General features: G+C 40.5%; 1 long non-coding RNA gene across 3 annotated transcripts; it reads right to left on the bottom strand.

Moving 5' to 3' along the window:
* Positions 1-28,375: 28,375 nt before the first annotated feature.
* On the bottom strand, positions 28,376-58,160 carry LOC105724835 (uncharacterized). Of its 3 annotated transcripts, XR_001109120.2 has the most exons (6): positions 57,950-58,160; positions 50,731-50,987; positions 48,655-48,766; positions 46,580-46,699; positions 42,689-43,110; positions 28,376-30,578 (listed from the first exon to the last, which is right to left on the bottom strand). It is a non-coding gene; the product is annotated as an uncharacterized LOC105724835 (long non-coding RNA). The 3 variants fall into 3 exon arrangements; XR_001109119.2 differs by lacking the exon at positions 57,950-58,160 and having other exon boundaries at positions 50,731-50,990; XR_010337017.1 differs by lacking the exons at positions 50,731-50,987; positions 57,950-58,160 and adding an exon at positions 50,317-50,708.
* Between the last annotated feature and the right edge of the window lie 5,876 nt (positions 58,161-64,036).

Raw genomic sequence — 64,036 nt, forward strand, 5'->3', positions numbered from 1 at the left:
GGTGAGAGTGGGCATCCTTATCTTGTTCCTGATCTTAGAGGAAAAGCTTTCAACTTTTTGCCATTGAGTATGATGTTAGCTGTGGATTGGCATTTATGGTATTTATTGTGTTGAGTTACATTTCTTCTATACCATTTTATTTACCATTTTAAACATGAACAGATGTTGGATTTTAGTAAATGCCTTTTCTGCATTTATTGAGATGACCATGTGGTTTTGGGCCTTCATTTTGTTCATTGGTGTATCATTTTTATTGACTTACGTGTATTGACCTATCTTAATATCCCCAGAATAAGTTTCACTTGATCGTGATAAACAATATTTTTAATGTGCTGTTGAATTCCATTTCCTATTCTGTTGAGAATTTTTGCATCTGTGTTGATCAGGAATACTGGCCTTGCTTTTCCTTTCTTGTAGTGTCTTTTTTTTTTTTTTTTTTTAAGACGGAGTTTCGCTCGTTACCCAGGCTGGAGTGCAATGGCGCGATCTCGGCTCACCGCAACCTCCGCCTCCTGGGTTCAGGCAATTCTTCTGCCTCAGCCTCCTGAGTAGCTGGGATTACAGGCACACGCCACCATGCCCAGCTGATTTTTTGTATTTTTAATAGAGACGGGGTTTCACCATGTTGACCAGGATGGTCTCGATCTCTTGACCTCGTGATCCACCCGCCTCGGCCTCCCAAAGTGCTGGGATTACAGGCGTGAGCCACCGCGCCCGGCCTTCTTGTAGTGTCTTTTTGGTATCTGTGTTATGCTGGCCTTGTTAAATGAATTTGGAAGTATTCCCTCCTTTCCATTTTTGGAAAAAGTTTAAGAAGACTTTGTATTCATTCTCCTTTAAAGCTTAGTAAAATTCAACAGTAAAGCCATCAGATTCCAGGATTTTCTTTGATAAGAGAGTGATTCAATCTCCTTATTCACTATCAGTCTGTGCAGATTTTCTACTTCTTCCTGATTCAGTCTTTGTAGGTTGCATGTTTCTAGAAATTCATCCATTGGATAACCAATTTGTTGGTGTCTGGTTGTTCATTGTGGTCTCTTCTGGTCCTTTGTATTTCTGTGGTATCATTTGTAATGTTTCCTCTTTCATTTCTTATTTTATTATTTGAGTCTTCTCTCTTTCTTTCTTTGTCTAGCTAAAGTCTTGTCAGTTTTTTCTTTTCAAAAAGCCAACATTTAGTCTTGTTGATCTTTCCCATTGGTTTTCTCTATTTTATTTATTTCTGCTCTGATCTTTGTTACTTTTTTCCTTCTGCTAAAATTTAGGCTTGCTTTGTCTTTGTTTTGTAGTTCCTTGTGGTGTAATATTAGGTTGCTTATCTGAGATCTTGTTTGATGTAGGTGTTTATTGCTACATATTTTCATCTCAAGACTGCTTCTACTGGATCCCGATGTGCTGAGTTTCCATTTTTGTTTGTCTTGAGATATTTTTTGATTTCTCTTTTAACTTCTTCTTTGGCCCATTGGTTATTCAGGGCCCAAAGACCTAACATAACAAAATAATTTTGTTATTTAATTTCCCTGTATTTGTGAATTTTCCTAGATTCCTCCTGTTATTCATTTTTAGTCTCATGACATTGTAGTAAGAATAGATACTCAATATGATTTCAATCTTTGCAAATTTGTCAAGACTTGTTTTGTGGCCTAACATATGATCCATTGTGGATGATGTTCCACGTGCCAATGAGATGAATGTGCATTTGTTGTGGTTGGATGGAATGTTCTGCAAATGTTTTAGGTCCATTTGATCTAAAATATAGTTCAAGTCCAGTGTTTTCTTATTGCTTTTCTGTTTAGTTGGTCTGTCCAATGTTGAAAGTGGAATATTGAAGTTTTCTATTATTATTGTGTTGTAATCTATCTCTTCAGATTTATTGGTGTTTGCATTCTATATTTAGGTGTGCTGATGTTGGATATGTGTGTGTGTGTGTATATGTATTTAAAATTGTTATAAATTATTGATGAATTGACACCTTTATCATTATATAATGACCATCTTTTTCTCTTTTTACCTTTTTTTGCCTAAAGGTTATTTTGGGTACTATAAATATGGATACTACTGCTCTCTTTTAGCTTCCATTTGTGTGAAATTTTTTTTTCCATTCCTTTACTTTCATTCTGTGTGTCATCAGAGGTGAAGTGAGTCTCTTATAGGCAGCATGTAGTTGGGTCTTTATTTTTTTTAATCTATTCAGTCAGTTAATGTCTTTTTATTGATAATTTAATCTATTTACATTTGAAGCAATTATGCATGCATTTTTTTGATTGTTTTCTGGCTAATTTGTATATCCTTTGTTCCTCTCTTCCTTTCTTGCTGTCTCCCTTTGTGATTTGATGATTTTCTGTAATAGTATCCTTTGAATCCTTTCTTTTTATCTTTTGTGTGTCTGCTAAGAGTTTTTGTTTGTGGTTACCACCAGGCTTACATAAAACATCTTATACTAATAACAGGCTGATTTATTTAAGCTGCTAATTACTTAACTTTAATCACCAGCACAGACTCTGTACTTTACTCCCTTCCTCATTTGTTTTTGATGAGGTATTTTGTATCCTTGATAGTCTGTATCTTTTGACAAATTATTACAGCTATAGTTGATTTTGATAGTTTTTTAACCTTCATACTAGAGCTATAATTGATTTTCACACTACCATTACAGTATAAAAGTGTTCTGGGCCGGGCGCGGTGGCTCAAGCCTGTAATCCCAGCACTTTGGGAGGCCGAGGCGGGTGGATCACGAGGTCAAAAGATCGAGACCATCCTGGTCGACATGGTGAAACCCCGTCTCTACTAATACAAAAAATTAGCTGGGCACGGTGGCGCGTGCCTGTAATCCCAGCTACTCAGGAGGCTGAGGCAGGAGAATTGCCTGAACCCAGGAGGCAGAGGTTGTGGTGAGCCGAGATCGTGCCATTGCACTCCAGCCTGGGTATCAAGAGCGAAACTCCGTCTCAAAAAAAAAAAAAAAAAAAAAGTGTTCTGAGTTTGACTGTGTACTTACTTTCACCAGTGAGTCTTTATTTTCATATATTTTTATGTTGCTACCTGGTGACGTCTTAAGAGTTATGCCCACGATGGTGTTAGTACACAAGTGTATCTTTACCTTTCCTATCAATTTTGATGTGGATATTTTCTCAGTCATCCAGTATGTAGGAGTCTTTCAACTGGATTCTGGCTTTCTGTTGAAATGTTGGTGTTTACTCAGTGTGTCTGTAGGAGGAGGGAAAGTCAGGAGCCTCCCATTCCATCATGTTGCTAACTCACAACTTTATTTTTTTTAATGACTTTGGATCTACAACTATTATTCCAGGAGGAAATCTACATTGTATAAAGTAAGAAAAGAACTCTGCAGGCTGGACATGGTGGCTCATGCCTATCAGCCCAGCACTTTGGAAAGTGAAGGTGGGAGGACTGCTTAAGACCAAAAGTTCAAGACCAGCCTGGGCAACATAGTGAGACCCTGTCTCTAAAAAATAATAACAATAATAATAATAAAAAGAAAAGAAATTTACAGGATAACCTGTATATGTTAATCGTAATTTTACAAAAAAAAATTACCAAAAATAACTCCCATGTAGGTGTACACAGAGTACATGTGGGTGCATATGTGTGTGTATTAGTGTTCCCTGCTTTGTGATGCTTCCATCAGCCTCTCGTAGAAAGGAGGAGAGAAATGGAAGCGTTTATTTTAGACCATTAACATTTATTACAGCATACAGAGTTGGGGAACATCATTGAGTTGTTTCTTATTAGTATGTTGTTATATTAGTTATAATGATTATGAATCCTCCTTGCAAATAACAACAATACAAAAAAGAATAAATAAAAGGAAAATGGAGAGGGAAAGAGGTACGATGGTGCTAAGAAGCTCTTCCCAAGTTTTAATTGCCAACCATTTAGTTCTTGTGACTTAAATGGTCTTATTGTTTTACTCTTTTTTTTTCTGCTGGCAATTTAGTGAACTTTTTCTCCCTTGAATTCTTTTCTCAGGAATACTTTTGATAAATTAAGTTTATCTAATTTAACTAGCAATTACCAACTTTATAAAAATCATCTATACATATTCAGGAATAATGTAGCATTAAATAACGCTGTGTATAAACGAAGAGCTGGGCTCACGCCTGTAATCCCAGGACTTTGGGAGGCCAAGGCAGTTGGATCACCTGAGGTCAGGAGTTCGAGACCAGGCTGACTGACATGGAGAAACCCTGTCTCTACTAAAAATACAAAAATTAGCTAGGCATGGTGGCGGGCATCTGTAATCCCAGCTACTCAGGAGGCTGAGGCAGGAGACTCATTTGAATCCTGGAGACAGAGGTTATAGTGAGCCGAGATCGCACCCACTCCACTCCAGCCTGGGTGACAGAGTGAGATTGTCTCAAAAAAAAATGAAGAGCTATGTAGTAAGTCATCATAGTTTAAATGTTTCTGATGCGAAAGAGAGGACGTGAGAAAACAACACAAGACCATAGGGCATAGACTTAATTAAGGGCATCTGTAACTCGCCAGTGCCTTCAGACCAATCCTTGCAGGAATGTATCAAGCTGCTGAGATTCGTCAAGTAAAATCACCCTCCGAAGTTCAAGTAAATATATATAAATGTGCCCTAGTGAAAATATCAAATCACACTTTGATAGGACTGTAGAAAAAAGTGAATACTACTTTAAGTACCGTAGCTGGAAAGTGCATTCTTTGGAAGACTAACCTTGAACACTGGAGTAAAGTAACATAGGAATAAGTGGAGATAAAGAGGCCTACGAACTTCAGCACCCTCTATTTTTTTATTATTAGTATTTTTTACTTTATTAGATAGCATCTCACTCTGTCTCCCAGGCTGGAGTGCAGTGGTGTGATCTCGGCTCACTGTAACCTCCTCCTCCTCCCGGGTTCATGCGATTCTCCTGCCTCAGCCTCCCAAGTGGTTGGGATTACAGGTGCCTGCCACTATACCTGGCTAATTTTTCGTATTTTTAGTAGAGACGGGGTTTCACCATGTTGGAGGCTGGTCTCAAACTCCTGATTTCAGACCACTTTAGCCTCCCAAAGTGCTGGGATTATAGGCGTGAGCCACTGTGCCCAGCCAGCACCCTCTATTTTATATACCCACATTACCTTTAGGCAAAGCACAAGCATAATTCTGACACCATGTTCTGCCACCTGCTCCAGAAGGCTGTGGGGTACTGGTAAGGGCAGGGAAAGCAATCTAGCCACAGATTTCCTGGATGACCAGAACCATGGGTCAAAGACTCTGGACACCCTAGAGGGAATTTCTACATCTTCCCAGGCCCTAATTTATTTCTGTTGAGTAGAACACACAAAACAATGTGAATATATAACTATATGACTTGATCAAAGGCAGTGAGAGCAATAACAGGAGCTCTCTGGGGCCTAAAGCCTCAGGTCGACCCCCTTTTAATAAGTCAAATTCCTTCTCTTCATGACCTCTTTCTTTTTCTTTTTTTTTTTTTTTGAGACAGAGTTTTGCTCTTGTTGCCCAGGCTGGAGTGCAATGGTGCTATCTCGGCTCACCGCAACCTCCACCTCCTGGGTTTAAGTGATTCTCCTGCCTCAGCCTCCCCAGTAGCTGGGATTACAGGCATGCGCCACTATGCCAAGCTAATTTTGCATTTTTAGTAGAGATGAGGTTTCTCCATGTTGGTCAGGCTGATCTCGAACTCCCGACCTCAGGTGATCCGCCCACCTTGGCCTCCCAAAATGCTGGAATTACAGGTATGAGCCACTGCCCCCTGCCCATGACCTCCTTCTTTAAGGAGTTAATCCTTCCAAACACCTCCCCAGAATTTTCTTCAAGGTGGAGCTAACTAGACCACATATGGCTCTAGATCTGCGTACAATATTTGCATGTGGTTTTACTCATTATACAATAATCCTATTTCCAGAAAGAACCAAGGCAATCAGGGTCAGACAAAACACAAGCAGATGTTTAACTCTACTTGGTCAGATATCTACCAGGTGAATGATAGGTTGTAAACCAGTTCAGACATCTGCCTAGTTTCTGTCTTTCTCCTTCACGCACACACAATACTAATAGAATCCTGATACATTCTCTGTTATAATTCTCTATTCTACGTAATGTAAGACATCAACCGCACCGATTCCTTCTTCCTAAGGTGACATATATCCTCTAAATCAGACCCCACTGCTGTATCCAGCAACCTAGTGTTGACTATTGATGATAATTCTGAGCTAACTGAAATTGTCCCGTTTTTCTTAATGTTCCCTGCTTTGTGTTGCTTCCGTCATCCCCTCACAGAAATATCTGGATGCATCGTTCAGGATCATCACTCCAAGTCCCAGTTGGTGTAGAAGATTATTTCTCATAGCCCTGAAAGGAGCCCACATCACAATTACACATCCCTGATGACTAGGTTTCATCTTGCCCCAATTCCATCTCAAGCCTGGTACCCATAAGTGTCCGGTCCCAAACAGCGCTGGTCATGCCTCAGGGAATACAGGGAATAGCCCAGGCCCATCAACCTCTGTCATATATAGGCCAACTACCTAAGAAGTGCATGCTGAGGACCACCCTGAGGAGCACAGTTGGGTAACATAAGCCATAGGAAGCACTATCACATTACCCAACACGTAGCTGTTGTGAAACAGGGCTTTGGGGATTCTCTTTGGGACAAATGGGAGCTTCCCTGTGCTCCATTTACTCACTAAAATGAGCTCTTCCATCGTATACGAAAGCCTACATTCCTAACTCCCTCTGCCATCTTCTCATCATGGCTGGAAAGTGCTTACCAATCTAATACTTCTTCCTTTTGGAACAGACATGACTTGAATTTTTCCTTCAACTTTCCATGGACAACAAACGTCTTGAGCTGTTGCTACGCTAAGGAAGAAGTGATGTTGGCTTGGATTCTCTGCCATCCCCCCAAGAAAATGTGCCAGTATTCACAACAAACAAACAAATGTGGACGTATGTAAAATATTTGCCCGTATGTGGTTCATACTTTCCATTCCTCTGCAAATGGCAGCTGTCAAAAACAAATTAAGTAATGACATGATGTGGCTGCAGCTGTGTGTATCCTTCATCACTCTGTATGGCTGTGCTTAAGGGATGACTCTCTCCTGCCTAGTTTTAAAATATTTGTAATGGAAGGTGGGTTGTCAGGGCATGCCCAACTGTTGCCAGAAAAAACAAAAAGTAAATGAAAATAACATCAATGGCATGGCACAACTCTGTGGACTGTGTGTATGTGTGTGTTTCGTGAATGTGCTGTTATCTTGGAAAAGTTATCTGTTAATTTTTTTTTTAACTGTTAACTGTTTTTTTGTAATTAACAGAAAAATCCCATCAGTATGCAAACAGAGTTTCTGCCAATTTTTAAATAATGAAAATAAAACATCCTTAGTACAAACAGAATTTAAATGACCATAATTTATCATTTCTTTTAAAAATTAGCAATCTTCCATCCTGGCCAACATGGTGAAACCCTGTCTCTACTAAAAATACAAAAATTAGCGGGGCTTGGTAGTGGGTGCTGCAGTCCCGGTTACTTGGGAGGCTGAGGCAGGAGAATCACTTGAACCCGGGAGGCAGTCGTTGCAATGAGCTGAGATTGTGACATTGCACTCCAGCCTGGGTGACAGGGTGAGACTCCATCATGAAAAAAAAAAAAAAAAAGGAAAGAAAGGAAAGAAGGGAGAGAGAAGGGGGGGCAGTTGAGGAAAGAAAGAAGCCAGTATAGCAATATTAGACAAAGAGACATTAAGACAAAAAAAAATATGATTACAAGTTGAAAAGGAGGGTCATTATTTAATGATAAATGAAACAATACAGCAGAAAAACATCCTTGCTTTAAATCTGTATGCACCCAACCCTGTAGCCACAATATACATTAAACCAATAGTTGTGAATAAACACAGTATAAACACAATTCTACTCAGATTACTTATTCAGCCAATTTGCCCAATGCCTAAGTGGTTCTCTGATCATGATATTGTTAAGAGATTGGTTAATTTATTAAGGACTCCACTCTGTTGAACAGGCACCACGTGTTTGTTTACCTGTATTTGTTTCTCACTTTTACTGAGTATGATTGTAGAGCTGACACTCACAAGTTGGAATAATAAAAGAATTCCCTAAAGTTAAATATACAAAGTCTCAAAAGAATCAGATGTAATTGCCAAAGTGTGCATGTGGCCAATAGTTATAAAAATAGTGATTTCATAATTATGGTTTGTTACATGAGAAGTGTAACTGAAAACTTGGGAAATTTACCACGGTTCATGATTTAAGCAGTATAAATAGCAGACAGCAATTGAGCCCACGTTTTCTTTTATTTTACTCTACTAGGTAAAAACCATTGATTTACTTACAATTCTTCTTTGTACTTATGTGTCTCTTTTGAGTCATATATTAGGACAATATAAAGATGTAAATTCTTAAATCTTCATGAAGTGTTTCTCTTTTCATTAACTGCCAAAGTATACATAAAATATTCCAAAAGAACAAACCACAACAAAATTTTTTTAGATATGGTCAAAACCTACTTGGCACAAGTTACCAGAAGAAATGTACTCAAGTGGCAAGTGATATTTAATTTACATCCTGAAATGTTTACAGAAACTATTAAGTATTGCTGATGAATAAGACTACACTTACAAATGATTTCTGTCATAAATAATATGCACAGTTTAAGCCAGTATAAACACAATTCTAATGATTAGAAAGAAAAAAGGATTGAGATTACATCTGATCCTTAAAAAAAGTCAACTTCACACACACACATAAAAAAAAGTGTACTCTATTTGTTTAGAAAGCTAAAAAACCTAGAATATAAATAAGAGTTTCTAATTTGTAGAGCCCCATTCTGCTGTATGATGATGGTATGTCGAGTTCAAACTAGCACACCTGAACTAGCAGTCAATTCTAAAAGTCCATGGTTTTCTCATCAAAGGAAAGGGTCAAGGAACTTTGAGCTACATTCAGGAATCTATGTCCCCCAAAGATTCAGTATCTGATTGGAAAAGGCTTTCACTGGTGTATTAGGCCATTTTTCCATTGCCATAAAGAAATACTTGAGACTAGGTAATTTATAAAGAAAAGAGGTTTGATTGGCTGGGATCTGCAGGCTGTACTAGAAGCACGATGTCAGCATCCGCTTGGCTTCTGGGAAGGCGAACAGGGAGCAGGTGTGTCACATGGCAAGAGAGGGAGCAAGGGCAGTTGCAGCGGGGAGTGCCACATACTTTTAAACAACCAGATCTCACAAGAACTCACTCACTATCACCAGGACAGTACCAAGCCATTCATGAAGGATCCGCCCCATGACCCAAACATCTCCCACCAGGCCCCACCTCTGACACTGGGGACTTAAATTTCAACATGAGACTTGGGGGAATATCCAAACTATATCACTTGGGTTTAATTTTGTGATAATCAGAGCCTTGAAATCACTCCCTTCTCCTTTGCTGGTTTTAATCAACTAAGCCCACCCAGAATCTCTGTATATACGTCACTTAACTTGCCAGCAACTCTTGATGGAAGGGAGTAGACTTCACTGAAGTTCTCTGTGTGTCCCTAGTCATTGACTTTCCACTTTCATGTCTGCAAGTGGGTGGCGACCATGCAATGAGAGAGACAGGTGGTGGAGCCCAGGACCTTTCCAGGTAGAAAAGTGATGGAAGATCCCTGCTTGACACTGAGGCCCCAGTAACACCTGCCCTGGAAGGGAAAAAGAAGAAATGGCCTATCCTATCCTATCCTATCCTTGATGCCAAAGGAAAGGGAGAGAAAGGAAAATCTCCTCTAAGAGCAAAGAGCCACATGGCCCTCCTAGGGTCTATGGTACCAATTCAGAGCTTTGATAGTCCAAAATAGCTTCAGTGGAGAATCTGGCTTAAAGTATTTGCAGAAGCAATTCTGCGAGATCATAAAGGAGACATTACGTAAACAGAAAATGACTGTATGATGGCTGTAGTTAACGTGAACCCAGAAAACCTGAGACAGGTCTCAGTTAATTTAGAAAGTTTATTTTGCCAACGTTGAAGATGCACCCATGACACAGCCTTAGGAGGTCCTGAAGACATGTGCCCAAGATGGTTGGGGCACAGCTTCATTTTATACATTTTAGGGAGACATGAGACATCAATCAATATATATAAGAAGGACATTGGTTTGGTCTGGAAAGGCAGGGCAACTTGAAGCAAAGGCAGGAAGACAAAGCGGGAGGGGGTGCCAGGTCACAGATAGGTGAGAGAGGAACAGTTGCATTCGAGTTTCTGATTAGCCTTTCCAAAGGAGGCAATCAGGTATGCATCTATCTCAGTGAGCAGAGGGGTGACTTTGAATAGAATGGGAGACAGTTTGGCCTGAAGCAGTTCCCAGCTTGACTTTTCCCTTGAGCTTAGTGATTTGGGGACCCCAAGATTTATTTTCCTTTCACATTTATAATAATGTATTGTATACCTAAAAATTGCTAAGAGAGTAGATCTCAAATGTTCTTGCCCCCCAAAAAAATTGTGAGGTGAGGTGATGAATATGTTAACTAGTTTAATGGCACAATGTATGCATATATTGAAACATCATATTGTATACCATGAATATATGCAATTTTTATTTGTCATTTTTAAAAAGTTAAAAGTAAAAAAAAATTTAAGAGAGATCATGGCTGAGATTTTTCAGAATTGCTGAAACATACCAATCCCCAAATTATTGCACTCAATGAAACCCAAAAATATGGGTACCCAATGTTAGAAATAAATTTTCAGTGATGCAAAAGAAATAGCACTCCAACATAAATTTTCTCATCAAGGCAATTTACTTCTATAGAAGGGTATGTCTCATGGATGGAGCAATGGCAAAACACACCTGAATAAGGGAGGGGAAGGGGTTCCTTTTTTTTTTTTCTTTTGAGAGTTTTTTTTTTTTGGAGGCAAGAAGGAAGGGAAAAGACAGAAGGAAGAAGCTCCCTGCTACAGAGACAGTAGGAGGGGGTGCTCCAAAGATGAAAGAGGAGGTCCCCTGGGGAAGGGGTTCTTATCACTGAAGCAGGTAACCCCTACTGCTGTGTCGTTCCCCTGTTGGCTAGGGTTGGGCCACACAGTCTAAGCTAATTCCAACTGGCTATTTTAAAGAGAGCAGAGGTATGCACCGGAGTGGCAGTGTGAACCGTTTCAGCTGGAAAGACCGTTACGGAACAGATGACTAAAGGTGACTCAGGTCAGAGCAGGTAACCAGGGATGACTCAGATCAGAGTAGGTGACCAGGGGTGACTAAAGTCAGAGCAGGTGACCAGGGGTGACTCAGGATGGAGCAGGTGACTAGGATGAGTCAGGACTCTAACTATGCAGGTTAGGAGGGGGATGTGCAGTTTCAGTGAGAGGAACAGGTGCAGGTAACCAGGAGAACAGACATGAACACTGATTAGAGCTGGTGGGTAGGTTGTTTACTGAAACTAGGGGCAAGGAGACAAACAGAATGAGGAAGTTAAACTTTAAAATGGAGAACACAGAACAAGGAAGCCGAACATACTGACATATTGATTCTTTGAAGAGAAACTTAGAACTCACTATTTAACACTAGACATAGCATAGTGAAACTAAGGAACATCAGAGAAAACAAAGTGTTTAAAGCAGCCAGAGAGAAAAGACAGACCTACCCACAGAGAAATGATAACAAGACTGATGGCTCACTTCTTAATGTCCATCCGCTGGACACCAGAAGAGATGAAGAACTAAAAGAAAGAAGATAACCAAAACCCTGGTTCTAGCAACCATTCTTTTCAAATATAAATGGTAGAATCCATGTGATAGGCACAGACGTGTTCACTATAAAACCCTTTCAATGTTATATGTTTGAAATTTATTACAATAAAATATCAAAAAACTTTTCTTTCAGGAATAAGGTGTAATAAGAACATTTTCAGGTAAACTAAAACATTGTGAGGACTGTACTTGGGGGAACAGAATTACCTAAAATGAAAGAGTCTATGAAAAAAAAATGAGCAAAGATACTGGACTAGTAAATAGGTAAGTAAATCTAAACAAATTGAGTGTCTAAAACAATAATAATAATCTGTTTTTGGAGGGGAAAAGTCTAGAAATAAAATATAGCAGCAGTACTGTATTTGGTAAAAGAGAAGTGAGTAGAGTTTAAACATCGGAAGGGCTTTGCATTTTATGAGAACAATAAAGATACTGGTTAATTCAAACTTTAAGTTTAGAGTATATGTTAAACTAACTTTGCTAGTGACTAAAAGAGAGAAATGACTTTCAAACCAAAATTGAGTTAGAAAAAAAAATCTTAAAGCAAACAAATAAAAACTAAATCCAAAAGATGTCAAGAAGAAGCCTTTTTAAAAAAGAAAGGGAGAAGACTTTTTAAAAATGAGACAAAGTTACAATAAGGCTAAATGAATCTACAATAAGGCTAAGTATAAAAGAAAATGAAAACAAAACTGTTTTTTTAAAAAGAAGAAGTGGCCAGGTTTACCTAAAACCAAAGAACAAACAACGCCTGAAAAACATGGGAAAATATAGACTAAGCATGAACCAACAAAACAAATGGTAAAGTGGCTATAAAAATATCAGATAAAATAGTCACTAAGGCGGTAGTAGGATCTCAATGCTTCATTGAAGTTATTTCACCAAACTTGAAACTCTCAAGTCAATCGTAACGATTCTTCAGACGTGGCACCTTCATTTTTTGTCCTCGCTCTCCGTAACTCCTTAGACTTCTGTCTTCACTTTCCATGGGCATCAGCCACACTTGGAATCCACTTCCCATCATCCGATCCCTCATTCCAGGTTCTCTGCCTCAATTCTTCCATCACTAACCACAACAGCCTTAACCTTGGGCTTTCTCCACTCTGCTCACCAGACTTACTTGACGTCCCTAGATCCTCAAAACTCAACCTTTCCCATCTTATCTTGGCATTGAGGGGTTTGGGAGGCACCAATAAACAGTGTCCAGTCCCTTCTTGATCTCTAAATACAGTGCAAAATAAGAGTAAAGCAAATGAGTGCACAGACTAACATCTTTTTTTTTTTTTTTTTTTTAAATGGAGTCTTGCTCTGTCTCCAGGCTGGAGCACAGTGGTGCAGTCTCGGCTCACTGCAACCTCTGCCTCCCAGATTCAAGCGATCCTTCTGCCTCAGCCTCCCGAGTAGCTGGGACTACAGGCGCATGCCAAAAGCCTGGCTAATCTTTGTATTTTTAGTAGAGATGGGGTTTCACCCTCTTGGCCAGGATGGTCTTGATCTCTTGACCTCGTGATCTGCCCGCCTCGGCCTCCCAAAGTGCTGGGATTAACCACGCCTGTAATCTCAGCACTTTGGGAGGCCGAGGCAGGCGGATCACCTGAGGTCAGGAGTTCAAGACCAGCCTGGCCAACATGGTGAAACCCTGTCTTTTTTTTTTTTTTTTTTTTTTTTTTTTTTTTTTGAGACGGAGTTTCGCTCTTGTTACCCAGGCTGGAGTGCAATGGCGCGATCTCGGCTCACCGCAACCTCCGCCTCCTGGGTTCAGGCAATTCTCCTGCCTCAGCCTCCTGAGTAGCTGGGATTACAGGCACGCGCCACCATGCCCAGCTAATTTTTTGTATTAGTAGAGACGGGGTTTCACCATGTTGACCAGGATGGTCTCGATCTTTTGACCTCGTGATCCACCCGCCTCGGCCTCCCAAAGTGCTGGGATTACAGGCTTGAGCCACCGCGCCCGGCCGAAACCCTGTCTTTAAAAAAAATAATAAAAAAAAAATTGAATATTAAAAAAAAAAAGTTAGCAAAGATGGGCTGATAGTATTGCTAAAGCATTTGTTTAAATGACAAAAGATAAGTGAAGACAAAGAAAAGAACATCCGCCTAAGCTATGAGCTGGTAACTAGAGACATGGGGAGACTCCAACGGTGAAAAGACAAGTAAAATGTTACATAAAACAACAGTTGTTGAAAGGGTTGAGGGTGGGGTGGCGAGGCAGGAAGGCTGCCTCCTTTGCTCAGCCCACGGCCCTGTTGCTAAGGAAAAATAACTGTGGGAGTGAGTCAGATGAAATAGAACAGGAGGGTCCTATCTCTGCTAAGTCGGCTGGGGAGACAGTGGAGGACGCACGCCGGAGTCTCGTGGAATGGAAGCCAGTGAGTCAGGGAGGAAGAACTCACCCCAGCTCACTCTGCAGCCACATCAAAGGTTGCAGGGATTAGCGAAAATGCCCACCCGGTTGCGCAAGCTAGCTTGAATACCGAGAATCTCATCCACTTGATGAGTTTACTCAGCCAGCTTTTTGTGGACTTGATACAAAATGCTCAAATGACTTTTAGCTAAAGGAAGCGAAACGGAAGAACAGCACAAACGCAGCAACCTCATCAAAGCTCCTCAGTATAATAAAGCAACTCTGTAACTCTGGAATTCCCTAACATAAAGCCATGATTGGAAAAAAAAAAAAAAATCGTAGCCCCAGACTCCTCTCTCTGGATAAAAGTCTTGGTTATCTAGATTGTTTGTGATTTAGTCCATCCAAGTAGTTGCAATTCCAGAAATCAAAGAATAGGTACACCTCTCCCTCTACTGGCCTTGCAGCTGCGGGTACAGATGAATTTAAACCAGAAAGCAGCCTTTTAGCCTTTAGCTTTCTAGCATTTCAGCTGTAAAGTCATTATCTAATGACCAAAAAATAGAAGGGTGGTGCAAGTCTCTCAAAGTAAATCTTAAGTAAAGATATATGGTACCTGTTGTCAAAAGATCACATTAAAGATCAAAAAAAGTTTAACTTCTTAAAAAGAAACTCTTCATGTGATAGTTCTTGAAACTATTGAAATTTTCTGAGCTTGTCTACCATGGAGAATCAATAGTTAAAAATAGGGGGAAAAATTAGATACAGGAAACTAAGAAAAAAATAATAAAACCATTTTAGGTGTTTCAAATACTGTTTTTGATGCACTTCCTAGCATCTCTTCTCAGTAGTTGAAGAACTTTTGCCACTCTGTTCTTTCATTACTTAAATGTATACACTCATAGTGTCCCTTGTAAGTCCTGTTTCTCTGAACTCTCTGAAAAAGAGTATAGATGCATAGGTTTTTAATTAAAGATGAAAACGGAGGCATTCTCTGATTCTCAAAAACGAATAGGAATAATGACAGCGGCCGAATGATACCAGCAATTGAACCTCTCTTAAAAAGGAGCAAGCTGTGACTCAGATGACTTACCAGCTCTGTTTTCCCCTTGTCGATTACCTAACAAACGGTCCAAAGCTGATGCTCCAGAATATATGTTCTCTCTTGAAAAGCTCCCATTCCACACCTAATTGATTTATTCAACCAAATGTATTCATTTGATCATTTGATAATTTTTTTTTTTTTTAATGTGTAAGGCAATGTTGTAGGTGCTGTGGATACGGAAGTAAACAGATGTCCTCACTGAAAAGTCAGAAGCTAGCCTGGTGAGTTCCCATTTATTTTCTTACATATCAATGAGTTTGTATACTTCCACATATGCTAAGAACAAATTCCCACTCCACGAAGTGTTTCTTGACTAACTTGGGCCACGGGTTTCACAGCAACTGATCTGAAATACCCTGTCATGAAGCCACTACACGTTTTCTGTCTAGAGTTGGTACCTCATATCTGTCATCGCCTTGAATTAATGTTTAAAGATTTGACTGCCATCTGACTTTTCACATATGCTTGCTTTTCTCCTCAGCTAAATTAGAAATTATTTGAAGTAAGAAATACATGACCTAACACAGAATTTTATGAAAAATGCTAAAAAGGTATAAAAAATAAATCTCATTTAACAACCTTTCTTGAATAGTATTTCATTAAATACAGTCTATTAGCAAAGTTTTATATACTATAAAATTTAATTAGTTTAAATCCAAACTAGATTATTAATTATAAATTAATTCATATTAATTATGAATTGTGCAACTTCTAAGAAAATAATTCAAAAAATATAGCAAAGAACAGCAAGATAATTAAAAGATATTTTTAAATATACCCTTAGTGATATATCCAAAATTGTGGATTCAAAAATTTTTAACACAAAAAAAGGCAATAATGGAGAAATAGTGGAACAAAAAGGACATAAGACATATAGAAAATATTTTAAATGAAAAGCATAAATCCTACCTTGTTAGTAATTATATTACATGTAAATGAATTAAACACTCCAATCAACATACAGTTATTGACAGAATGGGTTTTGTTTTGTTTGTTTGTTTTTGAGACAAAATCTCACTCTGTCACTATCTTGGCTCACTGCAACCTCTGCCTCCTGGGTTCAAACGAGTCTCCTGCCTCAGCCTCCTGAGTAGCTGGGACTACAGGCACCCACCTCCATGCCTGGCTAATTTTTGTATTTTTAGGAGAGACAAGAGTTTCACCATGTTGTCCAGGCTGGTCCTAACTCCTGGCCTCAAGTGATCTGCCCACCCTAGCCTCCAAAAGTGCTGGGATTACAGCCATGAGCCATGATGTTTGATGGATTTTTTTTTTTTTTTTTTTTTTTTACAAAATACACACTTTAGATTAAAGATACAAAGCGGTTAAAAATAAGAAGATATAAAAGAAATACCATGCAACAGTAACCAAAAGAGAGCTGGAGACCCATATTAATAGAAGACAAAATAGACTTTAAGACAAAGAAGTTTTTATGAGATAAAAGACATAACAGTTATAAACATATGAGCATCTAATACCAGAATCCCAAAATCCATGATGCAACAATTTAGACAATTCAGTAATCCTGGTTGGAGGTTTCAGTTACCCACTTTCAATAAGAAAATAGAAGACTTGAAAAATATTTCAATAACTGAACATTTGTGTCCTCCCCAAATTTATATGTTGAAATTTTAACACCCCATGTGATGGCATTAGGAGATGTGGCTTTAGGGAGGTAATTAGATGATGAGGATGAGGTCCTCATGAATAGTATTAGTGCCATTATAAAAGGGAAGCCAGACACTATGGCTCATGCTTATAATCCTAGCACTTTGGGAGGCTGAGGCAGGTGGATCACCTGAGGTCAGGAGTTCAGGACCAGCCTAGCCAACATGGTGAAACTCCATCTCTATTAAATATGCAAAAATTAGCTGCGTGTGGTGGTAGGCACCTGTAATCTCAGTGACTCAGGAGGCTGAGGCAGGAGAATTGCTGGAACCTGTGAGGCGGAGGTTGCAGTGAGCAGAGATCGTGCCATTACACTCCAGCCTGGGCTGACAACGAGACTCAGCCTCAAAAAAAAGGGGAGTGGGAGAGGGGGAGATACCAAAGAGAACTCTTTCGCCATCTTTCTGCCACGTGAGAGTACAGCAAGAAGTCAGTGTCTTCAACCTGGAAGCGAGCCCTCACCAGACCCAGTCAGGCTGGCACCCTGATCTCAGACTTCCAGCTTCCAGAACTGTGAGAAACATACTTCTGTTGAAAGGAGTTGAGAGTCCAGAAATAAATCCATACATCTATGGCCAATAGGCTTTAGTTTGACAAGGATGCCCAAGACAATCAGTAGAGAAAGAATAGTCTCTTCAACAAATGTTCCTGGGACAACTGGAGATCTATCTGCCAAAGAATAAAGTTGGACCCCTACCACACTGCAGATGCAAAAATTAAAATGAATCATAAAAAGTTTTAATGTAATCCAGAAAAAATTAGAACAGCAGGAGTGTTAATTTATAAAAATAAAAATGGATCGATGACCTAAGAATAAGAGCTAAACTCGTAGAACTCTTAGAAGAAAACTTAGGGGTAACTCTTCATGACCTCAAATTTGGCAATGACACCAAATGCACAAGCAACAAAATAATAGATAAATTAGACTTCTTCAAAATTAAAATATTTTGTGTATCAAGGACATTATCAAGAAAGTGGAAAAGCAGCCTACAGATTGGGAGAAACTATTTCCAAATCATATATCAAATAAGGGTTTAGCATCCAAAATAAATGAAGAATTCCCACAACTCAACAATAAAAATACAAGCAACCTAATTAAAACATGGGCAAAGGAAGCTGGGCATAGTGGCTCATGCCTGTAATTCCAGCACTTTGAGATGCCAAAGCAGGTGGATCACAAGGTCAGGAGTTCAAGACCAGCCTGGCCAAGATGGTGAAACACTGTCTCTACTAAAAATACAAAAAAAAAAAAAAAAAATTAGCCAGGTGTACTGGCAGGTGCCTGTATCTCATCTACTCAGGAGGCTGAGGTAGGAGAATCGATTAAACCCAGGAAGTGGAGGTTGCAGTGAGCCGAGGTCACACCACTGCACTCCAGCCTCGGCAACAGAGCAAGACTCCTTCTCAAAAAAAAAAAAAAAATGGGCAAAGGATTAGAATAGACATTTCCTCAAGTAGGATATACAAATGACCAACAAGCAACTGAAAAGATGTTAATATCATTAAGCAAATCATCATGAGGAAATGCAAATTGAACCCACAGTGAGTTACCACTTAGCATCCACTAGGATGGCTATAATGAAAAAGATAGAGAATAACAAGTGTTGGCAAGGATGTAGAGAAATTGGAACCATCCCTTATTGCTGGTGGCAAAGTAACAGTACAGTCACTTTTCAAAATGGTTTGACAATTCCTCACAAAGTTACAGAGTTGCCATATAACCCAGCAGTTCCACTCCCAGGTGGACTTTGATTTCTTAAGAGAATTCTGTTTCCTAAGAGAAGTCAAAACCTATGTCCACACAAAAACTGGTACACGAATGTTCATAGCAGCATTAGTCATAGCAAAAAAGTGAAAACAACTCAAATGTCCATCAACTGATGAATTCTATTACATAAATAATCAACAAAGTGTGATTATTCATATAATGTAATATTATTTGGCCATAAAAAGGAATGAAGCACTGACACAGGCTGGAATAGGAATAAATCTTAAAACATTATGCTCAGTGAAAGAAGCCAGTCATGGAAGGTCATACATTGCACGATTTAATTTACATGAAATGAACAGAATAGGCAAATCTATAGATACAGAAAGTAGAGTAATGATTGTCAGTAGTTCAGAAAGTCGTTATGGGGGGGACAAAAAAAAGACTGCTAACGAGGATAGGATTTCCTTTTGGGGTAATGAAAATGTTCTAAAATTAGATAGTGGTGATGGTTGCACAAACCTGTGAAACTTAAAACCACCGAATTGTACAATGAATTTAAAAGGAAAAATGTTATAGTATATGTATTACATCTCAATAAGCTTTTATTTTTTAGAAAATCCAGTCCAAGCCTGGGTAACTTAGCAAGACTCTGTCTTCAAAAAAAAAATTAACCGGGCATGGTGGTGTGTCCTCATAGTCTCAGCTACTTGGGAAGTTGAGGTGGGAGGATCACTTGAGCCTGGTGGGCCAAGGCTGCAGGGAGCTGTGATCACACCACCGCACTCCAGCTTGAGCAACAGAGTGAGATCCTGTCTCAAAAGAAAGACAGAGAGAAAGAGAGAGGGAGGGAAGGAAGGGAGGGAGGGAAGGAAGGGAGGGAGGGAGGAAAGGAGGGAGGGAGGGAAGGGAAGGAATCTATTCCATCCTAGAACACAAGGTTGGTATAGTTAACTGTATTTATTTATCTCTTTAATCCCTCACAATATATAGCAAGGTGCCTTGTACCCAGAGGTGCCAAAATGTGTATAGACAGAGTAGTTCCTAATACTTTACATTATTCACAAATCATTCCAAATAGTAGTTGAAGTTTCTTAAGTGGTTCACAAACTCTTTGAGGCAAAGTCTGTGTCTTAGATTTCATATACATCCATCATGATTAAACATTGTACTGCAATTACACTGAGCCTTGAAATACAGCGTAGAGTGCCAGGCGCGGTGGCTCACGCCTGTAATCCCAGCACTTTGGGAGGCCGAGGTGGGTGGATCACGAGGTCAAGAGATGGAGACCATCCTGGTCAACATGGTGAAACCCCGTCTCTACTAAAAATACAAAAAAAAATTAGCTGGGCATGGTGGTGCGTGCCTGTAATCCCAGCTACTCAGGAGGCTGAGGCAGGAGAATTGCCTGAACCCAGGAGGCGGAGGTTGCAGTGAGCCGAGATCGCGCCATTGCACTCCAGCCTGGGTAACAAGAGCGAAACTCCGTCTCAAAAAAAAAAAAAAAAGAAATACAGCGTAGAAATGCCCAGTACCTTGGTACCTTGACTAACCTATAACTCTCTTTTTTTTTTGAGACAGTGTCTCACTCAGTCACCCAGGCAGTGCAGTGGTGCAATCATAGCTCACTACAGCCTTGACCTCCTGGGCTCAAGCAATCTTCCTGCCTCGGCCTCTCAAATAGCTGGGCACATGCCACCATGCCCAGCTAATTTTTTAATTTTTTTTTTTTTGTAAGGACAGGAGCTTGCTATGTTGCCAAGACTGGTCTCCAACTCCTGCACTCAAGCAATCCTCCTTCCTCAGCCTCCCAAAGTGCTGACATTACAGGCATGGGCCACTGTCCGTGGCCTAATTCATAACTCTTGATTATTCAGGAGGCAGCACCATCCAGTAGTTAAGGGGGAGGATGCTGAGTCAGACTATCTAGGTTTAAATCCAATTTCTACAACTTAATAATAATATGACCTTGGTATCATTTCAATGATGCATTAAAAATAATCATAATAGTAATATGATCTGGACAAATGGCTTAACCTTTTTGAGCCTTGATTTCCTCATCTGGAAGGACAGGAATAACAAGCAGTAACCACAGGCCAGGCCAAGTAAGTGCCTTATGCACCTTCTTTCTGCGTGAAGGTGGGTGATAGGCTGTGTGAAGGCTTAAATGAAGGAAGGTGTGTAAGGCACTTACTTGGCCTGGCCTGTGGTTACTGCTTGTTATTGACTTAACCAACATTTATTAAGCACTAATTTTAATTCTCTGTCTCAAGGGAGAAAGGTTGAGAAAAAAAGACATGTAAACAAACCAGTGCAGTAAAGGGCTCTCTTGCTCTGAACGACATCCAAAGATTGCCCAGGCGTGGGAAATCCTGTGTGGATGTGGGATGGGACAGGGCACAGAATATCAAGGAATGTTTTATATGAAAAGTACCGCTACAGCACAGTGTTTACATTTTTAAAAAGTATTCATTCCCCAGGTGGAAAAAGAAAGGGAAATAAGGACATTCTGGGTGGAGCAGATGCTGAGAGGAAAGCCTCATTTGTTCAGGGATCTAGGGTTAGCTCAGCAGGGCAGGAGCACACCTGAGGCTGAGGTGAGGCGCAGTCACAGAAGGAGCCAAATCTTCACCAGGACTGATTGAATCACCAGGTGAATGAGACCGTCCCCTCCACGTGCAGTGGAGGCACTTTTTAAAAAATGTATTTATTATACTTTAAGTTCTGGTGTACATGTGCAGATCGTGCAGGTTTGTTACATAGGTATACACGTGCCATGGTGGTTTGCTGCATCCATTGCCCCGTCATCTACATTAGGTATTTCTCCTAATGCTATCCCTCCCCAATCCCCCCACGACCTGCTATTCCTCCCCTAGCCCCCTACCCCGCTAGGCCCCAATGTGTGATGTTCCCCTCCCTGTGTCCGTGTGTTCTCATTGTTCAACACCCACTTATGAGTGAGAACATGTGGTGTTTAGCTTTCCGTTCTTGTGTCAGTTTGCTGAGAATGATGGTTTCCAGTTTCATCCATGTCCCTGCAAAGGACATGAACTCATCCTTTTTATGGCTGCATAGTATTCCATGGTGTATATGTGCACATTTGATTTATCCAGTCTATCATTGATGGGCATTTGGGTTTGTTCCAAGTCTTTGCTATTGTGAATAGTGCTGCAATAAACATGTGCATGTGTCTTTATAATAGAACGATTTATAATCCTTTAGGTATATACCCAGTAATGGGATTGCTGGGTCAAATGGAATTTCTATTTCTAGGTCCTTGAGGAATCGCCACACTGTCTTCCACAATGGTTGAACTAATTTACACTCCCACCAACAGTATAAAAGCGTTAGTGGAGGCACTTTCTTTGGTTGGTTTTGTTTGTGGCATGTTTGTGTCCAAAGGCCATAGAGCAGAAGAGAGGAAAGACGGAATGAACTTTTGCCATGCTCCAGATGGCTTGAATATTTCCAGAGTATTCTGGTCCTTTTACTGCTGGCAAGGCCCGCCCCTGTTCACTTCTCAGTCATCATTGTGCACCCAGAGGCTGCAGTACAACTGTTGAGAGTGACACGTTTCCTTGATGAATGCATCTGCATCTTGCACAAGCCCAGTTTCCCGTGTGTGCTCCCAGCACGCAGTATTCCCACACTGAGCACCAGACAGGCTGCAACAGGACGGCAGCTCCCAGAGGAGTCCCCTCAATTACCGACAATAAGCCTCTGTACATAAGCCCTCATCAGAGGTGATTATGGCCGAAGGTTAATCTAGCGGTTCCTCCTAATGAATAGCCTGGAGTACTGAAGAAGCCAGAAGTAACCACAACACTCCAAGTTTTTGAAAAACCCAGCTGGCTAAGTGTCAGCCTTCCTTTCGTCCAAACCTTGGTCTGTTGTTTAACCACATCACCCTTTCCTGGAATCCAGCCCTCTGGCTGACACCCTTGTGTGGAGACAGAGTGTCCCTCTTGCGGCTCAGAAATACCACTTAGGCTTTTTTCTGCCTCCACATTCCCATTCCTCGGTCTTTCAGCTTCTTCCAATCCATTCTTATCGTCTCTCGAAAATATGCTACGTCTTTCCCACTCTTGTTTCAGTTTATTATCTCCAGGGTTGTTTTATTATTTATTTTCCATCAAAAAACCTGAAGCACCTTTCTTTCCCTACTCCTTGATTTCTGTTTCTCTCTTTCCCTCTGCCCCCATCTCTCTTCTCCTACTCCCTCTCTTTCTGTTTTTTTTTTTAGATTGGCCTCAGATGAAAACAAATTAATCACATTGTGTGTGTCATGGCAGTCTCACTAGGTCCTATGCGTGGTCCTCTATTAGTTGGTTCATGTTTTTTTCTGATTTATTGATTTTAATACTGTAATAAGCTTCCATGAATCTAACAATCACTGAAACAAAAATGAGGATCTCAACAATATCCTCCAGCAATCCATTTGGCGAATGACTACCGCACCCACAAGCGCCCCACCCAGAGTTAGCCAGCGTGCTGAGTCTTGGGTTTCATGCCTTCCTTTCTCGTTATACAGCTTACTTCCAACTATTCTAACTTTCTATGTAAACTGCTCTAGATTTTTAGGTTTGTCAAAAGGTGTAGTGCTGTATGTACACTTTTTCTTTGTTTCTAGTCTGATTTTATGGATTACTTTTTACCTTTTATCTTCAAATAATTCAGGCCAGGCATAGTAGCTCACGCCTGTCACCCCAGCACTTTGGGAGACCGAGGTGGGTGAATCACTAACCAAATCACTGACACCTGAGGTCAGGTGTTCGCGACCAGCCTGACCAACATGGTGAAACCCCGTCTCTACTAAAAATACAAAAACTACCCAGGCGTGGTGGCACATGCCTGTAATCCCAGCTACTCAGGAGGCTGAGACAGGAGAATCGCTTGAACCCAGGAGGCAGAGGTTGCAGTGAGCTGAGATCACACCACTGCACTCCAGCCTGAGCGACAAAGTGAGACTCCATCTCAAAAAATAAAACTAAAATAATTTCAAACTTACAGAAAACTTGCAAGGATAATATAAACAACTCTGTAGTAGCTTCACCACAATGTACAATTATAATATATGGTAAAATATTATAACATAATATAGTATTATAATATATGTCATATAAATATATTAATTATATGAATATATAATATATGTTATTCTACAAATCATTTGAAAATAGGTTGCATATATCTTGCTTTTATACTCCTTAATACATCCATGTGTATTTCCTAAGAACGAGGAAATGCTTATATAACCACAAAGGAGGAAATTTAACATGGATAGCATACTTACATCTTATATATAGTCCAAGTGTAAGTTTTGTCAGTTGTCACAATAATACTGTTTATAGCAATTATTTCAAGGACATAATCTGGTCCAGAATCCCATACTGTATTCAGTTGTTCTGTTCTTCAGTCTTCTTAATTTGAAACATTTCTCCAGGCTTTTCGTGACATTAACATTGTGACTTTCAAGAGTTTTAACATGTCTTGCCTGATTTTTTATTAATATGCCTCAATTTATGTCCTCCTGATGTTTCCTTTTGCTGGAAATCAAGTTGTGCGTTTTGGGCAGAAATGCCACAGAAGTAGTGCTATGTTCTTCTTAGTGAATCACATTCAGAGGCCCCTTGCAGGTGGTATTAGCTTTGATTTCTTGGTTACAGTGTTACCTCGGGTCTCCAGATTGTAGGTTTGCACATGTTCTTGGGGGAGTTACTATTTCACTTAACATTACATTGCTAAGATTTATTCATATTGTTACATGTCATCTGTCTCCCTTAAGCATTCTCTCTCTCTCTCTCACACACACACACACACAAATGCACACACACACCTAAATTTTCTCATCTTTTTCTTTTTCTTTTTTTTCCTTCTTATCATGTTGCTATGGTTCCGATATTTGACACCATCAAGTGTCATGTTGAAATCTGATCCTCAGTGTTGGAGGTGAGCCTGGTGGGAGGTGTCTGGATGATGGAAACGGATCCCTCATGAACGGATCCCTTGGTGCCATCCTCATGGTAGTGAGTGAGTTCTCACTTTATTAGTCCCCACAAGCACTGATTGTTGAAAACAGCTGGCACCATGCTTCTTGTAGAGCCTGCAGAACTGTGAGCCACATAAGCATCTTTTCTTTGTAAATTTCTCAGCCTCACGTATTCCTTTACAACAACACAAAATGGGTGCGGTGGCTCACGCCTGTCATCTCAGCACTTTGGGAGGCCGAGGTGGGTGGATCACCTGAGGGCAGGAGTTCGAGACCAGCCTTGCCAACATGGTGAAACCCCATCTCTACTAAAAATACAAAAAAAAATTAGCCAGATGTGGTGGCACATGCCTGTAATCCCAGCTACTCAGTAGGTTGAGGCAGGAGAATCACTTGAACCCTGAAGACGGAGGTTGCAGTGAGCCAAGATTATACCCTGCACTCCAGCCTGGGTGACAGAGCAAGACTCCATCTCAAAGAAAAAAAAAAATTCTACAGACTAGATCTCCAAATACTGATATATAATGTGCCAAGAATATGTGTTGCTATGAAATAGGTGGCCTAGCAAAAAAGCAGGTATCAAAGAGATCAGAGAGGGATCCTTCAACTTTTACTCACTCAAGCTGTCAGCATGTATTAACTGAGTAACTATTATGTTCCTAGCACCTCACTTGGTTAGATTGGAGCATGATAAAAAACAAAACTACAAAGGGCTTACAAGCCCAACGCTCTCCTTCCCGGCAGTGGACATCCTTCTCATGCTTCAAGGCACAGCTCAAATGTCAACTCCTCTGTGAAGCTACTGTTCGAAACCTAAGTCTTTAACTGGGTACTTACTATCTTCCAAGCACAGCAGTAGATGCTTTCATCACAGTTGGGCTGAAAGGTGTGTGTTACCATCTTCACTTCTTCAGTGAGTAGTTTGAGAATCAATATTTTAAAGGACTTAGATGTAGCCATGTACTTGTTAGGGGACAGCGCCAAAATTGGCCGAGGCCTGACTTCCAGGTTGATTGGTTTTCTCATCGTTCCGTGATAAGTACTAAGAGAGTTAAATGCTTTTTCCCGAAAACTCATATAACATCTTGCTTATAGATCAATTACAGTGGTTATTGCACTGAATTCTATTTAGCTATGTTCACACCCTTCCTCTGAAATTGATTTTGAGCTGCTTGAGCATAAGAATTAAGTCTTGGGCCGGGCGCAGTGGCTCAAGCCTGTAATCCCAGCACTTTGGGAGGCTGAGGTGGGTGGATCACGAGGTCAAGAGATCGAGACCATCCTGGTCAACATGGTGAAACCCCATCTCTACTAATACAAAAAATTAGCTGGGCATGGTGGCTCGTGCCTGTAATCCCAGCTACTCAGGAGGCTGAGGCAGGAGAATTGCCTGAACCCAGGAGGCGGAGGTTGTGGTGAGCCGAGATCGCGCCATTGCACTCCAGCCTGGGTAACAAGAGCAAAACTCTGTCTCAAAAAAAAAAAAAAAAAAAGAATTAAGTCTTGTTCATCTTTGAGTTCCCAGAACCTAGCAAAGTAACTGCAAATACAGCCAACCCTCATTATTCACAAATTCCATATTTGAGAACTCACCGAAATTGATTTCTTACTTTCAAATCCATATTTAGGGCACTTTTGTGGACATGTGCATGTACCGAGCCGTGAAAAGTTGAGTCCCTCAATGTGCAAGTTTCCAGTGGACATAAAGCAAGGCTTTGTTCTGCCTTGGTCAACTCTCATACCACAAACAAGGGTGCTTTCTGCAGTCTGTCTGTTGCCATATTTTTTACATTTTGTGCTTTTGGTTGCTGATTTCACTATTTTAAATGTCCCTGAGTATAATACCGAAGTGTTGTCCAGGCTTCCTAAGCACAAGAAGGCTGTGATGTTATTTACAGAGAAAATAACAACGTGTTAGACAAGCTTTGTTCAGGCACAAAGTTACAGCACTGTTGGCCATGAGTTCAATGACAGTAAATCAAACAAATATTAAGTGAGATGTCATTAAACAGAAACACACATAAAACAAGGTTATGTATTGATTGGTTGACAAAAAAATGTGACCAGAGACTCAAAGAAACCTAACCTTGCATTTCTCCTGCGAGCAATTGTTTAGCATTCACTCATAACTACTACAAATAAAATCAACTGTAGTGAGTGATCAATAAATGTATAATGAAAGAATGAAGGAAAAAAAGACACATGTTAGAGAAATGACATTAACAAGTGAAGAGCTGCTTCATGAACTCACATGAAGCCAAACAGATAGAAAAATATAATTATATACTGGTATAATAAAGAAGAGCTGCCGGGCATGGTGGCTCACCCCTGTAATCCCAACACTTTGGGAGGGCGAGGCATGTGGATCATGAGGTCAAGAGATCGAGACCATCCTGGCCAACATGGTGAAACCTCGTCTCTACTAAAAATATACAAAATTAGCTGGGTGTGGTGGTGCGTGCCTGTAGTCCCAGCTACTCAGGAGGATGAAGCAGGAGAATTGCTTGAACCTGGGAGGCGGAGGTTGCAGTGAGCCGAGATCGCGCCACTGCACTCCAGCCTGGTGCCTGGCGACAGAGCAAGACTCTGTCTCAAAAAAAAAAAAAAAAAACAGAAGAGTCAAATTACATATTTTAGTCCAATATTATATTATCATAAAATAAGGATAACATACAAAGAAGCAATAAATGTATACTTCCTACTCAATCAGAAGAAAATATTTTGCCACAACTTTCCAAAAAAATGAATTATTTTTATGCAAAATCAAGTACATCCGGCTGCTCTGGATTTAATATTTCATAGTAACTTTTCTGTTGATATCTCACTGAGCATATTAAAAACCTCTATGTTTTATATTAGTAAAAATACAATAGTACTACATTTTGAGCCATTAGCGTTCTCAAGGGCTCACTATCACTCTTTTCCAAATGTTATATTATCAAATGTTTACTTACTAAATAGTTAACACAGCATGATTATCTCCACTTTATTATTATTATTGTTATTATAATTATTATTATTTTTAATTACATTTTTTTTTAAATAGAGACAGCTATTTTGCCCAGGCTGGTCTTGAACTCCTGGGCTCAAGCTATCCTCCTGCCTCAACCTCCCAAAGTGCTGGGATTACAGGCATGAGTGCTGCACCTGGCCCAATCTCCACTTTAAAAAAAATGTGCTAGAATGTTTATCTTTGAGCTCTTCTTAAAGCAAGGAAAAGAAACGTATTGAATCTTTCCACTAACTTTATAAAGCAGACTCTACACTGCAGCATGCTGGGAGAGGGTCTGACCTGCCAGTTCCACAGCCATATGATTGTGGTGAAAGCAGACATAACATTATGGCTCAAACAGAGCAAAGATGAGCTTACAAAGTACATGGTTTAAGTAACTCCAGAGCTCTGGGACACAGATCTCTTTCTTCAAGACACGTATCTCATGTAACCATAATCATGATTGGTAGTGGGGAATTTTAAAAACAGAGTATCCCCAAAACCTTCCAGACTTAGTTATACCACAGCTAAATCAGGTGATTCCAACACATGATTCACATTCCACAAAAAACTGAAATGTTTACAAAAACAAAACTCCCAAAGGATAAAGTAGCCTTTTCTCAAAATCCATTCAAAATTTAAGCCAATCTTTCTTTCTGTGTTTTGTTTGACAATTGCTGTTACTTATTCTAAAATACAAGATTCATACATACAATTTTCACACACATACAATTTTCACATATAAACACATATGCAATTTTTGCATCTAAGTTTCAGGGTTCTGACATATTTTAAATGCTGTTGTCTTAGTAAATGTGGGTCATAAATCAAGTCTATTATTATACTGATGTATACATATACTTTTTTATTATGGAATTTATAATCATACATCAAAATGGTCAAAAGAATAGTAAAACTTCCAAGTATAAGCCACTCAGCTTTAAAAATTATCAGGGTTATTAGATATTACTTTTTTGAATACAAAGAAAAGATTACATAACAACCCGAATTTTACTGCCAACATCTACAGCAAACTGTATCACCACTCCCCGTACTAAATGCTTTATAGAATATGAGCTTTTTGACCTGAAAACACATTAAGTTTTCATTTGAAATGCCCATGGGATCAGCTGGTTAGAGCAGCTTTCCTAAATCCCTCAAATAATAAAATTGATGCTAAAAATTCATGTTGATTATACAAATATGACTTTTATTAAGAGATTTGTTATTTCTTATTATAGAGTTATGCATTTCATTTTGTAAAATTTGCAAGTACAATCACATAAATTTGCATACAGATGAGTATTTATGATATTGTGAAATCATAGTTCGTTTTCTTTGGTGTGATAGTGTTATAGTTAAGTGGGAATACTACTTTATTTTTAGGAGATACATAATGAAGTATTTGAGGTAGAAAAGTTATAATGTTTGCAACTTGCTTTCAGATGGCTCAGTAAATTTTGGGAGGTGGGTGGGCGTATGTGTGTAGATCAGAGATTAGCAAATTTCTGTAAAGGACCAGATGGTAAATATTTTAGGCTATGAAGATCAAGAAGCAAATTCAAAGCTATTTTGTAGGTACCTATATGACCAGTTAAAATGTTGCTGTTTCAAATGTAAAACTCCTTCTTAATTAAGAGCTGTATGAAAACAAGTGATGGCCCAAATTTGGCCTTGAACCATGATTTACCAACTCCCAATATGGATAGATGGATGGATGGATAGATGAGAGAGAGGGAGATGATAGACAGAGAAAGTACGAGATATGAGATCTTCTTGGGGCTATCTGGGCTGTTAAAAAAGTATATATGGGAAAACATGAACAATTGTTGAATCTAATTGGAGGGTATATGGATGTTTATTGTATTAGTCTTTCAAATTTTCTGTAGGTTTTTTATGTATTTGCATTTTCTCCATTTTCATAATAAAAACTGAATGCAAATACATAAAAATATAATGAAAATAAGTATCATCCATAATACCTCACACTTAGAGATCAGCAACATTTGCATCTTGGCAAATTACCTTTTATTTTTAATTCCTGTGGAATATGTTTTTCTTCCAACTGTGATGAGATCCTGCTCCATATAAAATTTCATAGCTTGACTTTTTAACTTAACATCCATTCATAAGCATTTTCACCTGTCATCATTATGTTAATGGACACATACTATTCTGCTGAACAAATGGTTAAACGGTTTTAACTATTTCCCAATTTTTGGACATTTAGTATGTTTCCAATCCTTCACCCTTATAAATAAGTATTTCTTAATATGATTTTAATCTATTAATGTATTACCTTAAGAAAAGGCTCTTGGTGATAATGAGTGTAGATAATGCTATTTTGTTGTGTCAGTATGTTTTTCTTTTGAGGGGAAGAAAGAGAAAACATGATAAAAACTGACGATTAATATTGCTGGAAAAAGTATTTCATCTCTTAAAGTCCTCGTAAATCAGTTACCTTGAAAGGATAAAGTAGATAATATGAATAAGAAAAATCAATGCAGTCTTTAGTTGTGTAAAATATGCATAATATAAACATTACCATCGCAACCATTTTAAATGTTCAGTTTAATGGCATCAAGTACATTCACAGTGTTGTGCAACCATCACCACCATCCATTGGCAGAACTTTTTCACAACCCCAAATAGAAACTCTATGCCCATTGAACACTGATCCCCAATGCCCACCCCTGTCAGCCCTTGGTAACCTCCATTCTACTCTCTGTCTCTACAAATTTGCCTATTCTGGGTACGTCTTATAAGGGGAATCATGTAGTATTTGTCGTTTTGTGTCCAGCTTATTTCACTTGGAATAATGTCTTCAAGCTTCCTCAATGTTGTAGCATGTATCAGCATTTCATTCCTTCTTAAGGCTCAGTAATATTCTGCCGTATGTCTGTATCAACTTTTGCTGATCCACTCGTTCAGTGGACACTAGTTTGCTTCCTCCTTTTGGCTTTTGTGAATAATGCCGCTATAAACATGGTGTGCCAGTATCTGTCGGATGCTGCTTTCACCTCTTTTGAGTATATATACCTAGAAGTGGAATTGCTGTTTAACTTTTCGAGAAACCACCAAACTATTTTCCAAACAAAGCTATTTGATGACAAATGTCAGGCATTAGTGATTCTTTTCTTTTCCATATGTGTTGACTTGCTGGCCCACACAGCCAGATCTGGGCCTAATGCTTGTCCGTCTTTAAGTTCCACCTGACTCCCACCCACACTGCATTGAAGTCACACTCGCTGTTTGCTCATTTCTGGCTTTTCAGGCACATGCTCTGCCTGGAACATTCTTCCCAGATATGCACAAGGTCCACACACCTCACTTCTCAGGGCTCTGCTCCCATGTCCCCTCCTCAGAGAGGCTGTCCTACTTTCACCACCGTATCTAAAGTAAAAGTAATACCCTGTCATTCTCTATCTTAACTTCCTGCTTCTGTTTTCTTTCTAGTACTTATTACCACCCAATCTATTATATGTTTATTTGCCTTTTTCTGCCTTTCCAGTTTCATGTAAGGAGAGCAGAGACTTTGTCTACGATGTTCACTGCAGTAGCCCCTACTCACAGTCTCACACTTAGTAGTTTTTCCATAAATACCAGTTGGATGATGGAACGAATCCAGACCAGGGCGCAGTCACTATAGTCGAGACTTGGCTTTGATTTTCTAGAAAGATACATCTCATCCAAGACTTCTTAGACTCATGGGTTTGGTGCATTTGCTGTAGTTGTGATTATACTACACAATAATTCCTTCTATACATCTATTGTGTTAAGCTACACATTTTGTGACAACTTGTTTCTATTTTCTATTTTGGAAAAAAACTAAAATTATGAAAACGTTACGAGAATAGTCGGATGAACACCACACACTTTCCACCCAGGCTCACCAATGTTAGCAGATGGACCCAGTTACATTGTCTCCCCCTCCCCCATATAGTCATTATTGTTAGTGTTATTCTGAGAATCTGCACAACATTACTCTTAAACTTCTTGCTAAAACGTTTGAAAACCACTGAAGAGTTGACTTCCTCACAGTTTCCAATTTTCACACTAAATGTCCTCTGAGACCTAACCAATCTTGAGTGGACCAGTTAAATGGCACCAAAAAAAGTTAACAAACCCAGAAGCTATTTTAAAGGATAAAGTTAAATTAACTTGGCCAGGTAAGGTGGCTCACGCCTGTAATCCCAGCACTTTGGGAGGCAGAGGCGGGTGGATCACCTGAAGTCAGGAGTTCGAGACCAGCCTGGCTAACATGGTGAAACCCCATTTCTACTAAAACTACAAAAAATTAGCTGGGCATGGTGGTGTGCACCTGTAATCCCAACTACTCGGGAGGCTGAGGTGGGAGCATCGCTTGAACCCAGGAGGCGGAGGTTACAGTGAGCCGAGATCATGCCATTGCACTCCAGCTTGGGCAACAAGAGTGAAATTCCATTTCCAAAAAAAAAGTAAAATTAACTTTTCGCCAACCTAAAGTTAACATCATGTATTAGGAGTCAGAGTTAATGGTTCTCTAATGCTCTCTAGGCTTACCCTGTAAAGACACACAGGCAAAGAAAGTCAGAGAGGGAGATAGAGTTCTGCCCCAAACACATTTTGCTAAAAGGAGCGTGTGACATGTTAAAGTGTCATTTCACACCTCCATTGTAATTTAACTTTCTATTTATATGGATTTTGCTCTGAATCCATCCTCATTGCTGCTTTATGGGAAAAATCACCAAATCCCTATAAAGAGCTGCTGGGGTTTTTTTCCTTTAACTCTACTGCCATCTAGCGTGGAGGAAAGAGAATTCTGGACTCGGCAAAAGAGAACGAATGTGTATTATTTGCTTGTATATCTAGATTCAACGCGTTTTATTGCAGAATAAACTTGGAAACTATATCCACCATGACCTTCTTGTTTTGTTTTGGATTCGGTAAAATTTCTAAGAAAAAAATCATACTTAAAATATTAGACCATATTTTACATTGTCCTGAAGGCAAGATGAACAATAAAGCTTGGTTTTCCCAGTGACCTTTCGTCCCATCTGCCCTCACAAAGGAGTTCCCCTCTTACTTTGCTTCCAAGTTATTTACCTGGTTCTTTGGCATGACTTTTTTGTGATGCTTACTTGTCATTGGTTGTTCCTGTCACTTCTGCGGGAATGTGAGCTCCCAGAAGGCAGCAATTTTGCCTTTTCTTTTCTTCCCCACTTTCTTCACTGCTATATCACAAATTACTAGAACAAAGCCTGTCACATACATGACAAGCATTTAATAATTATTTATTCAACAAATAAACAAAGGAACAAATGAAGGAATGAAAGGAATAAACTCCAGAAGTGGGTGAAAAGGCATACTAGGGGACTTCAAAAAGGCCATGGGTTCCAGGCATGGGGCCTCACACCTGTAATCCCAGTACTCTGGGAGGCTGAGGTGGGAGGATCACCTGAGGTCAGGAGTTTGAGATCAGCCTGGCCAACATGCTGAGATCCCATCTCTACTAGAAATACAAAAATTAGCCAGGTGTGGTGCTGCGCACCTGTAATCCCACCTACTCGGGAGGCTGAGGCAGGAGAATCACTTGAACCTGGGAGGCAGATGTTGCAGTGATCTAAGATAGTGCCATTATGCTCCAGCCTGAATGACAGTGCTAGACTATCTCTTAAAAAAAAGAGGTCATTGGAAAAAAACGAAATTAAAAGATAAAAATACCAGCCTGGGCAACACAGTGAAACCCCATCTCTACTAAAAGTAGAAAAATTAGCTGGGTGTGGTGGTATGTGCCTGTAATCCCAGCTACTTGGGAGGCTGAGGCATGAGAATTGCTTGAGCCCAGGAGGTGGAGATTGCAGTGAGCCAAGATTGTGCCACTGCACTCCCGCCTAGGTGACAGAGCCAGACTCTGTCTCAAAAAAAAAAAAAAAAAAAAAAGATAAAAATAAAAAATAGAAACTTTGTCAACATAACCTTCATCAAGTTCAAGACACTTTTATAAGTGATAATACCAACCATTTTGTCCATCCTTGAAGAACTGAGGGGTCTGGGAATTTAACTGTGCTCATGTTGTCTTTTTTACATTATAAACTGAAGAAAAATGGGTCCTCTATAAAGATTTTTTAAGAATAGAAAACAAAAAGAAGTCAGAAGGAGCCAAATCAGGGTGGGAGGGTAGGTGCCTAATGATGTCTCATCAAAACTCTTGCAAAATTGCCCTTGTTTGCTGAGAGGAATGAGCAGGAGCGTTGTCATGGTAGAGAAGGACTCTCTGACAAAGTTTTTCCAGTTTTTCTGCTAAAACTTTGGCTAGATTTCTCCAAATGCTCTCATAACAATCAGATGTTATTGTCCAGAACAGCAACAAGCAAAATACCTTAAGCATCCCACAAAACTGTTGCCATGATCTCTGCTCTTGACCTGTCCTCTTTTGCTTTGGCTGGACCACTTTCACCTCTTGGTAGCCATTACTTTGATTGTGCCTTGTCTTCAGGACCACACTGGTAAAGCCATGTTTCATCTCCTGTTACGAGTCTGAAGAAATGCTTCAGGATCTTGATCCTGTGTATTTAAAATTTCCATGGGAAGCTCTGGTCTTGTCCACAGCTGACCTGGGCACCACTGTTTCGGTACCCATTGAGTGGGAAGCTTGCTCAACTTTAATTTTTTAGTCAGAATTGTATAAGCTGAACAAATTGAGATGTCTAGGACGTTGGCTATTGTTTGTGCTGTTAATTGTAAGTCCTGATAATGATGTTGTCCTGCCTATGATGATGGCTATCGTTTGTGTTAATTGGGGTGTGAACAAGAAAAATTTTTCCTTGAAAATTGATGTGGATGGTCTGCTGCTGCAGTCTTCATCTTCAACAATGTTGTCCTTTCTTTTTCTTTTCCTTTTAAGAGACAGGGTCTCACTCTGTCACCATGGTGGAATGCGGTGGCACCATCGTAACTCTCTGCAGCCTCGAACTCCTGGCCTTGAACAATCCTCCTGCCTCAGCCTCCCAAGTAGCTTGGACTACACGCATGCACCACCGCACCCAGGTAAATTGTCTATCTTTTTAAGAGAAAGGATCTCACTATGTTGCCCAGGCTGGTCTCAAACTCTTGGCCTCAAGCAATCATCCCACCTTGGCCTCCCAAAGTGCTGGGATTGTAAGCACCAGCCACCTCACCTGGGCCCCGTCTTTTCCTAAAACAAGTTACCCATTTGTAAAATGATCATTTGAGGAATTTTCCCCATAAACTTTTTGTAAAGCATCCGTGACGTTACCATTCTTCCACCCAAGCTTCACCATAAATGTGATATCTGTTCTTGCTTGAATTTTAAGCAGAATCCATGTTTCTCTTACAAGCACTCTTTCCAAACTGATGCCTTATCCTTCTTAGTGCCTCAAACTAGACCCTGTTCAGACATATTACAATAAATTAGTACAAGTTTATCTTGGTGTAAAAAAAAATTGAAATCCACGCACAGTTTTTTCATAATACGTATTTTTCATGGACTTTTTGAAGACCCCTCATATTTGCAGGGTTAGTTTCCTTTTGTAACCGACATCTTTTCTTGTAGGCAGAGCACATTTTCATTCACAGGCTACTCCCTGACCTTTAACTCATGATTCCCTCCTGGGGAGATAAGCACTGTCAGTTCTTTGAAATCATTGACTATATTTCCACTCAAATAAACACTGCTTCTGTTTCTCAAAAACAGAGATATGGATAGGAATCATGCAATACTAGATATTACGTGAGTAGACATTACAGCACATTATCTGTGCATCAAAAACAGAAATACCAATAGGAACCATGTAACTTTAGAATCAAGTGATTTTTTAGAAACCATAAAGCAAACCAGATAAGCTCTTGATTCTCGCTTTCAGGCTAAATCTTGAAAATAATGTTCTAGGTTGGGTGCAGTGGCTCACACCTGTAATCCCAGCACTTTGGGAGGCTGAGGCAGGCAGATCACAAGGTCAGGAGATCGAGGCCATCCTGGCTAACATGGTGAAACCCTGTGTCTACTAAAAATACAAAAAATTAGCCAGGCGTGGTGGCACGCACCTATAGTCCCAGCTGCTCAGGAGCCTGAGGCAGGAGAATCGCTTGAACTCGGGAGGCAGAGATTGCAGTGAGCCAAGATTGCACCACTGCACTCCAGCCTGGGCAATAGAGCAAGACTCTGTCTAAAAAATAAAAAGAAAAAAGAAAATAAAATACTGTTGTAAAGCAAGAAAAGCAAGTTATAAAGGTTGTTTTGCTTTCTTTCAATATCTAGTTAAAGTCTCTTATTTCTTTACATTTTCCTCCTTGTAAATTATACTAAATGTCTTTCCAATCCTTGGCTAAAACAGATAAAGTGATAACTTTGAATTTCTAAACTCCTACTCACAGTATAATGAAGAACTCTAAAGAACTCATTTAAAAAATTACTTGGGAATAGGAACATTACATGAGATGATATCAAAATCTTTAAAGAGAGATATTTTTTAAAAAGTTTAAGGAAGACAGCTTCCCATCTGAAATGGAAAAATACCTTTGTGGAGTAGTAGAGGAATCTCAGTTCACTACTTAAAAATCAAGAAGATATTTTCTCCAGTACGAATGGGTTAGTTTGCTTTGGATGGAGATGCTAAGGCTGATGTGAAAACCTGGCCCGTGAAGCATGCTTAGAAAATGATGATGCTGATTCCACACTTGGCCTGCTCAAGTTTGTCTCAGTAGCCTGATGCTAACATTGCTTTCAGATTACACATCATAATTTTTCAAGTACCTGCATCTTGGTTAGCTAATTTGGTCCTCCTGAAATGCCTGTAGTGTAAATGAAACCAGGATTGTCCTTAACTGCACCGTTTTGTGGCTTTTGAGTAGGGAAGCTGGACTCATCTTACTTTCCTCTCTCCATCTCAGCCTCCCAGTGTCATGAACAAGGTGACTGTGCCAGTACAGGACAAGGGGTCTCTCCCACCTTCCCCCAGACCACTGTAGGTTCTGGGGCACGTTTCACACCACTGCAAATCCTAGGAGGTGAATGTGGCAGGGGCCCTAATCTCAGCTGGAAGCTTCTAACAGGTTTGATGAAAACAGCTGGCAGCTCTGAGCACAGCTTGGTCACCATCTGTGCCCAAGAGTAAGTTAACTCCCTGGGCTTCACATTCTTCTTTAGTAAAATGAGCACATAGATTTGCATGATCTTTAAGGCAGTGGTTTCCAGAAGATGAGTCCATGGTTCAGTTTGAAAAAAAAAATTAATTTTGGGAATTCACATGGGCTTGCCAAATCTTTGTTGTTTGAAATACGTTAAAGAGCTGGGCGCTGTGGCTCACGCCTGTAATCCCTGCACTATGGGAGGCCGAGGTAGGCAGATCACTTGAGGTCAGGCGTTCTAGATCAGCATAGCCAACATGGTGAAACCCCATCTCTACCAAAAATACAAAAATGAGCTGGGCATGGTGGCAGGTGCCTGTAATCCCAGCTACTCAGGAGGCTGAGGTGGGAGAATCACTTGAACCCAGGAAGCAGAGGTGGCAATGAGCCAAGACTGCACCAGTGTGCTCCAGCCTGGGCAACAGAGCAAGACTCCATCTCAAAAAAAAAGAAGAAGAAAAGAAGAGAAAAAAAGAAATACATTTAAGATAACAACTCTGATCATCCTTCCTCCCAGGCTGGTTCCAACCAGTGAAGAATTGACACCGAGATCCAGATGAAGATCAAAAAAACAACTTTATTAGTGGATTGGTCAAGTACCTAATGCCTACAGAGTAACAGGGTCTCTTAAGGCACAGTAAAGAGACATTAGCTGGCATCTCTCCATTAGTGAGATTTAATAAACACACCTGAGGCCAGTGGGCAGCCTAATCTCAGAGAAGTGCCTCCTGAGTACCACCTGAGTACTACCTCCACAGAGCTGAGCCCCTACTCCCATCCCATCCTTCTCCTTGTGTCTGCTTCTGGGATCTGTAAAATGGGCAGCTCAGCTACTGCCCTAGAATGCTCTGAAATCAGTAAGGACAGAATATTAAGATAACTTTCGGTGGCTCACGCCTGTAATCTCAGCACTTTGGGAGGCCGAGGTGGGTGGATCACGAGGTCAAGAGATCGAGACCATCCTGGTCAACATGGTGAAACCCCGTCTCTACTAAAAATACAAAAAATTAGCTGGGCATGGTGGCGCATGCCTGTAATCCCAGCTACTCAGGAAGCTGAGGCAGGAGAATTGCCTGAACCCAGGAGGCGGAGTTGCGGTGAGCCGAGATCGCGCCATTGCACTCCAGCCCATACCTGTCTGTAGTTTTAGCTACTCAGGAGGCTGAGGTGGGAGGATCACTTGAGCCCTGGAGTTTGAGACCAGCTGGGGCAACATAGCAAGATTCTATCTCTAAAAAACTAAAATAAAAAGGAAAGAAAGGAAGAAGAAAACTTCAAGGCCGCACACACTGAAGGCCAAAATTCATTACTTTTTAAATTTTTCATCTCCAATTATATTCCACTTAATACCCAACCTAACTCATGACATTTTACAATAAACACCATATGAAAGTCTAAAGTGCTTCAAACGAGGCAAAGCCAGCCACACAAAAATGCCCAAATTTACCTAAACTCACATCAGTGATCACAGTCTCAAAGAGAGGTTAAAGTCTAAAGATGAAATCCTTTGACTTTGGTACATTAAAGTCTAAAGACATGAAGGTTCAACATTTTCTCTCACTTGATTTGGGGCATAGTAAAAACTTCTCGAGAACATAATCCTGACAGCAGAACTGTCTCTTTCCTAAGTGCTACAGACAGAGGATTGTAGGATCCCACTGGGACAAAAGGCATTTTCAAGAGCAAGCCAGTGGTTTGAGGTACAATCCACACGTGAGCTTCCAATGTGTGGGATCCTAAGCAAGGAGGCACTGAAATGGTGCCCAAGGACTGGGTACTTGATTGCCATCGCTGTTTCTCAGCAGAGATACAGAATTTACCCTAGGCCTCCACGCACTCTCCAGCTCTGTGCTCAGGAAGATGGTAGAACTGCTCATGCAACCTGAGGCCATTCCCAGAACTATTCATACTAATGTGGCAGGTACTGGCTGCCACCTTGAGGATCTAGCTCAAATCCCTTAGAGAACAAACAGTTAAATACATGCAATAGAATATGGCTCAGCCTTAAAAAGGAAGGACATTCTAACAAATGCCACAACATCGATGAACCCTGAGGACTTAGGCTAAGTGAAATAAGCCAGATACTGAAAAATAAATACTGTGTAATTCCACTTAGATGAGGAACCTGAAGCAGTTAAATTCATAGAGATGGCTAGGTGTGGTAGTATATGCCTATAACCCAGTACCTTGGGAGGCAGAGGCAGGTAGATTGCTCAAGCTCAGGAGATTGAGACCAGCCTGGCAACATGGCAAGACCTCACCTCTACAAAAAATACAAAAATTAGCCGGGCATGGTGGCACATGCCAATAGTCCCTGCTACTCAGAAGGCTGAGGTGAGGATCACTTGCGCCTGGAGGTTGAGGGTTCAGTGAGCCAAGATCATGCCACTGCACTCCAGCCTGGACGACAGAGTGAAACCCTGTCTCAAAAAAAAAAAAAAAAAAAATTCATAGAGACATGCAGAAGAATGGTTGTCAGGAACTGGGAGGAGGGGAGAATAAGGAGTTATTGTGTAATGGGCATAGAGTTTCAGTTTGGATACTGGCAATGATAGCGCAACAATGTGAATGTACTTAGTGCCATTAAACTGTGGATTATAAAAATGATTAACATGGTAAATTTTATGTTGTGTGTATTTTACCACCATTTAACATTTTAACCTTCAATTAAAAAAAAAAAAAGTCCTTCTTAGCCTGACTGTGGAACCAAGAACACCTATGATTGTTTGCATAACTCTAAGCTACCCAATACTGGCAGTTTGCAATGAAATTCAAGGCTTCTCAAGCATCTTTTAGTAAATAAAGCTTATCCAGCCCCCCTGCACTCCCCATGTTGATCCACGGAGGAAGGGTCTTCCTCCCACACTTCTGCCTCTAGACCAGTGCTGGGAGGAGAGCTTCCACCCCACTTCCCTGTCATCCAAAGGGAAGAGAAGTACAGAATCTGATGGCTGAGGGCTGGCATCACAGGCCAGGGCTCCCCAGTGGACAGAGTTCAGGGTCAGTGTTACCTGCGACTGTCTTTATCTTTGTGTGCCCAGCAAACTGAGCAGGGCCCACCTCAGCAAATGCATAATTCACTTCCTGCTCCACCCTCTCTGCTTATAACCAGGGATGAGTCAGAATGGCCTCCTGGCAGGGACCTGTCTGAAACTGGTTTCAGGGGAAGGTAGAAGGCCCCCTCAAGACTGCCAACTGAAAGTCCGTATCTCAGCTTCACGAGAGCTGGCCTGGACGCAGGGCTTAACTAGGTCAAAAATGGGACTTTGATTCCCATCTGGATGTCAGTTTCTTGAGCTTCTTCTCCTCTGGCAGGAAAGGGGGCAGAAATGAGAGGGTAAAGGAGAATGGTCTTATTCCCCTCAAATCACCGTGAAATGGTCTTTTAAAAATAAGAAAAGCAGGACAGACATTCTAAAGGAAAAAAAAACACATTTAGCTTTATAGAAAGCCCACCTTGCTTGTCTTTAGTTTTGTCCAAACTGTTAATTTCATAATTATCACTAGTCCATGAACCTGCATTTGAGAAATCTTTGAGGAGCATTCCTCTGAAGTAGTTTTTTGCTGTCAAATTCTATGATGCTAATAACTATCACTTCTTCCATTACCCCTCCCAGAACCCCAGAACCCCCAGAACTACAATTTATTGCCTTACAGAATGCTTTGTACAAATAAATACTCAACAAACTTTTTAAATACAGCCTGTCCCCTGTGTTGGGGTGACTCAGGAACCCATCTGACCTAAAGTTCCATCTGTTTATCTCAATCCAGAGTCCAGACACTCATGCAGATGAAAAAAAAGTATCAAGAGTGGCACATCCCTGAGCCAAACTGCACCAAAGACGATTTCACAATAGGTACCCAGTTTATTTTTGCTTTATGAGGCAGCCTGCAAATTCAGGTTCTTCTGGTTCATCTCCTTTGCATTAGTGTGTGTTAATTAAAGTGAAATTAGCACGTCTTCCTGAAGCTCTTGCCAGTCCTTGGTATACACACCAGCACTAACAGTAAGCTGTCTTCACTCCGTGCTTTCTAGGCATCAGGGTTCTTCAAGACTCATATTTTTTCTCTGAGAATTATTATCTCATTCTGCCTACCATGCTCCGCAGCAGAGAGGGAAGAAGAGAACTCTCTGTGTCCCCCACTCCCACACAAAAAGCCATTCTCTTCTTTGCAAGCAACTGGTACATGTTTTCAGCTGACATGTCCTAGATTGTTCTAAAAAGAGCAGCGGCAAGAGAAACTGCAAGAACAGATGATTCAAAGACTCCCTGGGAACTGCCACAGCCAGCTCATAATTACGAACGCAGGGTAGGCGGAACATCTGTATCCTGAGTCATTCTGCTTTTCTAAAAGGGAGAATGTCATTAGCCCTCCTGCTGCAGGAAGCTTTGAGATCTGTAAGCAGGCTCCAGAACTGGTTCACAGTGCGCTGTGTCCTCTGGAGACTGCAAGTGACCCTCCCCACTCCCGTACAAATTTAACATATGTTGAAGTCATTATAATTAATTATCAACTGAGTGTAGCCCAGAGAGCTTTTAAGTCTATATTTTGAACAATAACTCTGCAAAGGTAATGTGCATGTGTTTTGGGGGAGAATGATAACCTTAAAGTCTTATAAACGTTTCTGATCTTGGTTCTCTAATGCCTGGAATGATACAAATTTAGGGGCATTGGCTTTTGTGGGAAGAGATACTAGGAAAAAGTGTAAAGAGAAATTGTTCTTATAGTTTCTGGAAAACTATAAGAACAATTATCTTAAACGAGAGCTGGTTGAGGCTCTGGGCTTAATGAATAACAAAAAGATGATGGCAAAAGAAACAGAAGATATCGACGACTAAAAATAAGACTTAATACTTTTGGCAGAGCCAAGTTTACCACTGTGTTGGCAGGAGTTATTGCTCCTCCTTGTGTGACTTCGTTGGGGACATTTCATTGTTTATACAGAAAGTGTAAACATAGCTGTTGATTTAACAAAACACTGTTTTTTATTCACTGTCTCCCCCAGCCACGGTAAATAGCCCAACATTTAAGCTCATAGGCTTTGATGTGAGTTAAGGTAAGATTCAGTTGTGCTGGTCATAGCTGTGTGCCTTAGGACAAACTTCCTACCCTCTCTGGGTCCAGTTTCCAGATCTCTGTAGTAATCACAATCCTATCTATCTCAAAAAGCAGTTTTTAGGATACAATGAGGCAATGTGTATAACCACCAGAGCATAATTTTGGGACAGAGCAAATCCTTAATGAATGTCGGGGTGAAATGGGGTGGCACTTTGCTGTTGTCAATTTATCTAAATAAAATCCCCACTTACAAACACCTGGTACAGAATAAAATTAACAGTCTCCAGGGTCAGCGCTAAAACCTCAAACTCTGAACAAGTATCACACAAAATGCTTGCGTAAGGTAGCTTTCCGTAAAGAAATGTGACGAACCCTGAAAGAAAAATTGAGGATAACAGAAATGTCCACTTAAGACAGTTAGACAGACATACTCAAGTGTTTGTGAAGGGAATATGACACATTACCGTCAGGTCTTTTTGAGCTGGCGGCAGGTTCTCTCTGAGGATTCTAGAAATTCAAATGGCCTGACATGAGTTTGAATTTGCCAAAGCATCCTCATAGGACCTCTTGAGAATGTAATCAAAGACTCCCTGGGAACTGCCACAGCCAGCTCAAAATTACAAATGCAGGGTAGGCGAAACATCCCCTTGTTTCCCCATTTCTACCCTCAAAGTAGAAATGGGGAAACAAGGGGAAGCTGCAAAGTGATTGTAGGAAGGTCCCATAACAGGACCATAGTAGGAGGAATGTGTCTCAGGAAGGGTGAAAAAGTTATTCTACTTCCTCTCATCCTTCTCTTCACCAACCTCTCCCCAGAGGGCATGGGCTAGGGCACTGGACATCCTCCAAACTTGACCAGTTACATGACATCACTCTAATATAATGTTCTTAGTCTATTTTGGTTGCTATAACAAAATACCATAAACTGGTTGACTTATAAACAGGAACTTATTTCTTACCGTTCTGGAGGCTGGAATGTCCCAGATCAAGGCACTGATAGATTCCATGTCTGGTGAGGGTCTGCTTCCTGGTTCTTCTCACTGTGTCTCACATAGTGAGGGCGTTCTATGAAGTGTCTTTTCAAAGGGCACTAATCCCATTCAAGAGGCCTTCTTTGTTATTGCTTAATTGCCTCCCAAAGCCTCTACCTCCTAATACCATCACCTTGGGAGTTAGGATTTCAACATACCCATTTTAGAGGTACATAACATTCAGCCCATGGCAATGATGAAATTGTATCCTTTTAGCAGCAGGTGCAAGATCCATCATCGTTGGGAAAAGACCCTGGGTCAGCCCACTTTAGCCAGGAAAGTACCCATGTGGTCCTGGATGCTGGCTTCCACAAAATTATCCTGCGAAGGGTAAGATGTCTGTGACACTCCTGAAGTGAAGGAGGAAGAAGAAGAGACAGGAGGAAAGAGAAAGTTAAAAGAGCGAGAAAAAAGAAGAGTCAATGCAGAAATGGAGAAGACAGCCCCTCAAATTCTCACCAAAGCCACTAAGCCCATAAAAGCTTAGAAGTGTGGATTAAGAGTATGAGTGGTATTTGTGTCCAGGTTGACAGATCACAAAACAGAAAAAAATACAGGCAGAAGTAGAGCTAGAAGGCAATGTGACCTCAGCTGCTAGCTGGGTTACATAAACTATCATATGATTAAACATGCAGTAAGTCCTCCTTTAACATTGTTGATAGGCTCTTGGAAACTGCAACTTTAAGCAGAACTATGTGCAGCAGGTCCTCAAATGACATCATTTCATTCAATATGGTTTTATTATAACATTGATTTAAAAAACTGGTTTTTCTCACACATCATTTTGCTTAAAGTCATAGTTTCCAAGAATCTATTGAGGACATTAAGTGAGAATTTATTGTATATATTTTTACTAAGGGCTAAAAATATTAAGGTGAATAAATATCTCGAGGTGAGACGGTGTGTAAGTGGCATGCCAATCAGAGGGAACTCCCGTGCATATGCACAGAAACTACCATGCACACAGTCACGCACCCATCAATATTTGTTGAACTCCTGCCATGTGCAAAGGAATTATATCAGGCTGTGGAGCCCCATGTTGAGCAAAACCAGAGTCCTGGCATTCACACACCAATGAGAAAGATAAACGTTAATCAAGTCACTGCACAAAAGTCTGTAAAATGACAGTAGTCAGAAGGGCTATGAAGAAGGGTCACACGGTGCAATAAGAGAATGAATGGGGAGACTGGCCTCATCAGGGGGATCAGAGACCTCTTCCCCAAATAAGCAATGCTTGGCCTGAGAACTGAATGATGAGACCTTAACTAGGTGAAGAAAATAGAGCAAAGCATCCCAGGAAGAGGAATATGGGTGGCAAATTGCAGGACTGAAAGAATGCAACGTGTGTTTAGGGTAGAGAGCCCTAGAGAGAATGAGCAGCATGAAGCCGGAAGGTTGGAAGGAGCAAGCTTCTCAGGGACTGCAGAGCATGTTACTGAGTTTAGTCTTTACCTGCAGGGAGAGAGGAAGTCACTGACAGGAAACTGATAGGAACACCCAAGAAAGTCTGAAAATGGCAGATGAGTCCTCTGTGTACGCATAAAGTGTGTCTCCACTTTACTTAGCATCTCAATTAACTATATATTTGGATTACTCTGAGTAGCTGGGCATGCCCCAAATGAGAAAATATTTAATTAATATCGTTAACTTAGAAGGTTGGGCATGGTGGCTCACACCTGTAATCCCAGGATTTTGGGAGGCCGTGGCAAGTGGATCACTTGAGCTCATGAGTTTGAGATCAGCCTGGGTAACATGACAAAATCCCATTTCTACTAAAAATACAAAAATCCTGGTGCATGCTTGTAGTCCCAGCTACTTGGGGGGCTGAGGTGGAAAGATCTCTTGAACTTGGGAGGTGGAGGTTGTAGTAAACCGAGATTGCACCACTGCATTCCAGCCAGCCTGGGTGACAGAGCATGACTCCACCAACAAACAAACAAACAAAAAAAGACAAAAAGTAATAAAAGAAAAAAATATTATCTTAGTAACTACATTTCCATAATCGGTATTTTTAAAATGAATTTTCTATCAACACACAAGAAAAACTCTAAATTCTGAACTACTTACTGAAATGTAAATGCCCAGGATGTAAATTCATAACTCAATGTTTAATTTTTAGTGACTTGAAGAATACTGGTCAAACAGCCGGAGTTCTTTTTTTTTTTTTTTTTTTTTGAGACAGAGTTTCACTGTTGTTACCCAGGCTGGAGTGCAATAGTGCAATCCTGGCTCACTACAACCTCTTTCTCCCAGGTTCAAGCGATTCTCCTGCCTCAGCCTTCTGAGTAGCTGGGATTACAAGCACCCACTACCACACCCAGCTAAATTTTTTGCATTTTTAGTAGAGATGAGGTTTCACCATGTCAGCCAAGCTGGTCTTGAACTGCTGACCTCAAGTGATCCGCCCTCCTCGGCCTCCCAAAGTGCTGGGATTACAGGTATGAGCCACCGCGCCCAGACCAGAGTTCTAATTCTGACTCTGCCTCTTATTAGTCACATGGCCTTGCACAAGTCTCCAGATAGTTATTCATTGTGCTATTATTTGTAATAGAAAAATATTGGAAACGCCCTAAAGGCCCATACATAGAAGTTTGGTTGATAAACTCTGGTACAAATATAAAAAAGATTTCTGTTAAACTTTATAAACTGATTTCCAGACCATATTACTAAGTAAAAAAAAAAAAAAAATTACAATATGTAGTATGCTACATTTTGTGTGATAAAGACAGTGTTGAGATTCACTGAGGATGGTTGGCAAAATATTAAGGGAACTATTAGGGAAAGTTATAAGATTATAGTCTCAAACCTTTTGGAAGGCCGAAAGGTTTTCATAAACTTGTAATAATGGAACAGGCTGAAGGCAGCCAGTTCTTACCTTAGAGCATTAGGTCATAGGATGAAGATTAGGATAATAGAAGCTTCCCCAGTTAAGTCAGTTTACTCCACATTCCTTTGTCTCTACTCTAATTGTTTACTCAAGTAAACTTTGTGCTGGATGGGCCTCTCAGGGGAACGTTGAAGAGGGATTACCCATTAATGGTGTTTGTTCTGGGCCCTGGAACCAAAGCTTTTATCATTTGTAAAACCACTTTTAACCATGTTAATTATTCACAAGTGTGTTGACTTAGAACCTCTGTTATTAAATCTATACTAAATAAATGCCAGGAGGAACAGCTAGTAGGGGGTCAGATAGCTGCAACTGCCCTCTTGAGTGTAGCTGACGACCTCCCTAGCCCACTCATTCACTGTACTCGGTGTGTGAGTGCATTTTATTCACTTGTCGTGGAGTTAGGGTTTGCTGGACAGACCCCCACAGGTGGTGATCAATATCTCAACAAAATATATATTCATTCATTTATTTAAAAAAAAGAAATACAGAATATATGATGAATGAATATATACTCATTCATTCATTTTTTTTTTTTTTAAAGAAATACAGAAAGGATAAATAAGAAATAAATGAATTTGGTTACACAAAGAGGGTTGAGGAAATGGAATGGAAAAAAATGAAAAGGGGATGGGACCTGTCTTGGTATAACTTTCATATTGTTTTGAATTTTGAACAATGTTGTTTTATTTTACATATTCAAAAAATAAAATTAAATCAACAAGAATGGGGGAACAGAGACTTGAAAGTGAAAGAAATGAATAAATTTGATTATCATCAAATTGGTAACACAATTGGAAAGAAAAAATAATTAATCCAAACAACTTTTGGACACAGCAACAAAGTATTCTAACTTATACACCTTCAGTGGAATAGAGTCTAAGAGTCTAAGACCACCCACCTCCCCCGCAAAAAAAGAATATTAAACTTACTTGCTAGGTTTGCTTTTGGTAATGGTGTTGGTGAGGCAGTTCTGGAACTGTTTTGTGTATATTGCAAGACTGAGCAAATGAGTGAACGTCTATTGACATTTTGAGGTACCAGGGATTTCACTGTGGGAGAAAAAAGATACAAATATAGATTAGGGGAAGGAGAGGAGGAAGATCCTGTATTATTGGATTGGGTATCAGTTGGTGGTATCATTATGAATTCATGATTTTGACGAAGTATTTTCCTCTTCTGTCCATTGGAAGACCCTAAAAACAATTTTGCCACAGAGTAGTGAGCACACACCGCACCCATATCTTGCTCTCTAAATACCATTAACCAGACTCTTTGGAAGCATAGATCATTTCAAGGTGAGCCTGCAACATCTTGTTGTGCCAGAAATGTTAAAAGTGCTCAATAACTGAGCAAGACGTGTCAAAGAGATACAAGAACCAGTTTAAGGGGGCTCCCACTCATCAAATTTGGGGCAATGCATACTCAATAAAATAGAATTCATGAGTTCATACTGAAATTTAAAAAAGTTTATTTTTGAGACAGAGTCTCGCTCTGTTACCCAGGCTGGAGTGCAATGGTACAATCTTAGCTTCCTGCAACCTCCGCCTCCTGGGTTCAAGCGATTCTCCTGCCTCAGCCTCCTGAGTAGCTGGGATTACAGATGCATGCCTCTATGCCCGCCTCCTTTTTTTTTTTTTTTTTTTTTTTTGTATTTTGTATTTTAGTAGAGATGGGGTTTCACTATGTTGCCCAGGTTGGTCTCGAACTCCTAAGCTCAGTCAATCCACCTGCCTCGGCTTCCCAAAGTGCTAGGATTATAGGTGTGAGCCACCACGCCTGGCCAAAAAGAAATTTTAAAGGGATTAGGAAGAGAAGGAAAGCCTTTTTATAGAAAACCGCCAACTAATAAACATAGATAAAATGACAGAAATATAAAATTGCCAGTCAGGCAAGGTGGTCACACCTGTAATCCCAGCACTTTGGGAGTCCTAAAGCAGGTAGATCACTTAAGGTTAGGAATTCGAAGCCAGCATGGTCAACATGATGAAATCCCCATCTCTAATAAAAATACAAAAAAAAAAAAAAGCTTGGCATGGTGGTGCACACCTGTAATCGCAGCTGCTCAGGAAGCTGAGGCAGGAAAATCAGGACCCAGGAGGTGGAGGTTGCAGTGAGCCAAGATCATGCCACTGCACTCCAGCCCAGGTGGCAGAGCAAGACTCTGTCTCAAGAAAAGAAAAGAAAAGAAAAAGAATAAAAAATTGCCATTTCAATGGCCCAGCGCTGTGGTTCACACCTGTAATCCCAATACTTTGGGAGGCCAAGGCAGGTAGATCACTTGAGGTCAGGAGTTTGAGAACAGCCTGGCCAGTATGGTGAAACCCTGTCTCTACTAAAAATACATAAATTAGCCAGGCATGGTGGCAGGTGCCTGTAATCCCAGCTACTTGGGAGGCTGAGGCAGGAGAATCACTTGAATCCAGGAGGCAGAGGTTGCAGCAAGCCTAGATGGCACCACTGCACTCCAACCTGGGCAACAGAGCAAGACTGTCTCAAGAAAAAAAAAAGGAAAAAAAAAATGCTGTTTTATAACTACCATAGTAATGTTTGATTCACGAAGGAATCATCTGTGGATACTAAAACCATTGGGAGAAAGTTGGGGAAATAGGTATTCACACAGTCTCAAAGTAGCACATCCCAAGTTATATTTTAACTATAAAGAAAAGGAATAAGTATGGTAGAGAAATCCAGTAGACACCACCTTAATTAAGAACAAATTCAACATCACCAATTTTTAAAACAATTCACATAAGGTGCTAAGACCTATGACACAACCACACCCTATGCAATATTCTTGCCAATAATGTTTAACCAAAGTCAAGTCATGGGAAAACAATCAGACATCTGCAAAAGAACTGGCCCGAACTCTTCAAAAATGTCAATATCATGAACAAATTTTTAAAGGGCTGGCAAACTGGTTTACATTAAAGATCACTAAAGAGACATGAAAATAAATGCAAAGTCTATCATTGCCCAAATCTTGAATTAAAAAACAAAAACTGACCTGAGCATGGCAGCACGGACCTGTGTTTCCAGCTGCTCAGGTGGCGAAGACGGGAGGAATGCCTGAGCCCAGGAGTTCGATACCAGACCGGCAACAGAATGAGACCTAGTCTCTAAAAGTATGAGTTAAAAATTAAAATTAAAAACCGTGCTAGAAAACATTATTGGGCCAATTGCAGAAATTTAAATATACACTTCATATTAGAAAATAGTATTGTGTCAATGTTAAATATGACCAGAGTGTCATCTTTGCATCATGCTTATATATAGGAAAATGTTCTAATTTTTTAGAGAGACATGCAGAATGTTTTGGGGCTTGGGTGTCACGATATTTGTACTCTCAAATGGTTCAGTTAAGGATATACACTTACAAAGGGAGAGAAAAGAAGAAAATGTGACAAAAATGGTAAAATTAGTGACATATAAATAGCATATGAATGTTCATTGCACATTTTTCACAAATTTTCTGTAAGTTTGACATTTTTCAAAGTAAAACATTGGGAATACGAAAAAAAGGGAGTTTTTTTTTTCGCAGTCATGGCAAGATGATAGCATAGTTAGGCAATCTGAGAACCAGTAAATATTCCTCTGGGCTGATACTCTCCCAGAGCGCAAGCCCTCACCGAGAAATTAAGCAAAAACAAAATCGGTAAATGAATACGAAGTATCCAGTGAGATTTGAATTTGAGATAAGCAACGAACAATTTTTTGGTATAAGAATGTTCCGCCAGGCATGGTGGCTCACATCTGTAATCCTAGCACTTTGGGAGGCCGAGGCAGATGCATCACCCGAGGTCAGGAGTTCGAGACCAGCCTAACCAACATGGAGAAACCCTGTCTCTATGGAAAAAAAAGAAAAAGAAAAAACAAATTAGCTGGGCATAGTGGCTCATGTCTGTAATTCCAGCTACTCGGGAGGCTGAGGCAGGATAATCGCTTGAACCCAGGAGGTGGAGGTTACGGTGGGCCAAGATGGCACCATTGCACTCCAGCCTGGGTAACAAAAGCAAAACACCGTCTCAAAAAAAAAAAAAAAAAAAAATTCCAAATAGTGTGTGGGACACATTTTATTTGCTCTGGCAACCCCACTGAGAGGCACTTTGGTCTGTTCCATGCCCAGGGCATAAAGCATGCCATTTCAGGAACCAGGACAGTTCAAGGTCAGGTCCATTTATCTTTTTTATTTACTGTTTTTATTTAATGGACCTCTATTTTCTTGATTGAAGACCACTCCTCAGGCTGTATTTTGTCCTTACATATTGGCAGTGTAACTCTACCATAGGCTCAATTTTTTCTTACCAAATTTCCAAGCTCTTTTCTACTCCCACCACCTTTGACTATCTGGTCCTTCCCGGTTCTCATTCTCTTCACTGCTTTTTCCCTTCTCAACTTCCACCTCTTTGGCCCAGGAGGGAATATCATACCTCCAAAACAATGAATGATCACTAGCAAGGATTGCTTCTGGAAATGTGAATCATTGCATTAACCCCACCCAACATTATTAGTTAAATGCTTTGACGTAGGCTGACCTGGGACTCTCCTCTCCCAAAAGAAACCCTAGATGTCTTGACCTAGCTTTTTTGATACATTTGGCAACCATCAGGTTCAGAGCAGCTCAGCGTAAGAACTAATTAATATGTTACATTGTTAATTTCCCTCTTACCACTCAAGCCCCTTCTTTTTTGGTCTTCTTTTTCCAGTTCCTCTTATTTTTCTTAAGGTCTAAATGTTAGACAGCATCACTATTAAATCCTGGGCCTTTTCTCATCTCTCTCTCAGACCTAGTACTTCCCAAAGTTCAATCAGATAATTATCAATTTCATGATTTTTGCCATCTCTGGATAATTATTTACTTATTAATAATTATCTGTAAATAGATTTGACTTTTAAAAATGTATACATTTTAAAAGAAAGCTTTATGTCACAACTCTAATTGAAAATCCAGTTTCACAAACAGAAGATAAATCTAAACATAAAAACAAAAAACCCAAAATATATAATTTAACTTTTTACTTAAATTTCAAATAATCAGTAAGAACAAATCATTACAAATACAAAAACTTATAAAAATACACACCTCAATGAGAAAAATTGAACTGTTCCTGATTCATTAAGAACAATAGATGTTTGGCTTCATATTCTTTGACTCTTGCTTACAGGTAGGGAAGCTGAAGCCCACTAGGGCAAACAACTTGCCTAAGATCAAAGCAAAATGCAGGCAGAGCTGGAACCATGGTCTTGAGACCACTGAGTCCCAGCTGCAGAATATGGTCACACAATCCATAAAGGAACAGTAGCTCTTTGAGGTATAAGGATTCAGTCAGGGAACAGGAGCTTGGTACAATATAAACCTTGAAGTCAGAAAGACCTTGGTGAAGTCTTAAATAGACCAGTAAAATCATGTTGCCATCTGCCTGTGATTGTGATTTTACCACTTTAAGCCTTTGTTTTCTTTTCTTTCCTTCCTTCCTTCCTTCCTTCCCTCCTTCCTTCCTTTCTTCTCTTTCTTTCCTTCCTTCCCTCTCTTTCCTTCCTTCCTTCCTTCTTTCTTTTTTGAGATGGAGTCTTGCTCTGTCACCCAGGCTGGAGTGCAGCGGAGCAATCTCAGCTCATTGCAAAATCTGCCTCCTGGGTTCAAGCAATTCTGTCTCAGCCTCCTAAGTAGCTGGGACTACAGGCACTCACCACTATGCTGGGCTAATTTTTGTATTTTATTAGAGATGGGATTTCACCATATTGGTCAGGCTGGTCTCAAACTCCTGACCTCAGGCGATCTACCCACCTCATCCTCCCAAAGTGCTGGGATTATAGGCATGAGCCACCATGCCTGATTGAAGCCTTCATTTTCTAGCATAACTCACAAATTGTATAATTTTAAGAGGACAATCAGACATATGTACTTAGTTTTCAGCCCAGTGGTTATCCAACCAGTAGAAATTTCTTTTCTTCCTCTCCTGCCTTTATATCACCCACACAGCTCAGATGTGCCCAACACCAGCTCTATTTCCTTTTGAAAGAGATACAGATTCTTTGAAGAATCTGTATTTATTTCCATTGTATCTCTGTGTCCAGGACGAGGAGAAGGGCCTCTATCTGTGCAAGGCTGATTGGTAAGGCGAAAGGCAGTAGCTTCTTGGCTTCTGCTGCAGGGTGAGTCTTTAAAGATGAAGATGGCCTAGAGATGAGTCTGAATGCCAGAGGATAACCCCAGCTTTGAGCAGTGATGGGTGATCTACAGGCTATAAAGAAGTAGCCCCCGTGGCCCAGGAATGGACTCAGCTTCCAGATCCAGTGAATGCTCAGAGACTTCTATTAAAGTCTAACTCTGGGAAAGCCCTGAGGTCCAGGTTATGGTTAGCAAGAAGTCTACATCATTTGATGAATGTGAAGAGAAGAGAGCTATTCCCATGGAGACAGTTTGAGAGGCATAACTGTGGGATCTAAGAAACAGCTGGGAATTGAGTATTCAATGTCCACAGAAAAAGACGTGGCTGAGACTTAGAAGTGCGGAGAGGAGGGAAGGACAGGGTGGCTGGTCTCCATGGCACAGGAAGGAAAGCAGAACTTCCATTCTTCACTTTGGGGGTGAGATTAGTTGAGGGCAATATTGTAAAGCATGCAACCCATCCATAGAATGGAATCTGGGGGAAGTAGATCACCTAATGGAAATGTTGGATGGTTTCAGCATTGTAAAAATTATAGGAAATGATCAAAAGGGGAAAACCAAAATTGGGACTTTCAGGCATACCTGAGATTCCATGTGTTCTTGGAAGGAATCCAGATGGGTCTGGATTCTTTATGGTGCCATGGAAGACAGGTGGCAAAGTAACCAAGAGATTGCCACAACTAGGGTGAAGGCGTGGACCACCCATTCTGAAAGTGGGCCTGGAAGTACAGGGTGGGTCAAAAGGAGCAAATCACTGGAGATGAACTAAGGGAAGAAAACGTGCCATGAGTTCACGAGTCTTAAACCTCAGCATCAGATACCAACAAGACGGCTAAGGAGAGAGACTGGAAAGACCAGAAAAGCAAGAGGACTTCTCTAAGACCCTGTGGATATGTGTTCAGGGACCTTTTTAACCAATCATACAACTGTAGCTCATCCCATCCTCCTCAGAGGGCATCGAAAGGGAGTGAAGAAGGAAATCTGAATGCTGGGGCATATATCCAAAGAAGGTGGAACCAGAGAAGAGATTATTTAAATTTGAAAAGATTGAGATAAACTAACTGGCAAGTTCAAGATTTGTTTCCATAGTTCCTAGAGGCAAGTAGAGTGTCAGAGCAAGAATGGATCAATTTCAGGGGAGAAAGTGCATTCATCTGAGTCAGATCTTAAGTGTTCAATTTCAGAACTTGTGTTGCCTTTACCAGATATTCAACACTGCAAAAACTGGGCCTTTGTTTTCCTCATATCACAGGCACATATCAGGCATTCAACATTTGCTGAATACATAAAATGAATGAATGAATAAATAAATGACTCATTCTAGAATAGCAAAGTTTAGGTTTTAATTATTATGAGTATGCTATCTCATTGATTTTCCTAAGATTTAAAAACGTGCTCTGGAAATAAAAATGTTTTGCTTTACACAACATATCTGGAATAGTTTAAACTAAGAGACTCTTTGGCAGGGAGAATCAGGATATCCTGATAGCTCTTTGCTATTCCTCATGTCACAGAAGTCAGAAAAGTCCAGTCAAAGCCTTGTGTAAAAGATCTTTGCAAAGACTGCTTAAGTAGAGCTTCCCAAGGACACTTGGGAAGGTTGCCTCTTTCCCAATACAACATTGTAGCTCCTCTCTCTCCATCTTCCATCAACCATGGGGCAAAAGAAAGATCATCTGTCTCCTTTGATATTCTAAAGAGGTTGATGTCTGACTGGAGGTTCTTCTCTGCCCAAACATCAAAATTCTAAACATATTTTTCAATTTTCCCACATCTAGCCTGATTTACAGGAAAGCTGAAATATGTTCCAGATCTGGAGACATACTTGATTAATGGAGGTATAATGAGCATTGTTGGCTGCCATCCATTCTCACCTTTCTCCCTCAGAACAGGACCCAGATTTTATTTAGTATCTCACTCTCCCTCATGTAACTCAAGTGCCCCTAAAGCAAGCTGGCCCACGCCCCTAGCTCCAAAGGTAGAACTGATGGTCTAAGGCAGTAGTTCTCAGCTTGGGAGTTGATTTTGCTCTTCAGAGATATTTGGTAATTCGTAAAATATGACATTTTTTAGTGTCACAGTGTGGGGGGAGGCATCTAGTGAGCAGAGGCCAGAAATGCTGCTAAACATCCTACCATGCACAGGACAAGCCACAACAAAGAATTATCCAACCCAGAAAGAGAATAGTCCTGAGGTAGAGAAACCCTGGTTTAAGGGTTATGGTATCCCCCTTACAAGGGAGTGATTTAAGAAGAAGACTTTTGAGTTAGGAAAACAATCAGCAAGATGGCTGCCAAGAGACACCAGACATTTACAACCCCACCCACCCACCTCAGCAAGAAAGGACCAAGGCAATAACTACAGAGCTAAGATTTGAATGGAGTGCCAAAGGGAAAGTGCCAGAATGCAGTGGGGAAGTGGAGGTGCAGCTGTGGTGATTAGAAGCCTAGGTGGGCAGCATGGAGACACCTGGACTCTGCAGCATCGTCTCCTCCACATGGATCACATCTGCCTGGAGTCAGAAGGGACTCCGCATTGTAGGGAAAAGTCAAGCAGAAGAGCCACACCTGCCCCCATTGCTGCCTCAAACACCTACAAGTCCTTCCATCAGAAGAATCTCACAATCCTTGCAAGACCTGAATCCAGTTTGGAAAGCTGGTGGGAATTCACACAGCCGCATTGCCCCAGATTAGTAGAACAAGGTGCACTATCTAACCACCTCCCATCTGCTGTGAGCCAAGCTGCTATAGCACAGCACCGTCTTGAGACTAGAGCTCGCTCTGGAGTGGTCCCTGCTCTGGGGGCCAGTAGCCACTGCAGCTCTCCAGCACTGGGGTTCCATCCTCATTCCACCATGCCCACATAGGCGGCTGAATGTCATAACCCTAGCTGTACAGAGCATGATCCTAGGATTAGCTGTGACTCGTCGTGTGCAACAGGGAAACCAACTCCCCTTAACCTCACCAAACTTCCAGCTGGAGGAACAGTTGGCCAGTACCATCCAGGGCAAATCTACCCTTGAGGTGGCCAAATCACTGCCAATTACCCTCCCCCAAGCAGGATAGGACACAGAGCCTCCAAAAATCCAAAATAACCTTGGGCCAGTGGGATGTCTATATACATGTACACAAAACCTGGCAAAGCTGCACTGCCATCGCCACAGACTCTCTCATTGTAGGCCACTGAGAAACACAAACACCACTAGTGTGGATTACAACTGAGTAAATTACATAGACTACACTACTGTATCAACCTCAAACCAATGGCAATACACCCCCCAAACCAACACTCTAAGACCCATTCATCTGAACAAAACTTTTCATACAAAACCTACTCTGTAAAATATGAAGAGGCTACTTTTCCTTAAGATGCATAGAAATCAACATAAGGGCACATCAACCATGAAAAAGCAAGGAAACATGTCACCACCAAAGGAAAATAATTCTCCAGTAACAAGCCCCAATCATAAGGACATATATGAAATGCCAGAAAATAATTCAAAATAATAATCTTTTTTTTTTTTTTTTGAGACAGAATTTCACTCTTGTTGCCCAGGCTGGAATGCAATAGCACAATCTCGGCTCACTGTAACCTCCACCTCCTGGGTTCAGGTGATTCTCCTGCCTCAGCCTCTCAAGTAGCTGGGATTACAGGCGCATGCCACCACATCTGGCTAAATTTTGTATTTTTACTCAAGATGGGGTTTCTCTATGTCGGTCAGGCTGGTCTCGAACTCCTAACCTCAGGTGATCCACCCACCTCGGCCTCCCAAAGTGCTAGGAATACAGGTGTGAGCCATTGCACCCAGCCTTAAAGAAACTCAGTGAGATATAAGAGAATACAGACAAACGAGTCAACAAAATTTGGATAACAATTTAGTATTTGAATAAGAAATTCAACAAAGAGATATATATCATTAAAAAGGCCCAAATAGAAATCCTGTAGCCAAAGAATTCAACAAATAAGAGAGCTTCAACAACAGAATAGACTGAGCAGAGGAAAGAATTTCTGAACTGGAAGACAGGACTTTTGAAATAACACAGGTATACCAAAAGAAAAAAAGGAAAAAAATAATAAAAGAATAAAGAAAGCCTACAATACTATGCAACACTACTAAGTGAACAAATACACATATTGTTGACATTCTAGAAGGAGAAGAGAAGGAAAAAGGTGAGAAAAACATACTTAATGAAACAATAGCAGAAAACTTCCCAAGTATTGGGATTGAGATAGACATCCAGGTTCAAGAAGCTTAAACAACTCCAAATATATTCAATCCAAACAGGTTTTCTCTGAAGCACATTATACTCAAATTGGCAAAAGTCAAAAACAAAGAAATAAGTTTAAAAGCAACAAGAGAAAAGCATCAAGTCAAATATAAGAGAATCTCCACTAGACTAACAATGAATTTGTCTGCAGAAAACTTTCAGAGCAGGAGAGAACAGGATGATCTATTCAAAGTCCTGAAAGATAAACTATTGGCCAAGAATATTATTCATAGCAAAGCTTTTCTTCAGAAATAATGGAGAAATAAAATATTTCACAGACAAGCAAAATCTAAGGGACTTCATCACCACTAGATCAAACTTACAAGGAATGCTCAAGAGTCTTACATGTGGAAACAAAAAGAAGATAACCACCATCATAAAAACATACAAAACAGCTGGGCACGATGGCTCATGCCTGTAATCCCAGCACTTTGGGAGGTCAAGGTGGGTGGACCACCTGAGGTTAGGAGTTCAAGACCAGCTTGGCCAACATGGCAAAACCCCGTCTCTACTAAAAATACCAAAAAATTAGCCAGGCATGGTGGCTGGCACCTGTAATCCCAGCTACTCAGGAGGCTGAGGCAGGAGAATCGCTTGAACCCAGAAGGTGGAGGTTGCAGTGAGCTGAGATCACACCACTGCACTCTAGCCTGGGCGACAGAGCAAGACTTCATCAAAAAAAAAAAAAGAAGAAAGAAAAAAAAAAATACAAAACTATAAAATTCACTGGTAAAGCCAATACACAAAGAAAAAACAGAAAGGAATCAAAACTTATCAGTACAGAAAGCAACCCAACCACAAAAATAAACCACTTAAGAGGTAGTAAGAAACAAAGGATTTACAAAACAACCAGAACACAATCAATACAAGGGCAAGATTAAGTCTTTACCTATCAGTAATAAGCTTGAATATAATAAATTAAATTTCCCATTTAAAAGATATAGACTGGCTGAATGGATTTTTTTTAATCGAATATCCAACTATATGCTGCTACAGGAAACTCACTTCATGTATAAAAACACACATAGAATAAAAGTGAAGTGATGAAAAAAGGTATTCCATGCAAATGAAAACAAAAGTGAGCCAGAGTAGCTGCATTTATATCAGACAAAATAGACTTAGAAGTTGTAAGAAGAAACAAAGACGACTATTATATAATAAGAGAAATATCAATTAGGCAAAATAATATGACAATGTTAAATATATGTACACCCAACACTGGTAAGGGAAATATTATTAGATCTAAAGAGAGAGATAGACTGTAATGCAATAATAGCTGAGGACCTTAACACCCCACTCTCAGCATTGGAAAGATCATCTAGACAGAAAATCAACAAAGAAACATTGGATTTAAACAGCACCACAGACCAAATGCACCTGAGAGACATTTACAGAACATTTTCCTCAACAGCTACAGAATATACATTCTTATTAGCATGTGGAACATTCTTCAGGATTAACTATATGTTAGGATATAAAACAAACAAATATCTTTAAAAAAAATTTTTTTTAATCAAAATTATATCAAGTCCAGGCCGGGCATGGTGGCTCACGCCTATAATCCCAGTACTTCGGGAGGCCAAAGCAGGTTGATCACTTGAGGTCAGGAGTTCGAGACCAGCCTGACCAATATGGGGAAATTCTGTCTCTACTAGAAATGCAAGAATTAGCAGAGCATTGTGGCTGGCGCCTGTAATCCCAGCTTCTCAGGAAGCTGAGGCAGGAGAATCACTTGAACTCGGGAGGTTGGAGGTTGTGGTAAGCTGAGATCAGGCCACTGCACTCCAGCCTGGGTGACAGAGTAAGACTCCGTCTCAAAAAATAAATAACAGAGAAGAAGACTTTGACCCAGTTAAGGATACTAAAATATAAAATGAAGTTTGCAAGAGTTTCTTGGAAAGTTCTTCTTGGCTTCTGGAGGCCATCTTCTCTACTGCTGGACATTGTGTTGGGCAAATGTGAGGTCAGGATCTTCCACTGTCATTGTGCCACACTGCGGGCACAAGCCGAAGATGAAGTACACCCACACAAGAGAGCACAGCCACTGGAAAAGCTGGCATTGAAGCTTGCACCACTTCTACAAACACCAGCTTTTGTGAACCAGTCAATATTCTCATTGCTGTATGCATCCTAACTGACCGAAGAAGTATTCTAACTCAACCCTCTGAGGATTTTTTTTTTTAAACGGGAAAGCCATTATAAGAATATTGAAAACTCTAGGCAGAGAGTTTTTATGTTAAGGTTTCTGAGTTCTTTTTTTTTTTTTAGATACCGTTTTTCTCTCTCAACCCAGCCTGGAGTACAGTGGCACCATTACAGTGCCATGGAGCCTCAACCTCCAGGGTTCAAGCAATCCTCCCACCTTAGCTTCCCAAGCAGCTGGGACTACAGGCATGAGCCACCATGTCCAACTAAATTTTGTACTTTTTGTAGAGATGGGGTTTCACCACGATGCCTAGGCTGGTCTCAAACTCCTGGGCTCAAGTGATCCATCCCTACTCAGCTTCACAAAGTGCTGGAATTAGAGGCATGAGCCACCACGCCCAGCCTCTGAGTAGCTTTTTAGTTATATTGTAGTATTAGACCTTTATAAGTGTACTATTATGCCTTAGGTAATCAAATGTTTATGAAGAACCTTTTCCGTAGAGTCTGCCTTGTCCTATATCTTTCATTGATTTCACAAATATTTCTAGAAAGCCTGCCATGAGCCAAATAGTGGCCTAGGTTCTGGAAGACATACAGGTTAACCCAACAGGCAAATCTCTGCCCTTGTGGAATTAATATTTTAGTGAAAAATAAAAGATGGGAAATAAATAACAATAATAAATAGCTAAGTGATATGACATGTAACAAGGTATATAGAGCTCTATAAAACTGTCAACCTGAAATAACCAAAAGAATCAGAATTCAGTTTTAATGAGTTTATTCAAGCAAAAAAACTGGGAATAGCCGTCCTGGAAATACAAACTCCAGAAAAATGAAGGAAGTCAGTGCGCCAAATTTAAAAGAAATTTAACAGGATCAAAACTGTTCCTATAAACTTTATAAAATTAATCAGCGAAGAAAGAAGAGGGAGAAACGAAAACAAACCAAGCTTGCAGGACATTCAGCATTAATCATTAGGCCAGCTTGTTCTCTGACCTGTTTCCTCATAGTTGTTTACCGCCTACTGTGCTGGAATCACACAGACTGTGTCACAAGATTATACTTCCCCTTAACTGTTCTAGAGATAACAACTTAAACATTGTGAAATATTGTTTTCCATTTCAGATATTCTTTCAGATCCTGCATACTGAAACTACTGATGCCAGCTGGTCTGTAGGATTCTATGAGAAGCTGACTCACCAAAGAATGAAGTTTCCACATTCTGATGATTTCATCCCCTTACCACAATGAATCAACAGCCCCAATTTTCCAGCCCCTTGCCCTCCACAATCTACTTAAAAACCCAATCCAGAACTCCCCAGAGGATACGGATTTGAGGATTCCTCTCATCTCTCTACATGGCTGCCTTGCAATCATTAAATTCTTTCTCTGCTGCAAACCATGCTGTCCCAGTGTATTGGTCTATTACTATGCAGCAGGTATATGAACTTTCTGTTCCTATAACAGGATTGTAATTTTTTTTGTTGAAATTTATTACTGGGTGTGATGGCTCATCCCTGTAATCCCAGCACTTTGGGAGGCGGAGTGGGCAGATCACCCAAGGTTAAGATGAGACCAGCCTGGCCAACATGATGACACCCCATATCTACTAAAAGAATAAACAAAAAATTAGCAGGGTGTGGTGGTAAGCACCTGTAATCCCAGCTACTCAGGAGGATAAGGCAGGAGAATCACCTAACCCTGGGAGGCAGAGGCTGCACTGAGCTGAGATCATACCATTGCATTCCAGCCTAGACAACAAGAGTAAAACTCTGTCTCAAAAAGAAAAGAAAAGAAAAGAAAGAAATTTATTTATTTATATGTATTTGTTTTTTTGAAACAGGATCTCACTCTGTCACCCAGTCTGGAGTACAGTGACATGATCAGGCTCACTGCAGCCTTGACCTCCAAGGTTCAAGTGATCCTCCTGCCTCAGCTACCCAAACTGGGACTACAGGTGCATAGCACCATGCCTGGCTAATTTTTGTATTTTTTGTAGTTGTGGGATTTCATCACATTGCTCAGGCTGGTCTAGAACTCCTGGACTCAAATGACCTGCCTGCCTCTGCCTCCCAAAGTGCTGGGATTACAGATGTGAGCCAATGACGGTGCCCAGCCAGGATTATAAACCAAACCTAACCTCCCCTCCGCTCCCCTCCCCTTCCCTCTTCTTGAGACAGAGTCTCAGTGTGTTGCCCAGGCCTGAGCGCAGTGGCATGATCATAGCTCATTGCAGCCTTGAACTCCTGAGGTGGGAGGGTTCAAGCAATCCTCCCAGTTTAGCCTCCTGAGTAGCTGGGATCACAGGCACATGGCACATCTGGCTAATTTTTAATTATTATTACGATTATTATTTGCTTCCCCCCAATTATTTTTTTACATTTTATGAAACAATATAGGTAAAGAAGAAGGTTAATGAGAGAAACAAAGTCTACAGCTGCCTAGGTTACAGCTGCCTGTCAAATGACTCAGGCCCCATACGCACATTCCTTTAAGGTTCAAAATAATTTAAAATTTCAACAGCTTAGATTTTGAATTCTTTTTACAAGACAAAAAAAATATACCAGGTAAAATGATAGATTGGTCAGAATAGATTGGTCAGAATAGAATGGTCAGAATAGACTGCATTGAGAATGTGATTTTTTTTTAGCAAAGACATGAAGGGAAATAGGAAGTGACCAATAAAGATATCTAAAGGAAATTGTTTTAGGCAGAGGGAACACTCAGTGCAAAGCCCTGAGGCTTTGTGGGAAGAATTGCTACAAAAATTAGGCAGGCATGGTGGTGCATGACTGTAGTCCCATCTACTCAGGAGGCTGAGGCAGAAGAATCACTTGAACCTGGGAGGCGGAGTTTTGCAGTGAGCCGAGATCGCACCACTGCACTCCAGCTCGGGTGACAGAGCGAGATTCCATCTCAAAAATAATAATAATAAGGAAACTAAAAGGGATCAGAAATAAATCTCAGAACCAAGAACTCTCTCTGATCTTCTCTTGACTCACCCCACCACCCTCACCCATCTACAGGCAGAGAGGAACTTTCTCTAAACTTCCTTTATCTGATTAATGGAAGTTTCTCCAGAAAACATGCAATTGTCTTGCACCTGCTCCTTGCAATCTACATTAACTAGAGAAGATGAACTTATATTTTAGGAAAGCCCAGGACAATGTACCTGGATGGACTTTTTTTAATTTTTATTTTTTTTCTAGTCAGAGTCTCACTCTGGTTGCCCAGGCTGAAGTACAGTTTCACTCTGTTGCCCAGGCAATCACAGCTCACTGTGGCCTCAGTCTCCCTGGGTTCAGGTGATCCTCTCACCTCAGCCTTCTGAGTAGCTGGGATTACAGGTGTGTGCCACCACGCCTGGTTAACCTTTTGTATTTTTTGTAGAGGTAGGGTTTTGCCATGTTGCCCAGACTGTTCTCAAATTCCTGGGCTCAAGTGATCCTCCGGCCTTTGGGATTACAGGTGTGAGCCACCATGTCTGGCTGGACAGACTTTTCACCTATTTTTTAAAACCACTCTTCTAGTCTGAAAGACTATCTGTATAACAAGAAAAGTTTTGCTCACCACATACTTACTCTACCCTCACCTTTCAATGACTTTGGTCACTACCACTACAGTTTCTTTCTGTAGCTCAGGATCCTGTTTAAGCTTCAGCCATTTGGCTCTTCTTTGAGTTTCATACTTTGTTTGGCTCTCGTTAGCTTGCAAGTTAATAAATCGATATGCCTATTCTCCTGTTAATCTCTCCATGGCCAGTTTGTTTTATAGATTCAAACCATCAAAACTTCTGAGGGTATAAAGTTCCTTCTGCCCTTACAGAAGCAACTGGGTGTCTTATAATTCATTTCAATTCTATCTACCTGGTGATAGTGTCAGATCCCACAGATTAGGGCTCAGCCCTACAAGCCTGCCTCCACTTCAGGTACCAATCACAAGTCAAAGCCACCCATACTTCTTACTGACTGGTTTCCGAGGTTCCTGTGACCCCCTTGTTGGGTTCAAGTAACTTTTAGGAATGGCCCCGAGAACTCAGATAAACACGTTTACTGGTTCATTATAAATGATATTATAAGGGATACAGATGAACAGCCAGATGAAGAGGTACAAAGTGCAAGGTTGGGGGGCAGGGCACAGAGCTTCCATGCTCTCTCTAGGTGAGCCAACCTCCAGCACTTACCTGTGTTCAACTCTAGGGAATCTCATTAAGTCTTTTTGTTCAACTTAAAGAGCTTGATCTTCAGCCCCCTCCTTCCCTTCACAGAGGTCAGTTGGTAGAATTCAAAGTTCTAACCCTCTAACCCTCCAATCACTTGGTCTTACTGGTGATTAGCCCCATGCTGAGGCCATGTAGGGCCCTCATCCTAAATCACCTCATTAGCATAAACCCAGGAGTTTAGGGGCTAACTATGAACACGGAAAGACATTTCTATCACTCAGGAAATTTCGAGGATTTTAAAAGCTCTATGACAGAACCATCACAGAAACTGGGGACAAAGGCCAAATATATTTTATATTATACCACTGGGGTAAGAGTCATAAGGTCTGAGATCGGGAGGTAAAGGGAAAGGCCTTGAGCCATTGAAAGACTTTGATTTTTTACTCCCAGAGAAATTGGGAGCCAGTGAACGGTTCTGAGGGGAAAATTAGTTAGTCCGGCTTTTAACATGCATTTTCTGGCTACTGTGTCAAGAGTAAATTGGAGCACAAGGTGGAAGCAAGTGATAGTAGTGAGCATCTGGCTGGAAGCAGTGAAAGTGGTAATAAGTTTTTGGACTCTGGACAGATTTGAAGGCGGGACCAACATAACTTGCTAACAACATGGATAAAAACCACTGGCATTTAAGCATTAGAGCTCTAAAAAATCAAACCAAACCAAACAAACCACTGGGGAAAAAGCTGACTGATAAAGCTATGAATATAATTCCTGCATTTCTGACTCCATGGCTCTATAGAAAAAGAGCACTGGGTTTGTTACAAGTTGACTTGTCAAGATGTATTACAATGCTAGTTTCAAGATAGAATTACAAGAGTGTCAAGATGTATTACATGTATTACAATGTCAATTTCAAGATAAAATTACAAGAATTTTAAGATGTATTAATTACAACGTTAAGCTCAAGATAGAAAATATATTGTAAAATATGCAGCAGTATTAATGTCCTCTGAGCAACGCTTAACAGTATATAGCAGCCTTTGCCCTCACATTTCTGCTCCAGGTTGTTGGAAATATGTCAAGACCATGAAGCAATCACCACAAAGATTCTGAGAAACTCATTAGTCCTTCCAGTGGCAACCAAAGAAAAATCAAACAAAAATTTCCAACTGGATTTTAAGGATTCCTAGAACAAATTTAAATATCCATTACAGCATAATGTGGACCAGAAAAAGGTATATTAGGTTGTCAATATCTTTTGATTAGTACTGCATCTTATTTTAGAGAGCCTCATTTGTCCTCAGGATGAATCTTAAAAGCAAGCAACTATTAGAATAAGAGAAGCTGGGCTTTTGGAAAGATGTTGAAGAAAATGCAAATTTAAAATGTTTTATTTTCTTAATTTATTTTTGAGAGAGACAGGGTATTGCCCTGTTGCCCAAGCTGAAGTGTGATGGCACCATCATAGCTCACTGCAGCCTTCAACTCCTGGGCTTAAGGTAACCTCCTACCTCAGCCTCCAGGATTGCTGGGACTACAAGCATGAGCAAAAGTGCCTAGCAAAAATATTTTAAATCCGGCCAAGCATGGTGGCTCACGCCTGTAATCCCAGCACTTTGGTGGGCGAGGCGGGTGGATCGCCTGA

The sequence above is a fragment of the Aotus nancymaae genome, unplaced genomic scaffold (assembly GCF_030222135.1).
Source record: "Aotus nancymaae isolate 86718 unplaced genomic scaffold, 86718_ANA_hifiasm-v0.15.2.pri h1tg000041l, whole genome shotgun sequence".
Classification (NCBI taxonomy): domain Eukaryota; kingdom Metazoa; phylum Chordata; class Mammalia; order Primates; family Aotidae; genus Aotus; species Aotus nancymaae.